This window comes from Canis lupus, chromosome 29, assembly GCF_048164855.1.
Source record: "Canis lupus baileyi chromosome 29, mCanLup2.hap1, whole genome shotgun sequence".
In the NCBI taxonomy this organism is placed as follows: Eukaryota; Metazoa; Chordata; class Mammalia; order Carnivora; family Canidae; genus Canis; species Canis lupus.
In genome coordinates, this window is record NC_132866.1 from 3,515,940 (window position 1) to 3,586,757 (window position 70,818).

The following is a 70,818-nucleotide window of genomic DNA, read 5'->3' on the forward strand; positions in this document are numbered from 1 at the left end:
CCGGGCCTGGTGCTGAGTGCACCCCAGGGCGTGGGCGCAGGGCAGAGGGACGCGGGGTTCCACCCCCACGCATCCTCGTAAAGGCAGGAAGGGGCCAGCGCTGTGGGCGCACCGCTCGCTGCACTGTGTCCGTGAGCACGTGTGGGGATCCGATCCACCTGCCAGGCATCTCCTCCTCCCGCGACCCTGGAGCTCCTTGAGATGGTCCACATGGGAGCCCTTCCTGGCCTGGTCCCGGCTGCCTTCCCCCCCTTTGTCATCTGTTCCGGGAAGCCGCTTGCTCGCTCTTCTGTACCGTTGAGGATTCGGGCACCATGGGTTCGAGGGGCAAGTCCTTCCCCCTCTGCAAGCTGTGCCCACCTCCCAGCAGCTCCCCGTGAGCCCTTCTGCCCCGTGGGTTAGGGAACCAAGCCCCATCAACACACCCTTAGCAGATAGTTTCCTACCCTCAACCTTGGCCATGAGCCATCTGGGTAAGGCCCATGCCTTGCTCCTCTTTGAGTCTCCAGGCCTAGAGGGGGGCAGAGGGTGGGGCTCAGGTGTGTTTGTTATGTAGTGGGTGCTCAGGTTCACTTAAGGGACACAAACTTTGCTTTTGGTGGGGGATTTGTGCCCCAGACACTTTGCTCTTGACAACGCTGCCACCGATGGCATGAGGCTGGGCAGGGCTTCCTAACAGGGCCGGCGTGGGGCAGCCGCTCAGAGCCAGGCTTACTAGGACCTGGCACCCACTGGCGGGATCTGCCCTAGCACCGAGCACTGGGGGAGGCCGTCCCCCCGGGTGCACCTCAGGAGGGGAGCGTGATTGCAGTCGGAGGGGCCCGACTCGTGCTCCACGCTACTGGTTACTCTGGCCAGGGTTTTCCTCTCGAGAAGCACACTACTTACTATCTTTTTTTCTCTGAAAAAGTGGGTAAGAGCTTGTTGTCCTGACACCGTTTTCCCCTTGGTCAAACCATGCAAACAAAACAAAACAAAACAAAACAAAAACAAAAAAAACCTAAACTCACAATGGAGCAACTTCCATTTCAGATCAGTTTCTCCTCCTCTAACATGGTCTATTTATTTTTATTGGTTTGTTTCTCATTAAATCCTTCAATTACTCTGCAGTGTAAAATGGTGAAATTATTGGCATGTGCCACCTTCATCATGTATCTGAGTTTGCTTATTACACTTGCAGAAAATGCCTGAATGGTATTTGGTTCTGTTGTGGATTGAGACAGAGTTAATAAATATTATTTGGTGGTTTTTTTTTTTTTTTCCCTGAGAAGCACTGCTTTTCTTGATTGTTTTTTACAGTTGGATTGGGAATATTGATTTATTCACCACTGTTACAATAATTGTATACAAGGAACAAAAAATGCGGAGGTAACATTTCATCAGCTCCAGCAGATTAATTAGTTGTAGTAGATTAGGCACAGTGTTACGGGGAAGATTTGCATTTAGAGGGAGAGAAAGTTTCTTCTTCTTCTTTTTAATCTTAAAAAAGCCAAGAGAATTTAATAGAGATGTTTTACCATAAGCGGCTTCCCTCATTAGTCAATCAGTGTTTCTAGATGAACCTGAAGGACAAGCGCCAACAGTGCCCCCGCGCCTTCCAAAAGAAAATATTTGATGACATTGTTGGGGAAAAAGACTTATGCAAAATCAGGAGGCCATAGCGATGCCCCCGAAAGTAGAAATTAAGGAAATTATGAGAATCTGAAGATGCAAATGCTTGCAAAAAGTTCCTTCGATGCATTTCCTGAGGGCTCCTTACGCACGACACACCTGTGCTCCCTTTGTATTTTTATAACCAGAGCCCATGCGATGTGGTCCCCTTTTTGCATTTATTCTACCAAAATGTGGGACGGCTTGAAGATGAGAAGGGTCCCTTTCCTTCTGTTGCTCAGACAGGAAAACCTTTCTGTCCCTTCAACACAAATACCACAGTTTTCCCCAGGAAAACCAGACACGGCCCAGGAAAGGCTTCGTCCTCGTTGGCGGGTCCAGGACGATCCCCTGGCACAGGAGACGGAGCTTCCCAGGCTGGGCTGGGGTGTTGGGGGAGGCGGGACACCCCCTTCCTTTCCTCCTCTGAACAGAAGGTGCTGCCACTCCCCGGGCTGCCCCAGGACCACTCAGCGGCACCTCCGCTTTGCTGTTTGGTGGGGTTTTGCCTTTCTCAGGGGCTTGGGTCATTGCAGGATGCGTGCGAAGTAAGAGCCTCTGTGATCTGAGATACGAAGGAAAGCCACAGAGGAGAGGGAAAAGCTCAGGGAAGGTGAGAAAGTTAAGAGCAGGGCTGGGGTAGGAGGCCGCGGGAGAAAACGCAAGGGGGCACCCAGACTGCGGGGTGGCAGGGAGGGGATGAACTGGACTTGGGGCCACGATGGTGCTGCCAATGAGCCCTGAAGGCCCAGACTGGGGAGTAAGCGGCTGTGGTCCTGGGTCCCCATCGTGGGACACCCGTCCCCTGTGGCCCGTCGTGCAGATGTGCTGGCCTCGGGGGGAAGGTCAGGCTGCCCACTGTCCCTGCGTGGCACGGGGAGCCCGGGGGCTCGGCCCTGAGCCAGGACCCCCACGCCTCCCTTTCCTAGGTCAACGCTTGTGTCTCTGTGCGTACAGGCTCGTCAGGGAATTCGAGCCAGGGTGGGAAGCATGGGGCGGCTCTGGGACCCCGGAGGGGGCACAGATCAAACTGCCTTGGTCATTGGAAGGTGCCTTTCTAGGTACAAGGCTTCCCCAGGATCAACACCCAGACGCTTGGTGCCTTATGTCCTATGCTCAGGGCTTGTTTCTTCATTGTGCTTGTGTGTTAGTTTATTGGTTTCTATTTTTATTTAACCCCACAGGAAGCATGTTGTGAGGATACGATAAAACAAGATTTAGAGTTGGAGTGGCCAGAGGAATATGTTTGAAAGTTCTGTCTATGGTCATGGGGCCACTGGGTGGCTCAGTGGTTGAGCATCTGCTTCGGCCCAGGGTGTGACCCCAGGGTCCTGGGATCGAGTCCCACATCGGGCTCCCTGCATGGAGCCTGCTTCTCCCTCTGCCTGTGTCTCTGCCTCTCTCTCTGTGTCTCTCATGAATGAATCCATAAAATCTAAAAAAAAAAAAAAAAAGAGAGAGAGAGAGAGAGAAAGGTCTGTCTTTAGTTGTAATATTAGTGGCCTTAACCCCAATTCTGGACTCCATATGAAGCCCCAGGCCACTGAACACATTTGTGTTAGAGCTGCCATCTGACGGGTCCCCCAGAACCCCGAGGGCTCCTGCTCGGCAGTCCCAGCGTGGTCTCTGCTGTGATGAAAGTCATCAGGACAGGAAGTGGCCATCTCAGCACATTTAAGCCACTGCTGGACAAGGACACGTGGCCAATCACTGTGGAGCACATTTTGAAGTTACCTGTTGGAGGGGGAGACCTGGGATCCCCAGATCGGGCTGCTCCGGGTGGCAGGACTTCCACTTGGAACCAGTGGGTAATTCTAAAGTCTATTTCCAAGTTGTATAAACTTCCTCCAATTTTTATCTTAAAAATCCAAACTCAAGCCCACAGGAAACTTTAAAGAACAGAACAAAGCCCACTGTACATCCTTCACCTGGGCCCACCGTGTTGCCACATTGCAGACGCACACGTGTGCTTTCTGAACCTCTTAAGGTGAGTTTTCACATCACTTCACCCCTGATTACCTGGGCATACCTCTCCTAAGAGAAAGGACCCTTGCTCTCAGATGTGATGCTCGACCTTACTCAAGAAACATAACATTGATATAATAGAGCTAATAGCCAGTCTTCTTTTATTTATTTATTTATTTATTTATTTATTTATTTATTTATTATAGTCACACAGAGAGAGAGAGAGAGAGAGAGAGAGAGGCAGAGACACAGGCATGGGGAGAAGCAGGCTCCATGCAGGGAGCCCGATGTGGGATTCGATCCCGGGGCTCCAGGATCGTGCCCTGGACCAAAGGCAGGTGCTAAACCGCTGCGCCACCCAGGGATCCCTAAGATTTATTTATTTATGCATGAGAGACACAGAGAGGGGCAGAGATACAGGCAGAGGGAGAAGCAGGCTCCATGCAGGGAGCCCGACGCGGGACTCGATCCCAGGACCCCGGGGTCATGCCCTGAGCCAAAGGCAGACGTTGCACTGCTAAGCCCCCCCTAAACTCCAGCCTCACACGGGACTTCCCACATTGCCCCACTGTGATCTACAGGCAGCCCCATCTCAGATCTAATGAAGGATGGACGGAGTGAATTTGGTTGTTACTAATTCTTACAATTTTTAAAGAAATAAACATTTTGTTGCTTTGCTCATGAGCTACAACTAGCTAATGTTTCACCTGGGGTTTCCAGCCTGGTGAACAGTTAACGCTTCCGTAATATGGGTCTGTCCCTCATTTCTCCCATCTGAAACGAGTTTGGGGCAGCTTTATATCACAAGTGGGTTGGAATTCTTCTGCGGGCTTGTTCACGTGGGCCCCCAGGGAGAGAAGGGTCCGCTGCCATACAAACTTGGGCACGTGGTATATTAGGTTCCCGTCCTGGAGAGCAGCACGTTATCACACGGAAGGTGCTAGAAGGCGCCGCAGGAGAGAGTCGTCTAAGCTCTGTGCAGCTCATCTCTCCACTCGCTCTGCAACAGATCCCCTCGTTTGGCAGCCCCCCTGAATTAGAACTCAACACCGTGCAAAACCGAAGCCGGCTCAGAGCGCCTTCTCGCAGCTTTACCAGAACGTTGCATGAGCAGTGCTGACACGTGTGACCTTCTCTGTCTTGCCTGAAGATTCCCAGGGATGGGATCCTGCGCATGGAAAGGGCTAACAGTGGGCCCTCCCAGGAAAGGTCTTATGCCAGGACTGTCCCTCTGGAGTGTGCGGTGCACCTGGCAGGCCTCGTGGTGGAGTCAAGTCATGCAGGGGGGCGTCATGGGACGGCGGAGCTGGGAGATGCAGCCAAAATCATCTGACCTTCGGCTCGATGCTAGTAAATGTTGCAGACTGGGTCTTGTACACGTGCCCGGAGGTTTTCACGATGACCGTGTGGAACAGGAAGCAAAACTCTGACAAATTCCACTGTGGAAGTAGCTCTTTCACCAGGTAGATGGTCCCAGCTCATTTCATTTCCTGATGTCAACTAGCATCCCTCCTCTTCTGTTCTATATTTACATATATCAAATATTTGGAAATTGCTAAAATACACGTAGGAATGTATCCTGCTTCATAATCCAGCTGGTCGACCAGACCTTCTATTGAGCGGTTGTCCAGAAGGGAAGCTTTGTGGACAAAGGGAGCGGAGACAGGATGTGTTAGACCCGTGGTTAGCGTGGCCGCAGGTGGCAGCTGTAGGCGGGGGCAGGAGACACAGGCTTCGGCTCGAGGTGGCCAGCACTGCTTGCCACCATTGTGACCTTGGCTTCTTCGAGCCTCAGTTTCCTCAAGAAGAGAGGATACTATGATACCACCTGGGTGTGTTGCAAAGATGTAAATATACAGGCCAGCACGACCCACGCGATGCTCGGTACGTGGCTGCGGGGACCAGGCTGCTGGGCAGTGCAGGCCGGCGCAGGCTCCACAGGGTATGGAAGTGGTCATCTCCCCTCGGGGCTGTGTGTGTCCCTCTCTGTGTATCTAGGGGTCAGGCAAGTGGCGTAAGGGTCCTGCTGGCATTGTGATTCCATGAAATTCTGGGAGACCAGTCTGAGGACACTGTTGATGGTATGTGAGCTGGTCTTCCCGTGAGACGCTGACAGCGCGTCTGCGCACACAACCCTCCAGCGGCTGTTAAAAGAGTCTTACTCCAGCTCCCAACAGTCGAAGGGCTGGGGCCTGCCAGGGCCTGACTATAGCCCTTCCCTCTCCTGATGTATTTGGTTTCCGTAAGAAGTTCTGAACTACTTCAGGACTTAGCATTTTTGCCTTCAGAGTTTCCTTCTGGACAACAGAACGAGGAATGCCTGATCATCTCCCCGGTTCTTTGGGAGGCAAATGAACCAGGGCTCTTTGCTGATGAGACAGGCCATCCACAGACCCCTCCACCTCTCTGCAGAATCAAATAAAATAATTCCAGGTCTCTCCATGCAGAGGAGAATGGCAACAGCTTCACGTGGGACCAGGTCTCTGGAAAGCATGCTGCTTTCCGCCTTTCTTCCAGGGTTGCATGAGACTTCGGGTGGGGCTGGCTGTCGGGGCGAGGGACCTTGCCCAGGCCATCCCCAGGCTGCCACCCAGCTCCCACTATTGGTCATCAATCTCTGCTCCCAGCTTTCTGGCTGAGCATCTTGACCTAGATCCTGGAGGGAGGTTCATGCATTAACTTCCCGGATGCAGGGCTCTGGGAGGTGCTGTTGTGATGGGGACGGTGTCTACACCCGTGTGGGTATTTCTGTCTGCTGTCATCCATGACATCGTGGCAGGAAGAGTAGGATCCTTGGACTTCCCAGACCAGGCCTGCCACTTGGTGGCCATATCCTTCGGATTTTTTACAGGCTTTGGCTCCAGGTGGCCAGCACTGGATTCTTTTCCCAGATCTCAGTCTTCTCATGAGCTAAATGGGAAGAAACCTGTCCTATAAAGGTATTATGGGGCTACATGAGCTCACATCTGTCTGTGAGGTTGCTGGCACTCACTTGCTGCTCGGTGCATACGTGCTCCCTCCCTGTGGCTCTGACCTCCCGGATGGGTGGGGTTTGGTGGAAGAAGGGACACCAGCCTTGTTGGAGGCTCCTCACTCTGGAGCTGAAGAGCCCAGCCAGGGTCCCTCGTCCTCTCACCAACATTGGCCCATGCGTTACAGACTCTGAGAAGCCAGCGTGTCCGCGTGGGCTCAGCTCGTCTTCAGTTCATGGTAGAGGGAAGGCTGCGGTCTGAGTCCCTGGCTGTCACCCTGCTCCCCAGGATGGTTTGGGGCACCTCTTTGTCAGCGGGCAGCGGGTAGAAGGAAGAGCCAGGCCCTTCCCATCACTTCTCAGCTGGGCAGGGGATCGGGAGCCTGGGGGGGGGCGGTGTGGGCCGATGCGGGGCAGGACAGGACGGAGCGGGGACAAAGCAGGTGGAGCTGTTCACCCGGGGGGCCCGGAGTGGGCAGGGCGGGAGCCGAACACAGAATCCAGCTGGGGCACAGCAGTCTTCAGAACTTGCTCCAAGGGGCCCAGTCCAGAAAGGGATTTAAATTCGGATTTCCTGCCAGGTTTCGAAGCGTCGGTTAATTTCCTTCTCTTTCTATTTGGCTCCAAATCCCGCGTCCTCGCTCGCGCACGGCATCTGTGGGCATGTTGAGATCCGGCCTCACGGAGGCGATCGATAATCTAATGGGGAACTTCCCAGCACATTTCTGATGAAGCAAAACCCATTTCTGACCGAGCCAGATGGGGACTGGAGGGACGAAGCTTACAGAATAAATCCTGGAAAGTAGCTCTGATGGAATCACATTCTGCCTCTAATTGATCTTCTGCTTTTTCAAGGAAAAGGAAATTAACATCCAGCGTGCGGTTTTCCTCAGAAAAACCCGATTCCCTGCTGCGGAGTCACAGGGCTCAGGTCCGTGGGCCCGGGGCCCCTGCTCAGCCTGCGGCGTCACCTTGACGTTTCCTAGAAACTAACTTTGCCGTCCACACCTGGGTACCTGCAGCGCCCGCCCGGAGGTGCCGGGGACCCACCCCCCCCACGTCCTCCCTGTGTCTCCTCTTCAGCTCTTACAGGGGACTCCACCCACATGCAGCCAGTGCGCCGGCTGGTGCACCAGGGTTACACAGCTGGCCGTGGGGTCGATTCAGAACTGGAATCCAGGGCGCCGACCAAACCCTTCCTGCCCTCCTCCATGTGTCAACACACAATGAGTTGTCTGCAAACACACACGTGTGCTGAAGGTGAGCTGTAGATTTTCTGATAGAAGTTACTTGAAGGGGTGGCGGGGGGTGGGGCGCTGGGTGGCTCAGAAGTTGAGCATCTGCCTTCAGCCCAGGGCGTGACCCTGGGGTCCTGGGATCAAGTCCCACGTCGGGCTCCCTGCATGGAGCCTGCTTCCCCCTTTGCCTGTGTCTCTGCCTCTCTCTGTGTCTCTCATGAATAAATAAATAAAATCCTAAAAAAAAAAAAAAAAAAAGTGCCTGGACTGGCCATCTGGGGGCAAGTGTCTGCCTGTGTGTAGACACGTGCTCACTCCAGCTGTCTGGGTCCTGAGCGCCATATACCTGTTGACTAATCTCCGTTGTGGAGATGGATGTGCTGGGCCGCGGGAAGGGGTGCTGGGCCGAGAGTAGAAGCCCTGTGCCCCGTCTTCCAGATCCAGGCGGGACTTACGTGAGTGGCTCTGCTGGAAAGTCTGCGTCCTACAAGGAGAGGTCTGAGGACGTTCGCCTCACCCCCCGAGTGGTGACAGTTGGATGTGGCCCAGCCCTGAGTGCTGGCGGGAGAAGAGGCCGCCGTGCTTGCTAGCTCCTAACATTCGGGGCCTCACCACCTGGAGTCCAGGTCACACGGGCGTCCCCCTGTTCCTTCCAGGGGCCGCAGAGGGATTGTCATTGTGTCATTTTACAGAGGAGGAGGCGGCCCTGGGGTCAGACAGCCCAGCCCTGGGGACTCCAGATCCTTCCCTTCCTCACCTGTGAAATGGGGGTAACAGGGTCACCTTGCTTATAGGGCTGGTAGGACTAAATCAGTCCCGGGGTGGGGGCAGCAGCAGAGGCAGGTGGGCTGTTGTGCTTCTGTCTTTGGGATAGTGTGTAAGGCATGTGGTAGAAAAGCCAGTGTCGGCCCACGTGCCACACCTCACGGCCCCGTGTTCCAGTGCAGACGCACGTCTGCAGCCCTGGAAACGGTGGGGAGGGTCTGGGAGGCGGCCACGGAGCCCACCCAGGTGTGCTGCCTCCTTCTCAGCCCCCGGGTCGGGGGAGACCCAGCGAGGTGCTGCTTCCGCTCCGGGCAGCAGTGTCGGGGGGTGGCAGCGGGTCCGGGACTGAGGCGGGGGCCACGGGGCGCGCAGGTCAGCGCGGGCCTCTCGCTTCCCAGGACGCGGCCCTCTGGCTAACTCTGCCGTGGAAAGTGGGGCCGAGGGCAAGGCTCTCTTGTCAATGAGATGAGGAGTCACAGTCATCGGAGGAGAGGTCCGGCGGGGTGGAACCAGCCTGGCCACCTCTGGAAGCATCCGTAAGTTCAGACGCGGGCGGATGCTGAGCCGGGTCCCCGAGAGCCCAGCAGGGCTGTGTGGGGTGACCGCTCTGACTCGCGGCCCGCACCCCGTGGACGCATCTGTCTGTCTCCTGCGGGACTCAGGCTGCATTTGGAATCAGACTTTAGGGACACCGTGGAGTTTCTGTTTCCTGCGGTCGGGCACAAAGATGAGGCCCGCAGCGTAATTCCACGGGACGAAGGCGAAGGAAATAAAACAGTGTGGAGGCCGGGGGGGGGGGGGGTGGGCAGCACGGACACCTGCAGGTGCTGCACTTAGTGGCCGCAGAAAGGGTTTCAGAGCCCGGCCAGGAATCCCGGGCAGCTGCGCGCAGGAAAAGTGTGCGTTCAGCAGAACCCAGCCTCACCGCTGCGGAGTGGTTTTAAATGTCTTTTCCCTCATAACTAGATTATTCAGTACAATGTCATTTGCTGCCACTGACATTTTCTTTAAAGTCATAAAGGCCTACATAGTAATAAAAGAGCCCGGAATAAAATTAGGAATATCATGTATAAATTATCTTTAACCTTAGCTTCATTTGGACTGTGACTTTTTAGACCTGATCAATTTTCATGAAACTATCCACATAAAACTGTGAAAAAATGTTTGATCCCTGGCTCTCGTGCCGGCAGTGGCCACAAGGCTGGTGCCGCGCTTCTACTTAATGGTGCTGTTGGTACCGGTCTCTGCGGGCGGCTCGGGAAAGCGGGGGATAATTTTGAATTTAATGTAATTTCCCAGAGCATTGTTAGGGAAAACATCTCTGCCGATATGCATATTTTATACAAGTGCTGTGTAGTCAAGGACATTTAGCAACTTACTAAATTTTCTGGTTAGTTGGAAACGCTATTCGCTCACGTACCCGGGGCTTCGCGGGGGTAAGTGGGGCCCGGCGACCGTTGTCTCCGCTCCCCCCATCACACGACGGGCCACGGGGGCTTCCCTGCAGAGCCTCCAGCCCGGGCCCACGAGGTGGGTGGGGACGCACGAGCGGAGGCCACCAGTCTGTCCTGCTGTGTCGGGCATGGCCGGGGCTGGCCTGTCCGGACGTCCTCGGTGGACCTGGAGCCTCCCACGAGGACTCTTCGAGGCCGTATTTGTTTCTGCAGCAAAGTTGGCCACGGTGCTTCCTCGGCTCTCCTGAGAATACCAGCTTGGAAAACCTCCAAGTGGGAGGGAAAATGTCCTGTGCCCATGGGGTCCCCAGCTCAGTGCTGGGAATTAGCTGTTTCCTAGATCCCCAGAGGGTGCGTTGGCCCTGCCAGGACTTTCCCAAGGCTCCAGAATGTCTGCAGAGCCTTGCTGAGCCCTCCTGGGGCCGCCTTCTGCTCCCCTCCGCACGTGGGGCTGCCCACGGTGATGGGGGACCAGGGTGGTGGCTCCCGCCCTCACGGCCTGCCGTCCATGCGTGCCAGTGGCACCTGCCCCTGCCGACCCAACCCTCACCCGCCGGGGTCTTCACGCGGTGACTGGGGCCCGAGGAGTCTGAGGTCAGTAGGTACAAAGCAAATGGAATATTAGCCATTACTCCCCTCGTAATCTGAACATTACGTTTATAGACCTTTCATCCAGACGGTTCCCAGAGGGCATTTGCAAATTTAACAAACTGTGGCCGAGCCGTCCAGCCACCTCTCAGGTGAACGATCGTAATCGCTGAACCGTGCCGCCTCCCCGGCCCCTGCGCAAGATGCTGGAGCCCAAGTTCAAAGCGGGGACCTGCGGCGGCCCACGGAGCCCGGCACACGCCGCTGCTCCTTCCAAAGTCCTCAGCAGTGTCTGTGACTCTTCAGCCCCTTAGCCTGGTAGGGAACCACCGTCGCGATCACCTGTCACATGAAAGCAGAACGATGTCCGTCCCCTGCACCCAACTCCGCTGCATGTTCTCCCTCCCCGGGCGTGGATGCTCTTCTCTGCTCTCAAGTCTCTGGGGTAACGTCTCTGGGCTGATTGCAGGGGTACCCGGCCCCAGGAAAAGGCTGTGAGGTCCAGTGTTCCCTGTGGCTTCAGGGAACCCCGCCCACCGCTGTACACTCACTGGCTGTCAGGCGTGTTTGGTGTCCCTGAGAGACAGCGACTCTGGGACAAGGCTGCACGCCGTGAATGCCCAGGACGGGATGCTCGGGGGCTCGGGGGGCATGACACGGAACAGTTGGAGGACTGTCTTCACCCATCCACCCCCCACCCCCCGGGCTTGGATTATACGGGGCTGGGTGTCTCCCCCAGGATGCCCCACCGAATCAGTAGAACTCCAAGTGGATTTCCTCGGGGCGTTTTCATCAAAGATGCCCCAGCGTAGGAGCCAGCGGCTGCATAGACCTCCCCTCGGGTCTCACTCCGATCTGCAGTGAGGGGCCGGGCCCCAGGCATCACCCGGCTCCTTCCAGAGGCAGATCCCCGCTGTGCCCTGGGGCCTCATGCTCTCTCTCTCTCTCTCTCTCTGTCTCTCACACACACACACACACATGCACACGCACACCTGTCTCCACCCGAGGCTAGTGCAGAGGCTAATCGCTGGCCCAGGACTCTACAGGTAGGTGAGACGCCCCCTCTGGGCCAGGCCCCCGTCAAGACTACAGCTGTTTCCTTGGTTTCCTTGCAGCATGCCACAGCCTGACCTGGCCCTGGGGAGCGCCTGGGACACGGGCCGGGGTGGAATGGCTGGGGCAGGTGGAGGCACGCTGTCGGGAATTGGCCCCCCCGGTACAGGCCCCACAGCCTGACGGGAGGTCAGCTGGGAGCTGGGAGCTGACCTCGCATCAGCTCGTATAATTATTTTGTCCAGGTCATTAGGGAGACTCTGACCTAAGGAGACGTGGTTTTCAAAGAGGTGCTGGGGTGGGGGGTGGCCTGGGGAGCAGTGGCCCTGGGTGCCTCACACAGCAGTCGGTCCCATGGAGCATGTGGGAAGGGGAGCCACCCGAAGCCATGGATGCCCACGACTCATACATCCTTCCAATGGAATCTTCTCGATTCCCCACCAGAAACTCCCGACTCTGGTGGATCATCTCTATGCGGAGCTACTGCACAATGGCCGGACGGCGTGGGGGCTTCAAGTACACGTGCAAGAATCCAAGCAGGGCACCAGGCTTCCAAGCTTGGCGCCTGATCCCAGGACTGAGATCCAAGCCCTCAATTTCCTTACCCATAAAATGGGAATATGGTTTTTCCCTGGAGGGTGTGTGAATCAGGACAGCACCGGCAACCGTGTCTGGGTCCCGGTCGTTTGGTACCCATGAGGACGTGTGTCGGACTCATAGCAAATTCTCCGTTTGCTGAACGAAGCTGACCTTTGCCACCCAGTCAGGACCAGTGTGCCCTGACCTGTCCTGGTGGGATGGGTGCAGGGATGGCTGAGGTGGCCTGAGGGATGCGACCCTCTCCTTGACGGGGCCGGCCCCCTTCCCCAGGGGGTTTGGGCTGGAGTTGACAGACATGCATAATAGAAGTCTGCAGAAGGCTCCGAGAGGAGGCTGGCCCCTCCCCCTAGGATGCAAGAAAATTGAAGCGTGCTGGGTGGTGGCTCACATTCTGGATTTAATTATCCTTGAAATTGTTGCATCCTGGGGAGGCCTTTGCCTAGATTTGGGTTGTCCTTGAAAAGGGGACCCCACAACTCCACATCTCTGTGATTAATAAAAGATGCAGGCCCCTCCACGAGTCCCCCACGTGCCGCAGGACCGTCCCGCACGTCTGATGCTCTAGAGGAGGCCACTTCGAAGGGCGGAGCTGCCTTCCCTCGGCTCCGCATCTTTCTTCTCTCCCCGTTCAGCTGTGGGCCCTGCTCTCTGGGAGCCCAGAGGAGTCCCCAGTGGGCCAGCCTGGTCAGGTCAAGTCTGCCGTCTTGGCTTTCCTTCTGGGCCCCTGCTGTCTGGTAGCCTGCCTTCCTGCTTCTGGCTGCACCCTCCAGCCCTCATCCATAGCTACCCTGGGGCTGCCCTCCTCATCCCCTACTCTGAGTGGGTTCCAGCCACTGGGGCTCATCAGCCCTTGAAGGACGAATGGGCCTGAATTCTGTACAGGTCCTCATGGAGCTTGAGGTTGTGAATGTAGCAATGTCACCATCGTCATTGCTGGGGGAAGTTCTGGACTCAGATGCAGCCTAAGTCTCTTCTACCGATGACTCCCACACCAGGCTGGCTGTGGGAGTCGCTGGTTCCACTCACAAGAGCCGGAGCTTCCACTCCTGCCGCAGAGCCCAGATCCCACATCTCCCCGGCAAGGCCTCTGTGGCCCGGGGTGTAGATTGGTCACTCTGTCTCCCCCTGCAGCTTTGATCCAAACTGGAGGTTACTTAATCTCTTCTCTGTCCCTGGACTTTACCCCCACCCTCACCCAGAGGATGCAACTGCGCCTGCACCCATTCACTGGACTGTACGTGGCCATGAGGTACACCTTGCGTTTACAGAATGTGCTGTGAAATTGCCCTGTGGATTGTAGTGGCTGCACCTCAGAAACACCTGTGGCATTCTTTAAAAAATACAGATGTCGGGCAGCCCTGGTAGCTCAGCGGTTTAGCACCTTCAGCCCAGGGTGTGATCCTGGAGACCCAGGATCGAGTCCCACGTCGGGCTCCCTGCATGGAGCCTGCTTCTCTCTCTGCCTGTGTTTCTGCCTGTCTCTCTACCTGTGTCTTTCATGAATAAATAAATAAAATATTTTTTAAAAAATGCAGATGTCCTGGCCGTGTGCTCAAATTTAGGCTGCAACTTAGCGCTGTTTTGGAGAAGGTCATGCTAACTTAGTGCCAATAAAGTTCTGTTGTCTCACACCAACTACTCCTCTGTAGTAGGATCATTCCTTTCAGGGAGGAAAGACTGTTGTCTGAACAAATATGATGCTGTAGATTTCTCCCTGGTGCCAACATACTGAACACCAGTCACTGGCCAATGACTTTTTTTTGGGAGACACCGTGACATCATCAACAATGATGGGGTCAAATAAATAAAAGCCATGTTAATTTCAAGGTCCATTAAAACTCCAGTTTTTTTAAAAAAAATCAATATTTTTTGAACATAAACGGGAAAAATTGGTAGGAGACGAAATTGTATTTTAAGCTTTTAAGTCTAGAATCAGCAAGGGATGAGAATATGGGCAAAAAAAAAAAAAAAATCCTAAAACTCAACTCTTGAGTATTTGATAATTTCCCTCGGAAATGCTACGAACAAGAATAGGTTATTTAAGATAATAGTTTATTGAGGCAAACGATGTCGCAGCTGTTGGACTGTAATGGGAAATCAGCTTTTGCCAGTGGAGACGTGTGATGTCGTAGGAGCTGCGAGCGAATCAGGAGATGTTTGTCCATCAGTGTGCATCTGCTCTTCAGAGAAGAGGAACTGGACTTGTGTCCACTATCGTGCTCCGATTCGGCTACACTTCTCCAGTGGCCAAATGACACCTTCAGTGGATGACAAAATCAATGCTGGACCAGGAGAGAAAGAAAAAAAAAAAAAAAAAAAAAGCCTGGCATCCTGCAGGATTTCCATCTATCTGGATGGAAACTATTGTAAAACTCTTCTGTGCTCTTTGAAAAACACTTTATTGCAACCTTTTGGTTGTTGGAGGTTTCCCTTGTGTGGCCATGGTACATCACCATGCACAGAGCGTGCCAGGTGTGGACTCCAATCCATGCTCTCTGGAAGCCCAGCCAACCCCCCAGGGGCCAAGTAAGGACTGAGTCAGGCTTGAGTGATATCTTGGGTTACTTGACAGAAAAAAAATGTTCCTTTTTCTTGACAGTTCACAACCCATAAGAGTTAAGACTTGCAACTCAAAACAACTCCTTAAAAGAAAAGCAAAACAAAACTATTTTGTGTTACCCAGCTTTCTGCTCCTTTTGGGAATGGAAACAAAGAGCATTTGTTTTAATAAAGCTAAAGCTGGTTTAGGTTTTTAATAATTTAAATGATTAATATTTATTCTTAATTATTTTTTTAAAAAAATATTTATTTATTGTAGAGAGAGAGAGAAAGAGAGACAGAGAGAGCAGAGGTGGAGGGGCAGAGGAGAGGGAGAGAGAATCTCAAGCAGACTCCTCACTGAGCGTAGAGCCCAATGCGGGGCTCATCTCACGACCCTGAAATCATGACTTGACCTGAAACCAAGAGTCAGATGCTCAACCAGGTGCAGAACCACCCAGGCGCCCCTTAAAGTAAGTCTTCAGGTCTATCCCACCAGCAGCCACATTGCATTAATGGAAAGAAGAAATTGCAGAGCTGACCCAAGTGGACTTTGTCTTATTGGTCACGTATGGCGTCAGGCATGGCTTCCTGAACCCTAATCATGCTGAGGCACCAAAAGGTGTTCCTGGTGCCTGAGTTTGCAGACAAGTTCCAGGAGCCTCCTCCGCCCTCTGATAGGTGGCCTCTGCAGAAACTTGTCTGTTTTGTCCAAACCATCCTATCACTTCTGGGACTAGATCGCATCTTTGTTCGAAAAGGCTCTGTCCCATGCAGTTTGCGTCCAGAGGAATGAACCAGGTCCAACTTCATTTCCCACCAAACTGGGAGAAGGCATGGCCAGGCCTTTGGGGCACATTTTCCTTTCTTTGTTTTGGTAAAGACTTTTTTTTTTTTTAAGATTTTATTTATTTATTTGACAGAGAGAGAGAGAGAGAGAGAGCACAAGCAGGGAGAGCAAGAGACAGAGAAGCAAGAGACAGAGAAGCAAGGAGCCCAATGAGGGGCTCAATCCCAGGACCCCGAGATCATGACCTGAGCCAAAGGCAGATGCTTAACCATTTGAGCCCCCCAAGAGTTCCTCCTTCCACCTACTGTTGGAGAGTCCTCGTGTGACCTAATTGATTCAGGCTGAGTTGGCCCCTACCAGCTACACTGGCAACGCTCATCTTTCTGCAGAAAGTGCCCCACCTGAGATGGGAATTCCTTCAGCGGCTTATTGGTGAGCGCCTGGCTTTTCTCCCCTCTCACAGCGATGCCACTTCCAGACCCGATCATTGCTGCCAGGAGATCTGGCCAAGGTGGGCTTGCTCGCTTCTTTGGCTCATGCCCATCTCCAGGTCCTCGTGCAGGTGCCCGGGTTTTCTCCTCCTCTGTCCCGGTGTCGCCGCCTCTCTGTAGGGCATCAGGGCCGGTCAGAACGCGAGACCTTTGGCGGGCCGCCCGCATGTCTTTTCAATCAGAAGTTCGGTTTTCTTTGGGATTTTGCATTTGTCACCAACAGTTTCAACAGCTGGTTGTCCAGGGCAAGGCTGGGCTGTGTCAGCCCCGGTGCCAGGAGTGGTTGGTGAGGACACACGAAAGACAGCGCTAATTGTTCCAATCCAATCCCCTGAACTCAGGAGGGAGAAGTCCTGCTTCCTTAGGTTTCCTTTAAGGCTTGCCTTAAACATTTCGCAGGGGGAGGAGGGACATTTTAGCAATGCTTAGATTCCAAAGAGCAGATGTTTTTGAACAATTCCCTCCAAATGGTAATCCTGAACTTTGATAATTAGGTGCAGATGATAAGATCGCGCACAAGAAACCAGTGTATTTTACTATCCTTGGATTTCAGTCCGATCGAATCCTTGCGTTTCTCTGCGCTCAGATTGCCTCTGAAGTCAGTGGGGCACCCCTGACAAAGGGGGGAGACTCGAAGATAAAAGGGAAAGGCTGATTTTCAAAGCCAATCCATGTCCACGTCCATGGGATGCAAACCAAAGTTTGGAGAGAAAAGAAGTGGTGTGTGTGGGCGTGGATGGGATTTTCTTAATCTGGGAAACTGGTTCAGGCCCATGAAACATTTCATCAAACGCTAATGCGAAACCGATGTGCTCATCAATATTTATGTCCTCCCAACTGGTTGGGGGCCCCGCAGCCCCCTCCCTTGTCTTACCAGTCCAGCCAAATAGTCCCGCAAAGGAAACAGTGGAACCAAAGAACGCAGTATGGCCTTCGAGTGCTTTCTTTCTATAAACACGCTTTCTATCTTTCTTGTAGCTGTTTATCTTTCACGACATATTTGCCTTCCCCCTCAACCACCCCAAAACTGGAAACACTTACCGAGTACTTACAAACCCCGTCCATGCCCTTCATCCCACCCCCAGTGGCTGAAGTTCATGAGAAGTGGGAAGAGAAGTGGCCACTGGGCTGCGTGGACCTTCTCTCCCTCAGTGTCACAGCAGCCCTGAGAAACGGGTGCAGTGATGATGGTCCTTCTCTTCTAGGCGAGGACCCTGAGCTTCCCAGAGCATCAGTACCTTCTACTAGCTGGCACACCGGGATCTGGACTTTTCTGGAGGACATCAGAGTCCTACCCACCCCCAGGCCTCCTGCAAGCTCACAGCAGGCACGTGTTGGTCTCGCATGGCTCAGCCTGCCTGGAGACTGCAGGTGCACGTCCTCCTTCTCTCTTCCAGGCTAGGGGTGCTCAGGAGCACCTCATACCACCTAGTAATAAAACAGTTACCTGGGCATCTTCTCTGCTAGATCGTATGTCTCCAGTGGGCAGGATGAAGTTGGGTCTGAATGATACCTGGGCCTGGTAATCTTCCCAGGAGGCACCGGGGAAATGTTAGCTGAAAGAGGAGGGTGGAGGGGGCTGAGGAGGTGGGAGGCAGCCACGTGTCCCAGATCACCTGCTGCTCAGGTGCCCTGAGTGGGTGGAGACCCCATTGTGGAGGCTCCTTGCACCATAAAAGGGAGTCCCTGTCTCTGTGTTGTCCAGAGCATGTCCCCAGGAGGAACTGCTTCTTTAGAAGTCACCCCTTTGCCTTGTTTTACACCATGTCCATGATCTCAAAACTTCCAAGCTTGATTTTATAAACCTAGAGGGAGAAAGGAACCCAGCCAAACCTGAGGCTCATTACTCACAGAAACTAATTTTTAAATACACAATTCTAGCATAAATTTACATATAAAGAAGGATCTTGGTAGGGGGAAAAATCCTGTTATCATAACATTGTGGTTGGCATAGGAAACCACAGGAGGCGCGTATGCAGAAGTTATGGTTGCTCAGCAACCATAATTGCCCAGTTAAATGCCTAAGCGGATAGACTGATGGCTGGAGTAGCATGGGGAAGACCCCAGTCTTCCACCACTGGAGGCGGGAGGCGATCCCTCAGCCCTCCCAGACGTCAATGGGGAGGCTAATCATTGAGCGGATGGAAACGTGCCGGGGCCTTTGTGGTCCTGCACGGCCACGCGGCAGTTACCCGCGCCCACCGACGGAACGTTCCCATCCTGCCTCCCCTTGTCCTGGCAGCATCCTGAGCTCTGCAGAACCAGCGGCTTGTCTGCTTGCCCTGCTTCCTTGGGGCAGCAGGGCCGGGGCGAGGACTGGGCTGCAGCCCCCCGCGGGGTGAACCAGGACAGCCACAGCGGACGCCCTTGCAGGTCTCTGGCACAACGTGAGTGGGCGGAGATCGGGGAATGCCCTTCACTCTCAACTGGCGATGAGCTCCGGGAGGAAGGGATCAAGGAAGCCAGCAGCTGGCACCAGGGGGATGAGTGAGGAAACCCGATAGCTATCCATGGCACGGCACCCCCAAATCTGCCCTTCCTCACTTCTCTTACCCTCCGAGCTCTTCGTCCAGCGGCCCTGGAGATGAAATCTGAGCAGCTTCAAGATTCCTAACTGCCAATTCCTGGAATAAGAACGCCCATTCCCACGGACTTTGTAAGCTCACCCTATGCTCTGGCATGAGAAGAATAATCTAGCCAGGAGGATGCCCTGAGGCCCGTTTAATCCTAGGTGGTGTGAGAAGCCCCCCGTGTGTCTCTGGGGGTTCCTGATCCCCCGTGTGCTGGAAGGGAGAGAGCAGGTGCGTCCCACATCTCCAGGCAGGCGGAGCCACCCAAGACCACCACGGGCCTGCCCTGCCGCGACTAGCAGAAGACATGGGGTCAAGGGTAAAGCTCTGAAGTCTCCCCAGAAAAATTCAGCTGTGGGTCTGCCAGTGAGGACAGCTGCTGACCCCCTCAAAAGCCCAGTTTGCTCGTCTGCAGCAAGCGCTCCTGCTACACATCCAGCAGGTTCTGCAAAGGCTGTGACAGAGAGGAGAGAACAAGATGAAGGCTGTCGCTCCTGGTCTGCCTACGTGCGAACGGATGCCCGTCCCACACGTCGACCTCATTAAGCAAAGAACTCGATAAAATCTCGTTTTTGATTCCATCCTTGAATGCTGAAGGGTTTCCCCAAAAGGGGTGCCACGGATGACAGATGGCCTCATCGCGGCGAATATTAATCAGCGGCCTCACCGCTTGCCTGTCTCTTCTGCAGCGCGTGACCCGGTGTGTGGTCGAGTTTGCTGTGACACTTGGGGCCCCCACCTTGCTCTTTCCCATAGGACCCTACCCCGTGGGGTGGGATGGCAACCACGGGAGGCGCCTCCTTCTAGGAGCGCCGCCGAAGGGAAGAAACCAACCCAATGTGCGATTCCATTGGCCATGGGCCGGAGGAGGCTTGCGGGCTTCTAAATGGGTCAAGGTGAACGTGGGGTCGTGGGGGAAGCCGCCGCTCTTCCCGCCGCCCCCACCAGCCTTCAAACCAGTGTTGCTTTCGGGGGTGCTGGGGAGCTCTTTCGAAGATGTATTTCGGGAAAGGAAAGAGTGGAGCATTCCCGAAGAATAATTTCCACACTCGGGTATTTATTTGTCACGGGCAGACGCATTTACAAAATTCAACCCAGGTCATGATTGGGCTCCCCGTTAATCACGAGGAGGGAGGAGCCAAAGCAGATCCTTACAGAAGGCGCTTGGCTATTCCCAGGCTGAATGACCTGCTTCTTTTCTTGGTTTCGCTGGAGCACCCTTCCTAAGTTCATGAGAGAGAGCTATCACGTTGTAGTATGAAGTGGATGTTTTCCTACTTATAGAACAACGTGAAATTCTAAAATCAAGAGTGAATAAAAAATAAATAAATAAATAAATAAATAAACAAATAAATAAATACATAAAATCAAGAGTGAAAGGGAATCAATTAAAAGTGAATAGATTCGAAATAACTCACCCACCTGTGCCTTTCCCCTATTCAGAGACAACGCCTGTAAATAATCTGATCCTTGTCTGGCTATCTTTTTATTTTATTTTATTTTAATTTTTTAAAAGATTTTATTAATTTATTCATGAGAGACCACACAGAGAGAGGCAGAGACACAGGCAGAGGGAGAAGCAGGCTCCATGCAGGGAGCCTGACGTGGGACTCGAACCCGGGACTCCGGGATCATGCCCTGGGCCGAAGGCAGGTGCTCAACTGCTGAGCCACCCAGGCGTCCCTCCAGCTACCTTTTTAATAGCGCAATGCAAAAATGTGGTTTTCTTTTTCACTTCACAGGAAGTAAATTTTTCTGGTGGCCTTGCCTGCGCGTGGGGCCGTAAGTACGCCATCAGAGGACCGAGCGGGGGCCCGGTCCGTTTATCAGCGCTTCTCCCCGGTGGCGGCCGAGAAGGCCTTGGGTGCTCCAGCTTGGAAGCGAGCACACGGCCGCGGCGCGGACCCGGGATCTTCCACTGGAATCCTTCCCACGACCAGAGTGATAAGTATTATCTAAATCACATGTGCTTAGCTCATCGGACACAGTACTTTCCTTCTTTTATGCCCAAGAAACTTAGTATTCAGCTCAAGCTGAAGTCCACTTATCAGCAGCGCTGCTCTGTCACCCAATGGAGTGGTTACATTTATTATGAAAACATTGTTCAACTTTATCACAAGGTAAAATTCATGTACATTCTGCCCAGAGGGTGCCGGCAGGAGAGCGTGCGGTTTCCCCTATCAGGGCTGTCTCGCTATGGAGGATCTTATTTTGATAACTGAGCGTTTTGAGCATCGTCTCTGGCCCCGTGAGTTGGAGTTTCTCAAACTCCTTCTTGGAATGAAGTGGGATACAAGCAAACAGACGCACGAGTGGCCTTACAAACACCTCCGCGGCAGTCGGACGAGGGACACCCCCACCCCGACCCTACGGCCTCCCATACACCTGGGTTCTTGGGTGAGACAACTGAAAGCGTAGCCTGTGCGCTTCAATCAGTAAATCTTACCGTGGTGGGTGGCGGTGTTCACATCCCATACGGCCCTTTCAAATCTGCACGCGTGACGGGGACAGACATGACCCCGAAGGCCACACTGCTCCCCTTTTCGCTTAAGAAGGACACGCAGTGCGAGGCCCACTTGCCTTCCCTGAATTTCCTGAGACCTGGATGCATGATGTTTGGGTCGCTCCACCTTCACAGGCTGCGCTCAGGACAAGTGGCACCTTTTCTGCTCTTCTCTGTCCCCTTTCTGATGATTCTCCTTCTCCTCTGGTTGGTTTCTGGGGCTCGCCATCTCTGTTCTCCATGCTCTTCCATACCCAGCCCGTGGCTGCTGGCATGAGCTCTATCAGCCCCCTCTCTGGGGAGGAGGGCGGCCTGTCTTTTGGCTCAGGCTGTCTGTGAGGTGTTCATGTCCTCCTCAGCCTTTTTGGTGTAAATTAGAATCCTGGGGTTTCCAACCTGCAAGGCCCTTAGAGACCAGCCCGGAACTTCTGCTTTTTTTTTTTTTTTTTTTTTAAGAAGAGAAAATTGTCAGCCTATTGATTCTATTGATTCGTTCATAAACATTTACTGAGCATGCACCATGCGCTAAGGCTATTTCCAAAATCTATTTGGATAAACTAAATAAAACCATTCATGGGGTGGGAGCTGGGGGGTTATATCTATTTGCTGAGGTCAGTTCAGGAGCCTATTCATAAATATCTACCTTCCTTTATTTTCACAGACAATATCTGCGTCCGTAAAGATTCATCCAGGGCGCTGCCCAGCCCCTAAAATGATGCTCTCTCGTTCTTTCTGCTTGGGGATCTGCTCCTGACTGCCTTAATCTCCAAGGCCAGCTGCCTCGAGAAATAACATCACATTTCCCCACGGACCTCACTTCCCCTCCGTATAAGTCACACTGGGGCAAGAGGTGAGTCATTTAAATACATTTTCTCCTTCCTGGGTTTTTAAGTTTTCATGTTGCTTTTGCAAAATGCAACAAGGGCCGGGAGGTAGATATAAAGTGTGCAGGTTGCATCGAATCCAAATACGTCCAGAAGCTATGGTTCAAAGCAAAGACTATCTGGACTGGGAGAGAAAATAAAGGGAAACGTATGAGATAATGCTCGAGACAGATCGTCAATAGCATGGGGAAAGGCCACTTCACTTGCTCAGCTGGGCTGTTTTGAGCAGAATTTTGATTAAAGAAGACATTCCGGGCAGGGCTGGCGTGGACAGGCCGTCTGAGCAACAATTGCTCAAAATGAATAAATGTGAACCACAGTGCGTGAGAGCGGGAATGAAGTGGGCCTGTCAGAGGAAGGGCAAGCCGTGTTTTCTCCCTGTTAGTGCCGATTGCGGGTTTTTGTGGACCAACATACAAACCACACGTTATCAATAGAGCTCATAAATCTGAGGGAAAAACAGAGAGCTTCTGACCAATTACACGGCATGGGAAAGAGGAAGGGCCAGGAACCAGGCTGCCTCCCTTCCCCAGGGCAGGCTGATGGCCGAGGCCCTCACCGGGCCGGCTCTCTCTGAGCACCAGACCCCAGGCGTGGGTGCCTGCGAGGAAGCCAGTCCCCCTCAGGCCCCTGCTACGGCCCCTACACCCCAGACCCCAGGCAACCGAAGAATTTCAATGGAGAAATGCTTGTCAATATTTGAGTTACCATCATATGGAAAATTCTAGACGTTTTGGGTCCCTGTTCTGGTCCTGATGAGGATCTCAGCTGTCCTTTGCCCCCCGCCCGACTCCGAGGAGCGGATGCGGCAGCAGCGCAGGGTCGGGAGCAGGCACCCCGAGGTAGGCTTACCCATGGGTAGGGCTGCGTCACCCCCGCTAGCCTCTCCCATCGACCCCGGAGCCCCTCTGACGGCCCCTGCCCCCAGGTGTTGCCCTTGCTCCCCGCATCTTACCCAGGAAAGGGGATTTTTCAAGGATCATCCAGAGACTGAGAAATGCCCAGGCTCGAGGGGCACCTGTGCGACGGCCCGTTCAGCCTCGGCCACGGCTTCGGGCCGATTGGTGGCTTTCACGTGGGAGCAGCACGGGTGAGAGAGGCCGCGCGTGGCGGGGAAGGGGTGGGCGGCTCCTGATCCGGGGTGGGGCAGGGGCAGCTCAGGTGGCGGCGGCCGGCCTTCCTGGGTGACGGCCCATCCCGGGGGGCAGCTCGGCTGCATGGCTGGGCCGTGGTCGCGGGTGGGAGCCGGGCGGCGCAGGGAAAGCCTTGCCTGTTCTAGGCCCTTGAGCTGGGCCAGGTCCCGTCTCCGCCCAGGCCGGTCCCGGACCTTCTTTCCTCGCTCCGATTCCTGGGACACTTACCTGCTGTCCGTTCCTCTCCTTCTGGCCTTGCCGGGTGGCAGTTAGGGAATGCGGGGCTGATTCACGCTCCAGGGGCATCCAGGGGTCTCTGAGCTGGCCGCTCCGGGACGCCCTGGTCTGTACCCACCTGGGGTCTGAGAGATGCCTGGATGCGGCTCTGAGCACCTTGGAAACGGCGCCGCTAGGGCCGGCCGGGCTCTGAAGACGTTGGCATTTAGGAGGGAGAGGAAGGGAGGTTTCCCTTCATTTCCGCCTACAATGCTCTTGCTCCTGTGTCCACTCCTTGGTCCTCTCCCTTGGACCAAGAACCCAGCTTCACCTTTCAGGGCCGGCATCGACCTTGCTGCTGCAAGCTTTCCCTTGGGGTGACCAAAGGGTTGTGGTGTGTGGCTAAAAACGAGTCCGAGGACTGTGGGAGAGATGCAGTCTCCTGGCTTTGGGCGCCCACACCATGCAAGCATGAGCCCCTGTTGACTGCAGTGGTCCCCTGGGTCCCTTTTATGGGTTCTTTCCACCCCCCACACCCCACCCCCAGCATCCCTCTCCTGGGAACACGTACCTCTGCTAATGAACTGTGACACAGGCTGGCCGGAAACCCTGGGGCACCACTGGAGATATTCCCCCAAAGTGCAGTCTGGGATCCTCTGCACTGCCGTGCCCAGGCAACAGACTGACCCCAAAGGGGTTTCGGGGAAGGAAGGCAAGAGGCAGCCAGTTCTGGGGCTGGGAAGGGAAATTAGGACAATTTATTATTTCCCTGTTGCACTGAGTAAATAGACTTTAAGATAAATTATTGGTGCCTGAAGCCTGCTTGATGCAAAACCCTTAAGTAAAAGCAGACTTTAATGAACATATGCTGGCCTGCCCCCGTTCTCACTTCAAGTCTGCTATTAACTTTCTATGCACTCGGGAACCTTTGGCTCATGGCCTAAATAATAGAAGAATAATTAGAATAATTACTGGAGAAGGCCAGGTCAAATATCCAAGGATCTTCCCTTAACTATTTGGTTATCTTTCCTTTTTTTTTTTAAGTAGATTTTTTTTTTTTAGATTAACCAAACACTGCTACTTTGTATCTAGAATATTTATTTTATATAAAAAGAAACCATGGCCTTGTATGGTGAGAGCCACTCACAAAAAAAAAAAAAAAAAAAAAAAAAGAATGTTCCAGTATGGATGAGTTTTTAATCCCAGTTTTTGGCTTATTTTTCTAAGTCAGGCTTCCACAGGGTAACTGGAAGGTACAGCTCGCCGAATACAACGCTCCTGAGTAGCTCACAAGGGCGTGGGGACTTCGGTCAGTGTTTTTGTCCTTCCCTTAGCTGTTTTCACAGGGGGAAGGCAAGAATAACTCCGACTCAGATGGAAGGCCCCTCGCTGAGCTGGATGTCCTCGCAGTGAGGCCCCCAGGTTGCGGCGGGCGGGGGAGGGAGGATCACGCCATCGCAGCCGCGCTGGGCCCCATGCACCTGGCTTCAGCCTCGGGCGGTGGGGTCTCGCTCGCTTGCTCACTCCCCTGCACACGTACAGCTTCACGGCCCGGCATAGCCACAGCCCCTAATGTCCGCGGTCAGCTTCTCTCCCATCTCACGGTGGCCGCACAGCCAGCAGCCAGGTCCTGGTGGGAGTCAGGGCTCCAATCCCAGGTCCCTGGGGCCTTGTTGGGTCTCGTGCCCTGTGCACAGACGGCAGTCACTGCTTGGCGACTCTTTCCTCATCTGTAAAATGGGGACAGTAAGGTAATAACACCACCTGCCTCATGCAGAGCTTCGGGGTTACAGCTGATGTGCTTATAGGAGAGCCTGATGAGGTAGGAAGGGTAGGTTCAGGGGAGCCGATTGCTTTGAAACCATCTTTGGGTATGAGAATCACTAAACAAACAAACAAACAAACAAACAAACAAACAAATAAAAACCAAGTTGGAAAAAGCCTTTGTGCCGCAGCTGAATGAGACCCATCATCATCTCATGCCTTCTCCATGTTAATGACATGTGCCCAGGCTCTGTTCCTGCCCTAGTTTTTTTTTTTTTTTAGATTTTATTTATTTATTCATGAGAGACTTATACAGAGAGGCAGAGACACAGGCAGAGGGAGAAGCAGGCTCCATGCAGGGAGTCCGATGCAGGACTCGATCCCAGAACCCCGGATCACACCCTGAGCCGAATCCTGCCTCTGTTTAAGGTCTGGGTATGACTCTGTGGGCAGTAGATGTGCAGGGTGTGGGGAGAAGAAGTTGCTGGGATGCCTGGGGGCTCAGTGGTTGAGCATGTCCCTTCAGCCCAGGGCGTGATCCTGGAGACCTGGGATCGAGTCCCGCATTGGCCTCTCTGCCTGGAGCCTGCTTCTCCCTCTGCCTGTGCCTCTGCCTCTCTCTCTCTCTCTCTGTGTGTCTCTCATGAATAAATAAATAAAATCTTTAAAAAAAATAAAAAGAAGTTGCCAATGCTTCTGCTTCTTCAGAGACTTATTTATTTGAAAAAGAGGGAGAGAGAGAGCAGACGCGCAGGGGCAGGGGCAGAGGGAGAGAGGGAATCTCAAGCAGACCCCCGGCTGAGTGCAGAGCTGAGCTGATGCAGAGCTCGATCCCAGGACCCTGAGATCATGACCTGAGCTGCAACCGAGAGTCAGATGCTTAACTGACTGAGCCACCCGGGTGTCTCACTTCTTTAAAACATAAAATAGGGCAGCCCGGGTGGCTCAGCAGTTTGGCGCTGCCTTCAGCCCAGGGCGTGATCCTGGAGACCCAGGATGGAGTCCCACATTGGGCTCCCCGCAGGGAGCCTGCTTCTCCCTCTGCCTGTGTCTCTGCCTCTCTCTCATGAATAAATAAATTAAATCTTAAAAAAAATAAAAAAAAAAACATAAAATAAGGTAGACCAATTGAAAACAGCTATTTGAAGAGCGAGGCTGAGTGACATCCAGTACCTTGTACCCTGGGAAGATGCGTCCGACTGTGCCCGCCCTCCGGGAGCTGGGCCCTGGGTGGCAGGCGGAAACTGGGTGAGGATCGTGCCAGGCACACCCGCGTGGCAGGTGTTCAGGGCGGAGGGTTGCAGGGCCGAGTGGGAATGGAGGGTTACAGGATAGAGCGTGCTTTCTGCGCTTCCCTGCCTGCCACTGCGTTCGCCAGGTTCCTGTCCGTGCAGCCTTCGGTGGAGGGTCACCCTGCGGCTTTGAGGGCTCCCAGGGGTCCTGTCGATGCCCAGGATTTGGGAGGACAGCCGTCCCGGCGGGTAGAGGTGGCCCAGGATGGCGATTCCAGCACTGATGCCGAAGTGCCGTGGGGCCGGGTGATGGCGAACCCAGCCCGGGTCAGGGCAGCCAGGCAGCGGCCGGCGTGCACATGCACCACGAAATATTCCTTCTCCTCACCTTCGATAATGAACACTATGCATCGATAACGTGATGCTTCAAACCTGAAGCTGCTATAAACTTGACGGACTCCTCCTATGTCTCAGTTGAGTTTCTTTTCACCCTAAAAGCACCAAGGCCTCTGCTGCGGAACGTGTCCCAGGAAGACGAGGGCCCGCTGGGCTGAGCTGGGGCCGGGTGGGGGGCACCTGGGCGGCTCACGGTGCTGGTTTCTGGGATCGTGTGGCTCCGCTGGTGCGCGCGGGAGCTGCCCACCTGCCTCCCCGCCTCTGCAGGCGCCCGCACCCTCTCGTGTCCCTAAGACACGGGTTCGTTTCCAAGGTTAATAAAATTAGGGGGGTTTGAGCCTGAAATCTTCACGTGCAGCTCTCTTCTCCCCGCGTACAAGCGGCAGCCCCAAATTCCTTTTCAAGACCTGCTTACTCATGCAGATGGCACTCGAACTCCAGAATCGTGGCATGTAAGCCGCCCCACACCTCCCGCATTCGAGAGATTCCTAAATGAGAACTTATTATCAACCTGTCATTCTTCCGTAATTATCCACAGCCAGGACGCTTTTCGGTTGTTTCCATATCATTTGGAGTGACACCGAGTAGATATTACCCTTGTCTGTGTATCGCGCGCAGCAAGCTTTGCAGGGAGCCCTCATCCATTTGCATTTCGAAAGAGGCAGAGGCCTGACAGAGATTTTTTTGAGCTATTATGAAGCACTTATTAGTAGAAACTGAACCATCCCCGCACACTCCCCCCCACATCATCTCCTTCCTCATAATGATTATTTCTACAAATTCTCTGCACCTTCCAAAAATTCTAGGGCGCACTGTCTGCAAAGATCACCTGCCAGGGAAAGCATCATTCATTTGGGTTAATGCAGCTCCAAGTCGGCACGGTTCCCCTCTTCGTGTTTTCCGGAGACGGCGGAGGGATGACCTAGGGGGAAAGTCAGTCCCACGTTGCTCAGATGTACACCCTCGTGCGCGCGTGTGCGAGCATGTGGTACACACATAAAACGGGAGATGCCTAGTGTGTCTGTGCATGCACAGGTGTGTGTACCTGTACAGGGGCGCGTTTTAGATGCTGAACCGGGGGTGGGGGTTGGCGGGCGCTGCTGCTCATTATGTGTTTAAATTTGCCTTCCAAAGAAATTTTTTTTTTTTTTTTTTTTTTTACTAAAAAAAGCAGAGAAAATGTAGTTTGGAATGTCTTCAGCTTCTCTGTATTGAAACCCTTGCTTTATCAGTAGTCATTTTCACACTGTTTTAAAAATACCTGAGTGTCAACCCCTCGCTCTCCCAACAGGGGCACGCCGTGCACCCCCGTGTGTGCTGTCTCTCGTCTGTCTTTAGGTTCTGCTTGTTTAGCTTTTCTGCCTCTACCGGTTTCTCCCGACTTCCTGCTCCCCGTGTGGGGACATGGTGGCCTCTGAGCTCACCTGGGCGGGACGCTGCCACCTGCTGCCACGGCCTCGCCCCTGGGGGTCAGCCCTTCTCTTTGGAGTGGCCCAGCCTGGCCTGGCTCCAGCCCCACTGAGGCTCAGGGAGGGTGGGGAGGCGTCCCGATTTCCTCTTTGAGATGGGCCTGTCCCCGGTCTGCACCCTGCAGCGCTCTCCCTGCACCCTGGAGCAGGCCCAGGCTGCGGGGCCTCTGCGATCGCCCCCCAGGGCCCTCTGCTCACAGCCACCTCTTGGGGAGGTCCCTGGGCCTCTCTCCTGTCTGTCCACTTGCCAGAGGGACAGCACTGCAGGCGGAGGCTGTTCTGGAAAGCGTAGTCCCCGGGAGGTCACCTTCCTCCGGCCCCAGCGGGGCAGGTGTGGCTTGCCAGTGGGGCACACGCGCACACTCCCCGCTGGATAAAAGGAGCTGGAGCGGGCCTCGTTCGGATGTGCAGAGCGAAGCCCTGGGGAATGTCTCCTGGAACGTGGAATTAAATTTGAGTATCATCATTATTATCAATTATTATTTATTGCGTGCCCACCGGCGGCCCTAGCATGCTGCAGGTTTAATGTTTCAATAAGACCTTATTTGTACAGTTTCCCACCAGGGTCCTGGATTTCAGTCCTGGCCCAAATCACCTTCCATGTGATGCTTTAATGATTTTTAAGATTCTCGGATTAAACCTTTCTTGTCTCTCGTTTTATACATCTCCTGCCAGCGCCAAGATGATCTTTTTAGCTTTTTCTGTAATGTGGAAATTTTTCTGGTCTTTCTTTCTTTCTTTCTTTCTTTCTTTCTTTCTTTCTTTCTTCCTTCCTTCCTTCCTTCCTTCCTTCCTTCCTTCCTTCTTTCTTTCTTTCTTTCTTTCTTTCTTTCTTTCTTTCTTTCTTTCTTTCTTTCTTTCTTTCTTTCTTTCTTTCTTTCTTTCTTTCTTTCTTTCTTCTTCTTTTTCTTTTTTTTCTTTCTTATCCCCCCCACTCTTCTGTTTTTCCTTTTATCCTTTCCACTCCCGGGGCTGGCGGGTACGAATGGGAGTCGTGCTCACACTCCAGGTGAACCTTCTGGCCGAGAACGTGCATGCATTCCTCTTCTCTGGCTGCCTGCCTGTGACACGCGTGCTGGGCGGCGTGCGTTCCTGCACAGAATCCCATGGCATTTCCCCCATGTACCCCACGGAGGAGCGTTCGGCTGTGGCCCGGAGCCCGAGTTGGGGACACACCTCGGAGGCGGCGGGGAGAGCGAGAGCTTGCAGGAAGCCAGCCCCGGGGCCTTGCCGCCTGCCCGGAGAAGCTCTGAGTTGTCCTGTGCCTCTGGCTTGCCTCTCTGGGGCCTGGGGCCTGCTTTGTGATACCGCGTACAAAATTCCAAATTCAATTTAAGCAAATCAGGCCTAACGTGAATCAATAACCATTTCTGCGTTCATTATGGAGTTCGCAGGCACAGCTTTACGAACCCTTATTGTTTAAGGGGAGCCTAAGCGCCTCCCTCCGAGCATCCGGAAATGAGGATGTGTTCCACGGCAGGACCCCAAATGCACATATTTATTAGAGTTTAGCAGCAGATTAATGCGAGAATACATTTTTAGACACAGTTTCTTTATCACTTAAAAAAAAATTAAAAAAAAAAAAGTAGCCTGCCATGGGAAAGGAAGTGTGAAGCTACAGCAGCACCTTCCGTATCTGTCTTTGGAAACTTCGTCTAAATCAACCAAAGACAAGCTGACTGCAAATTACGCTCGGCAGCAATGGGGTGAGGTCGGAGGAGCCCCGTTCCGGGGGCCGTTTATCAAACACCGCAAACTGACATCCGCTTCTTCAGATCTGAGAGATCACAGGATGTGAGCAAGAAGAACGGTGGTGGCATCAAACAAGCACCCCCCCACCCCCGCCCGCATCACTTTTTTTGGAATGAAATGCGGAAGAGGGGCCCCGTCTCCGCACTCGCCCTATCATCCCCCTAAACTACAGCTGCCCTTGGGAGCGGTACACTCAGGCTTCAGAGAAAAAGAATTAGTGTTTCATTTTCCAAGACTGTCACACCCCACCTTAATGAGCACTTAAAAGAGATGAATGTGCTGGGAATGAAAAGATTTATTTGAGATATTTAAATAATCTCTCTCAGCTATAACTAAGCTGACACACTGGGCTCTCACAACGACATTTCCCCCCTTATTTTTGATAATACCCGCTAGAAGTTTGTTGCTTTGCCCTGCTTTTGTGGCGAGCACGCTCGGCGTTGGCGCGTGGAGGGGAAGAGGCGGAAAAATCGCGCAGATCCAGACACCTCACCCCTCTGCGCCAAACGCGCCGACCAAGACCTTTAATTACATTTCCGGATGCGAGCAGCTACATAAATATCTCGTTAATTTTTTTTTTTTAAATGAGTAGTACAACAGATCCCCGACACTTTACAGCACACTAAAAATCCTTGTGAGGGTGACAGCGCCGTCCGTTACAATCAGCCATGAAGTACATTACAAAGGTAATGTGGTTTTAAGAAGGAACTACTGCAGAATGTATATTTTCATTATCAAAAACGTTAAGCCATTTATCCTGAGGAGTCAGAATAATCATTAATGGCTGGGAATTTATGGTGCCAGATCTTAAACTAATGTGAATGATTCCAGGTGTTACTAATGGCTTCAGTGAAATGTGCCAGGATCTAAGACTTCTACTAAATCTGAGGTAATAGTCAGATGCTTAATCTCGACAGATGAGCAGCAATTTAACTGACACATTGATTGGATTCTGGAGGCTTAAATGACACCCATTGTGAAGGTGCACGGTCAAACGGCAGTCCGGAGGGCGACTTGGAAGTCACTCTCCTCGGCGGCGGCGCCCCCCGCGCCCCAGGCCTGCGGACGCCACCCGGGACCTACTCATGTGAGATTTGCAGGGTGCGCTTTACTTTTTTGTGACACCAGTGATAACCACGTCCGAGCGTCCTGGGCCAGCTCTTAACCCTTCTCTCCCCTGCGGTCTGCAAAGCGCCCTGGGCCGCTGGCCTGACGACGAGGTGGGAGCTAGGCCCAGCGGAGCCCACCCCGCGCCTCTGGGTGCAGCCTGCCGAGCGGGCTTTGTCCGTCGCCCGGGCCACCCCCTGCTGGATGCTGCTGCCGGGGGGCAGGGGGGTTTGGGAGGGGTGGCTCGCTGAGTGGAACTCAGGGGCCCACCGTCTGATTCCGGGTCCCCTTCATAGTCATCACCCACGGCCTGGGACCCTGGTGCCGCCTGCACCCGCCGCCCTCCGAGCCCCTGTGTGTCCCTCGCGCTCATTAACAGTGACCGTTGGCGCTGCGGGACCCGCTGCCCTGAATACGGAGCATGCGTGCTGGGCCTTCCTGACTGCTGTCAACATCCTTTGAAAGCACATAAAAATAAATTATCCATAGGTTTACCTGTCGGGAAGATAGATTCGGTGCATCCGACTGTTGCAGGCATTTCAAGTGACAGGGGTGCCTATCATGTTCCCGTAATAGGGTCAAACAGCTGGACGGGGATTTAACACTCAGCAAGGCCAGAAGGGCCCAGCACTTGTAGGGGAGGATGAATGGAGTGATAGGAGGCAGCGGGACCTGTTTATTACAGCGTTTTTCTGCTTCGCTGCAGACCTGTAATGATTGCCGCGGAGCCCGATTGACGGCTGCCCTCTCCCTTCCAGCGCTTTGAGGAGACTGGGTGACGGCAGCCAAGTCTGCCTGCTGACCTATCGCTCTGGCCCATCAAGAGTTCAATTTACTTCTCCTGACAAGCATCCAGGAGTCGGAGTGCGTTGCATTTGATTGGTCCATGTAGGTTAAATAAAAATTGGTTTAATGAATATTTCAAAATGTCTTGTCAGGATCAGGTACTTTAATTAAGGGACACGCATCCTGCATGGCGTGTGGGCCCCCTTCCCCACAATACCCTTCAGGGGGGTCTATGGGGCCTTCAGCTTCAGAGGAGAAGGGGAAGCTACATGGGCGAGTCGATGCTGGTTTGGGGCAGGAAAAGCTCCTACGGTGTCTGTAAAGAGGAGGAGGGCACATGCGGGCCGGGAGGCACAGCCCGGCGTAGACAATGAAGCGCCGGGTGAGCAAAGGCCCAGCCCGGGGTGCGTGGGGCTGACGTGGGGGTAGGGGGGTGGCCTCCTTCTCACGCGTGCTCTGGCCAAGTCACATTTCGGGGCGTCCCACCTTGCTCCCAGGGGAATCCCGAGTCGCGGCATGCCCCATTGGCCCTCCACAAACCCCCAACACGGCAGGAGTCTGGCTCCACCTGGATTCCTCCTGTCTGCTCCTTCCCTCCCCGAAGTAGAGGTTGCAGGATGGTGCATATTTATTCCTGGACCTTCAGGTTATCAGCTGTGGCTCTGTTCCATTTGGTTCCGTGACAGCGTAGTAGCAACAGAGGATCCGCCCCAGAGCCAAGCTGTGAGCTTGCAGAAGGAGGCCGGGCCCCCCAGTGACAAGAAGCCCACCAGTAGGCATTGCTGGTGACGGAGGAAAAGGAGGGAGGCAGGCCGGCAGGTTCCTGCTCAGAGCGCTGACATCTCCACGGCGGGGCCTGGCCTCAGTTTCCTTACCTGGTGAATGGCTCCCCAGGAACCACGAGCTAAGCCGGGACAGGTGTCACTGAATCAGAAGCGGAATGGAATAAGACCTCCAAGCACCTGGCCCCCCTAAATCCCAAGGGGAGGTGATCAAGGGTCCCACCTCAAAGTCACCCATGCTGTAGATTGGACTGTTCTCCTTTTCTCTGCTTTGGAAGGCGGTGAGGTGCACCTCGAAGCTCTGGGTAGCGAGTCTGGTGCATCTGAAGCTAAGGACAAGACTGGCACCAAGCCCTCAGGGCATAGGCAGGAAGGGGGACTCGACACTAGCAGGGGAGTGATGCTGCCTGGGCAGCAAAGAGCGCCCCTTGTATTTTCAAGTATTGGAGCAGTAAACCCCTGCTCGTGCGTCATGCAAGTGCTTCTTTCTACCTCTGCCGCCCTCTGCTTTTGCTACCCGAGTCCGATTCCCATGGAATGTTTGTTGCCACCACATGAGAAACACCCTAATGCTTTTCCACTGGGGGGAAGAGCCCAGTGGCTGCTGGGAGACCCTCTTCTCACCTTGAGGCGCACCACGGGGAATCACGTCCCTTCCCGTGTTCCCTCCCAGGCCCTGCAGAGCATCGGGGCTTTGGAGGTACCAGATGTGGGATGTGCCCCAGATGGCAGATCCCTTGTACCTGTGGAAGTAGGATGGCCCCACGTTGGTGGCCTTTGTCAGCTTTCAAAGGTGACGGATCCTTTGAACCAGTGGTTCAGATTTTGTTTGGATGTACAAGTCATATTCTCCAGCCACTATTATATTGTAGGGAGGGGGCAGGGGAGGCAAGCGTCTGTAGTCTGTAGGGTGTTGGATAAGTGTGACGTGGTGAATGCACAGAACGGTGGCCCGAGCTGGGGACGGGAGAAAAGGACAGACTCCCAAGGGGCAAGACGATCAAAATATTTAAAATGTACCACACTTGACACAATAAATACGAAACGGACCGCAGTCTACGAGGCAACACCATTTATATAAGTTACAAGTATACTCATGAGCAAAACAACGCCCCAGGGTAGGTACCCACATCAGGGGCATAGAGAAAGTACACTGGATGTGCCCTCTGGGTCGGGGCAGGGCAGGAAAAGGAGGGAGGAATGTTCCATTAAGATGAAATGAGGGGACAGCTGTGTGGTTCAGCGCTTGAGCATCTGCCTTCAGCTCAGGGTGTGATCCCAGGGTCTCGGGATCGAGTTCCATGTCCAGCTCCCGGCATGGAGCCTGCTTCTCCCTCTGCCTGTGTCTCTGCCTCTCTCTCTCTCTCTGTCTCTCATAAATAAATAAATAAAATCTTAAAAAAAAAAAACAACGAAATAAAATGAAATAAGGACAAGGTCTTGCATGAGCGACGGTGGTGCTGCGCCACGCGCTGAGACGTGCTGAGCTCCGTTCCACCATCTCGGGAACAAAACAGAGACAGGTGCGTGGATGCACGGGTGGAGGTTCCCACCCGCGATGTGATCGGCATCGGCAGCACGCAGCGCAGAGATTAGTCAGGCCAGGGCTCTGTGGGCCTTGCTGTGGCCGAGGCGTCCCGGCACGCTTTTCAGCACCTGGTGGGCGTCCCGTCACTGTTTTCAAATGAACCGTGGTCTAATTACCCGTGTACAATTTCTGCCTCGCTTTTTATTATCATAAAAAATTAAATATATCTGGTAAAAAAAAAATCCACCCAACTTTCGAATGTTGTGCAAGGATGTACGGTGGGCAGGAGACACCCGCCCCCACCGCACCCCACTCCCAGGCCCCCGAGATAACGCCGCGCATTTCTGTGCGTGCACGCCGTGCAGGATGACATCATCCTAATCATAGCTCCATATTGATTGTAATGATGATGATAATCCTTTACGTGTGGGCATGCAGTGTGTAATTGATGGAGAATGCTCCCCTGACGCCGCTGTGAGGAGGACAGAGGCTGCTCTTCAGTTTTATAACCAAGGACGCTGAGACTCAGAGAGAGACGGGGCTTCCCGCGTCCCTGAGCGTGAGGCACAGTCCCCAGCACGATTCCGGCCTAGAGCAGGGCCCGGGATGGCACCCTTTGCAGGTCCTCCCAGGTGTGAGTGCACTCAGGCCATCAGGATGCACTCACTCCATGGTGCCGGCTTCCGTCCTCTCTCCCTGACCCTCCCTCCGCACCCCCTGGGCCTCAGTTTACCCATCTTTAACATAAATTGACCAGAAAAGGCACCGCCTATGTCTGCCATCCTGCGGTTGGGGTGCTGGGTGCTGGGTGTCATGCCAGCATTGCGAGGGCTCCGGGTTTCACTGCGAATGCCGAGCTCAGTTTTCCGGAGGCCTGGCTGGGTATTCCAGGTGCAGTTTGCTTGAAAAGGGAAGACAGGAAATGAACTTCAAACGCCTGGTGTTTCAAGGTGACAGCTCCAGGTGAGAGTCTGGGGTCTTCGAGGCCAGTTGCCTCCAAGTCCCTCATTGTCCAACAGCACGAGCCAAACTACTGCGTTCGGGTTCTCACACACCCATGTATGCAAGGTACATATAACAAATTTAACAATTTTTTTTTTTGTAAATTACATAAAATTTGTTAAAAGGGAAGATGTCATGAAGCATTCTTTCTACCCAAACAAAAACAGAGGGGCATGAGGAAACTTCTGGAAGTGATGCATAGGTCTGTTCCTTGATCGTAGCAATGGTTTAAGGGTGTGTGCGTATACATTCAAACGCATCAAATTGCATACATTAAATTTGTGCAGTTTCTTGTATATCAGTTAGACTTCAACAAAGATGTAAAAAAAAAAAAAAAAAAAACACCTCCTTTGGGTCTAAGGGACACAGGCACCAAATGATAACACTTCCAATAGCCAAAGCAATCAATAAATGAAGTGTTTGGAAATTGTAACCAAAGTATAACATAAATGTCCACGACTCCATAGTAATTCAAATAACTGATGGAATAAATAAATGGCAGCACAGACACATCTCCAGCATTAATTCAAAATAATTTATGTAGCTACTCCGTCCTCAAGGAGATGGAACATGTGCTCCTAAACCTCGGGGTGCCCATAGCATCCCCCAAAGAGGACGGCGGGCCAGAGGAGAAGGCTGGCAGCCAGCTGTCCCCACAGACGGACCTCAGTCCATGATCAAGTCAACATCGACAGTGACAGGTCACATGGACAGAACGGGCCTTCGATCTGCGGTGACAAAAACCTTCTCTTCGTGATCTTCCACCTAAAAATGCACAACCCCAAGGACCACGAGGGAAACATCCAATCTCAGCGGAGGAACGGCTTAAACATACCTGACTAGGACCCCTCATGAGTCTCCAGAAAACAGGGAAAGTCTGAGAAACCATCCTGGCCAGGAGTTGGCCCTCAGGAGAGGAGACCGCGTGGGCCCCTGGATGGAGTGCTGGGACAGGAGAGAAATCTAAGGAGATTCGAATACGGTATGGACTTCATTTAATGGTAACATAGCTACGTTGGCTCTTGAATTGTAACAAATGCACCAGCCAGTATAGGATGTTGGTAAAAGGGAAACTGGGTGGGTGGGTGGGGTGGGGGCATATGTACCCTCTGAACCATTTGCACAATTTTTCCTTGGATCTACAGCTACTTCACAATTAGTTTGTTTTTAAAAATGAATGACATTTAGAGCTGTGCACATAGAGGCTCTGATGGTTTCTTTCCCGCCCCCCGCCCCCGGCCATCACCATGACTTACGGATTGTCTCTTGTCTCGCGTGCCCTGCACCCCATGCAGCAATTTGGAGGCCACTTCTCCATGCAGTTGGGAAAACGAGTTGCTCTGACGGCACGTGCGAGGGTGGGAGGGGGCCTAAAGATCTTGGTGGCGGGTTCCTTACCCGGCCCAGTGGGTCTTCCCTTGGTTTTCTCCGGTTCTACTCAGAACCTCGCTGGCCGAGCCCTGTCTCCTGGCCAAAGCAGCTTAGTTCAGAGATGAAAACTGAAAGGTGCCCTTCGTTGTAAAGGAGAAGATTACTTCCTTTTGTTGTTGTCGTTGTGGTTTATTAAAGACAAGGAATCCGGTATCACCAGTATGTGTTCATTTCTAGGACCACCCTCATGAAACACCACCATAGACATTTACCGTCTCCCGGTGCTGGGGGCCAGAGGTCTGAAATCGGGCTGTCGGGGGGCAGGGGGGTTCATCTTCCAAAAACCTTTCCTCTATCTGGTGTCATCTGATGGTCCTCGGCTTGTAGACGCACCTCCGTCTCTGTCAGCACACGGCCCTGTGTCCGTGTCTTCACGTGGCATCTCCTCTGGCATCTCTCTTCCTCTTCCTAGGACTGGCCATCGAGGGCTGAGGCCCACCCTGATCACCTCCTCTCAACCGTACGGCATGTCTTCCCAGATAAAGTCACCCTCACAGGTACTGGAGTTTGGACCCCAACCTACCATTTTGGGAGGCACATGCCATCGGTGACATGGGGTGTGTGCACCAACTCACGATCGCAGTTACCCTGTGAGGTCAGACACGGCCCCTTCCACTGCTGGTGCACGCCAGCCCGCCCACTCTTTCCTCCTCATGAGGGTGCAAACTCACGTTTCATACATTTAGACAGCTGTCCGCCCGCATTGCCTCGCAGGACGCGGTGCAGGGAACCAGTTCTGTGTGGACAGCAGGGGTCCGGCCTTCTTCTCCTCCGGCCCCAAGCCAGGATCTGCTGGCTCTGCGTGGCATTCAAGGCCTTCTCCTCCGTGTGGTGCTGGGGCTCTGACCAGCCACTCCCCACCTACTGTCTCAACGAATATCTGTGATCACAACACTAGAGGAGAGTAAAAAAAGAAAACAAAGAAAAAAGAAAGAAAAAAAAGAAAAAGAGAAAAATAGAAAGAAAAAAAAGACCCATTCTCTATCAAACTGAAATATGTAATAATAATTAATGCTTCCACTTAAATTACAGTCTTTGTTTTCAATCAGAAGAGACCTACACCTAAACTGGTGCATTTTAACACCGGATAGTATAATTCGTCCCTGCAGCCTCCATAATTACACTCTGAGTGGCCAAGCAGTATCCTACCACTTTCGTGTACTACACTTTGCTGAATATCAGCATTTTCTCATGATTTTACTATCATAGACACTGCTGCGAGGAATGACCACGGACAGAGGTGTTCTTAAAAATAATTACTTCTTAGGGCGCTTGGGTGGCTCAGTCGATTGAGTAGCCGAGTCTTGGTTTCAGCTGGAGTCGTGATCTCGAGGTCCCGGGATCGAGTCCCGTGTCCGGCTCCTTGCTCAGTGCTGAGTCTGCTTCTCCCTCTCCCCCCGCTTGCTCTCTCTCTCTTTCTCTCTTTCTCATATAAATAAGTAAATCTTAAAAATATATGTATATTTCTTTAGGATAAATGTACAGGTTTGGAATTCTTCCTGCATCAAAAGATACCACAATTTTGTGACTATGGATCTTATCACAGAATGTTCCAGAGAAGCGTGTGCCTGACTCACAGTGCTGTAGACCTGGGGAAGTGAGTTGATCCTGCCTCCTGCTCAGCAGCATCAGAGCCCACAGTTTCTTGCTGCCAATTGCATAAAAATGATCTAAAACGACACTGCTCAGCTTTCACCCTATTCCTTCCTTCCTTCCTTCCTTCCTTCCTTCCTTCCTTCCTTCCTTCCTTCCTTCCTTCTTTCTTTCTTTCTTTCTTTCTTTCTTTCTTTCTTTCTTTCTTTCTTTCTTTCTCTTTCTTTTTTTTTTTTTTTTTATTTATGATAGTCACAGAGAGAGAGAAAGAGGCAGAGACAGAGGCAGAGGGAGAAGCAGGCTCCCTGCCTGATGTGGGACTCGATCCTGGGTCTCTAAGGTCACGCCCTGGGCTAAACCGCTGAGCCACCCTGGCTGTCCCCTCACCCTATTTCTTGATGTGATACCCTCACGTGGGACCATAAACTCAAAGGGGGGGGGTCCGCTTTGGCCGCCAGAAGTGTTCGTGAGCGAGCGAGTGGCAGACGAGAGGGAGTAAATGAGCGGAGGTCTAGTCCCGGGCGCTCGCAGCAGGTGTAGCGGGCACCCTGCACGAAACAGGCCAAGGGCCCCGTGGGGCGGCCGACGCAGAAACAGAGCATCCGTGCTGTTCTCGACGGGTCGCGGGCCCTGGGGGGCAGGTGCCCTCACTCCTCTGGGGTCAGCTCTCTTTTTGCCATTTCACGGGTGAGAAGAGGGAGCCCCGGTCACGGAGCCGGCCTGGGACGGGGCATCCCTGGGGGCTCCTGGGGCCCAGGGCCTGGCCAATAACCCAGGAGCAGCGGGGACCCCCGCGGAGGGGACCCGGTACCTGTTGGAGGCCGTCTGTGACCAGGCGCTGATGCGCTGCGCGGGCTTCTCTCTGCCGGGTGCCCGGTGACCCCCGGGGACCTTGTGACGGCCCGGGTGACAGGGAGGAAGGGGCGGGAGCAGGGGTGTTTTTCTCATTAGTTGGTTGCCTACACCGCAAACGTGGCTAATTGCTGATTTTAATGGGGTTGATTTGGCAGCAATGATTTTGCAATTTTCTCTTTTCTCCGGGCTGTCACCTGGGCCCGCACACCTGGGAGGGACGGCGGGTGGCAGGTCCCCCAGGGTCCTCTGGGGTCCCCCGGCCCTGACTCTTCAGATCCCCAGGGACTGAGCAGCCCTGAGAGCGACGCGGGGAGCCGCTCTCCTCCTGTGACACCGGGTCCCCCGTCTCTGGTGACACGGCCGGCGTGAGTCCTCCGGTTCCAGGCCCAGCATCTTAGCATGAGGCATTAATCAACGTCCCTGACATCCTCGTGGGAACAGACTGGAAGCAGGGAGCGACTGCAGGGCATCGGGCTGCAGGGAGACGCTGGACACCTCATCACTGGACATACTAAATATTTTCATATTTATTTTAATGTTACAGAAAGGCTTACTCAATGAGATCTGAGGATGTGGGTCGGGGGTCTGGCCCCGGGGTCCAGGAGTCGGGGGACGTTGTTCTGGAACAGCACCTGAGGTGGGAGGGAGGAGCGTCTTCACTGCAGCGAACAGGGTGACTTTGGCTACGTGTCCGTGGAGGCAGGAGTGTGGCCAAGGGGCACGGCCGCCTCCACAGATCCGCTTGGGCTCAGCACAGATCGCGTTGGCTTCCCGTCGGCCACTCTTCCTCTTCAGGCTCCATCCGGTGCCGCTGGGGGTCCGAGGAGGCCTGGACCCGGGGGGCTTAGCTGGGCCCCCCTGTGTCCTCAGAATCCCAAGGCTCCAGGGCCTCTGCTGCAGATGCCGGCGTGGGCCTCTCGGGCCCCCACCTGTGAGGCGGCACCCTGCGGTCCTTCCCAGGCTAGGGAGGACTCCGTGGGCCTTGGTAGGTCCTCCTGGGCTTTCCTCGCCTTGAAAAGAAATGCAGGCTGGACGGTGCCGAGCTGCTCATCAGGGAGGATGTTGGCCTGTTGGAGCAGGTGCCAAGTGGACTGTTAGGGACAACTAACTGGGTGCTTCCCTCCCATCTGAGGAAAGTTTTATGTCATCCGATGGCACAAAAGGAAGAGTCTGAGAGTGGAATCACCCTGGTTAACTGTCCAGAATGTTCTAGGATGGGGCAAGTGGTGCTGGTGGGAACTGCACTGGGGCAGGTGGACCATCGCTGCCCATGAGGGTGTGCTGACCACCCTATAGCCCTGGTCCCCTTCTCCAGCCCTCAGAGCAGTGCCTACTGGGTGTTCCCTGAGTGGGCCAGACAGGGCGTCTCTTTGACTGGACTGTGTCACTCCAGTGGGATCACGTCCCTCCGGCAGGGCTGTGCATCTACAGCGGGATCATGTCTGTCCAATGGGGCCATGTCCCAGCAGCCCCTGAGGAAGGGGGCAGGGCAGAGGCCTTCCTTCCTGCTTGGGCCATAGCCCGTTGACCTCCAGCAGACAAGTTATGTGGCACTGCACTGCTTTGCCCGTCACCCTGGCATGGCCCGAGCTCTTCTGCCTGCAGAACCACCTGCTGGGACACTTCTACTAGGTCCAGTCGGGCTTGCTCCCTCTGGGCCTCTGCGGGGTGTCTGCAGGCTGACTTTCACCCATCCTGTGCCTGCCTCTCCCGTGGCTTTCAAAAGGGCACACGTTGACCTCCGTTCTGCAAGTGCGCTCTCCTGGCTCGTACGGGGCCCTGCTTCTGTCATCGATCATAACAGCCGGTGCTGTCAGATGATCCAGAGCTGCTCTGACGAAATCAGGAATAAAGTGGTAAGAACAGAAGCGAACCACCAGAGACCCTCTCTGTAATACGGCTGCACTGGCGAGAGTATTATGTGCCTTAGAGGCTCAGTTTTTTGTTTCCACTGGGCTTCCCATTAATGGGCCAACCACATTCTAATGCCTTTGCATCTTGTCCCCTGGGCTCCGGAGTGGAAGATGACACAGTTGTCCTCTGTCCTCCAGAATGCACGGGAGACTCAGCAGACAGCAGCCAGAGGCCTGGGATGCAGAACGAGAGCTGCATCTCCTCCATCCTGTGCGGCAGGAGCCCTCAGGTCCGGGCGACCCCGACGGGCCTTGTGCGAGCCTCCTGGAGCCCCCTCCCCGTCCCCCGGAAGCCTGTTGTCTCCTTACAAAGCCTGTAAACCACTGGTAATTGAATCCAATTAGAAGGAGACTGTCTAACTTTAAACAAATGGCAAACCAATGGAGCGTCCTCTGGTGAGCTACAAACTTTATGCCTTGGCACTTCCGAGCGTTGTCGGGCCGAGCACATGCCCAACTTAGAGCCAAATACACTAATGCCGAGAATTAGTTTAAAAGCACATGAGAGACTGGGAAAAAGAGACCGGTTTTTAGATCTCAATAATTTAAAGGCCCAGTTTGCTCTATTGGAATATAGACTGACTGGATCACCTTCGCTCTTCATAATTAAAATCTTCCGGGAGTTCTAATTTATGGGATATTAATTCCTCTTTGCCAAACCTGATATTGTTTGTCCTTCCTTTGCCCCAGTTTTTTTTTTTGTTTTGTTTTGTTTTGTTTTGTTTTTTTGTTTTGTTTTTTAAATCTCTCCATGGAGATGGTAAATGTTTTTAATAAAAAGTTGATAATCCACTTTCCCCATACTTTAAAAGGAACCCAAGTTAAACCTTATGATCATATTACTTGATGTGTTCCATTTGGGGATTTTTACTTTCTTGCAGCCTGAACCACAGAAGTGAGGACAATTTCTGAAATATAAGAAAAGAGCATCACACACCCGTTTGAGCAAACACTGTGTGGCGGGCGGAGGCTGATAGATGACCCTACTGTCCACGGAGCTAATCAGATGCATCCTTGGACCAGGGGCCAGTGTTCTGGGCATGGGGAGCATAGAACCATTGCCCGGGCTTCTGTATGAGCCCCGCTGTCCTGAAAACAGCAGTTTCTGTGTAAACCGTGTGTATTTTATGTCCTTCAAGGAGTAAATGATTGTATCAGTGTGGTACATCCATACAAGGGACTATTACTCAGAAATTAAAAAGGAACAAACATAGCTGCTTGGATGAGTCTTCAGTGAATTATGCTGAGCGCATAAAAGCCAATCGTAAAGGTTAGATATTCTATGATTCTATTTATACAACATTTATTTTATTTTATTTTATTTTTTGGTTACTGTTCAATTGATTTAGAGGCATGTTGCTATTTATGGTATGTGTTATGTCAACAGCTCTCATGTGCTGTTCTTGAAATGACGAACAAATTCGCTGCTGCTTGTTTCCCGGCTCCACACACCACTTTCCAGTGACTTGCAGAGAGTTGGTTCTGCTCTCAGCACACGCGGTTCAGAGTCGGTGAGCAGTCAAGGCCGGCGCCCCACGTACTCCCGGGGGCCTTGGAGTGGGTGGGGGGCCTGAGCTCGGCAGATGGAGCCTGCAGCACCCATCTGAGGAGCAAGGAGAGTTCTGGAAAGTCTGGCAGAGGATCGGCGGGCCATCTTCCTCGGTCCTGGACAGAGCCTCGGGCCCCACCTCCAGTACCTACCGGGGCTGACTTCCCTCCACAGACGAGCCAAGTATTAAAGGAGATGGAGCCAGACCAAGTTGCTAGAGCAGCAGAGCAGGCCATCTCGGAGCTACTAGGGGGACCCCTCAACCCCTCTTGGAACATCTCTGCTTAGGGCCAATTTTTGTCCTTTTTTAGAAATGAAAGTAAAAATAAACTGAACTCAGGCATTGAATGAAGCTCCTGTGAGATTCTCTATGTGAATGTCCATTTTTCTTTTAGTTTTTAGTTTTAAAATATTTTATTTATTTATTCATGAGAGAGAGAGAGAGAGAGAGACAGAGGCAGAGACACAGGCAGAGGGAGAAGCAGGCTCCATGCAGGGAGCCCGATGGAGACTCGATCCCCAGATCCCGGGATCACACCCTGGGCCAAAGGCAGACGCTCAACCGCTGAGCCACCCAGGGATCCCTGTGAATGTCCTTTAAACGTTTCCACAAACCTGAGTATTTTTTATTCCCGGAGGCCAGGGCACAGCCCGGTCAGGCCGGGTGAGGTTGTCCAGGCCGAGGGCTGAGGGAGAGGTTGTGAGCTCTCAAAGCTCCCATCCTTTGGGAGTGGCATGGAGGGGGAGCCTCAGTCTCTGCTCAGATGACAGCACCTTATTCTAAGATCGGGCACCCCCGGAGTGCGGAGAGAAGGTGCCCCAGGCAGGCGTGCATGCCCACCTGGGTTTGGGAGGAGGTGGGGAGGCCATGCTGCTGGGGCGTCATGGGGAGCCACGGGCTTGGACAGGCTTGCTTGAGAGGGTGGGTGCAAAAGGGGTGACAGGGCTGGATCCTGAGGAAGCTTGGCCTGCATGTGGCTTCCTGGAAGCAGGTGACAAGGTGCTGGGGCCAGAAGCCAACACACAGAGCCCCAGCTGGGAAACCAGCCACCCGAGATCCGAACCCAGCTCTGCTGTTTCCTCCAGGTCAAGGGAAGCTTGCTTCCTCCCAACCCCTCGCTACTGAGAAGGGGGCATTGTATCAGGGTTCCCAAAACACATCTGTGGGGCTTTAGTCACTCCGTGGACCTCTTCCAAGGGCCACGGGAGCAAGGAGGGAGGGGACCCCATTTGCCAACCGAGTCACTTGGGATTTGGGTATGTTTCATTTGCTCAGCCCTGTTCTCCGTAGGGCTTTGAACAAAGTGATTGTGTGGCCAACCAAAGTTTGAAACTACAGTGAAGAGATGATATTTGAGGAGACTTTGATTCTCATCTCCTGCAAAGACACTGTCTTTTAAAAAGGCGACGTAGGTCGTAAGGAACGGGTACTCTCTACAAACCACCTACCTCTTTTCCGTTTCTGATCGCTGACCAGAGCTTGCGCCGCTGGAACCCCTTCTCATATTTATCCACTTCCCTTCCTCAGGAACTATCTGTCTCATAACTCACACGGTGGGATCCCTGCCTGGGACAGAAGAAACTCCAAGAGATGTAAATTAAGGGGAATGAATAGTGAACGCAACACATGGATGCATATGCTTGCAAGGTTTGGAATTGGCCGGGAGCCTCCACTTTTTTTTAAACTGTCCACCTGAAAAGAATTTTCTCTGATGACAAATGTGGCACATGTCAGCTCCCGGAGCAAGGCGAAGGGAGAGCGGTGCAGCATCACAGCCTGCCCTCTTCCTGCCCTCAGGGCCTCCAGTCTGTGGGCTCAGACCGCCACTCTGCTCAGCTACTTGGGAGACTCATTTGCAGAGCACACGTATTTGGGTCAGCCCCGCGGGTTTCTGCACAAAGACACTCCCTTCTTCAGCACAGCCCACCTCCACCCGGGGGGCTGAACCAGAGCTGGGGAAGGGGGCACTCTGCAGAGAGCAGCGGGGCCATAGTGACCCACCAGGGAGCTGGGGCCTGCTTCTTCTACCGACAGGCTCAGACTTGCTCTTACCTAGGAGCTATTTCTATCTGACCTGACTTTCAAAATGGGATGGACTAATGGTCATAGTTCATTTTCGAAATTGCAGGCCTTCCCTATTAATTCAAAGTAGCCTTGCCTGCCTGGGGTGGGGCAGGGGGGCACCCAGTGAATGTTTGTGCACTGAGTCCATGGATGAATGGATGCATGTGGGAAAACACCTGCCTCCTTGACCCCAAGATAGTTTCTTAAGATCAAGACACCCTAGCGAAGGTCCAGTCCGGCGACTATGGGCCTGGCGTTTGAGGCAGGGGCTATCTTGTAACGCCCATGCTCCCTGCAACCTGTAGGACCTTGGGCAGCCTCTGCTGCCTCTACTTAAATGTCCTTCCCTCTGGGATCTCTGTGGGAAGGAAAAGAGTGGGGTCATCTAAGACACCCAGCGTGGCGCCCAGGAGATGCTCAAGGCTTACTTACAACAGTGATAATTCTTGCTATCACTCTGTGTTCTTTAAAAGGTCACTTTGTTTCTTTGATGCGAGTCTTCCTAGCTCTTCCCAGCATCAAGAATTTCCATTTGTGTCGAAAACCTTTGAGCAACCCATGCCTCAAAGCAGGACCCTTGCAGCCCGGGCTTAGTGATTATCTAGTAGCTGGTAATAATTGGTCACAGACATCCATCCTAGGGGGTTGATTAACTGGGAATCAGCTGAGCATTTTGTATTTCTTTACTGTAAGGCTTTTTGGAGGTAATTCCATCCATCATTAGAAAGGCAAATTTGGCCGTCCCCCAAGAACCTCTGCCAAAACTATCGTTTCCATCAGGAGACTTTGCGTGAGGCTGCACTGCTGTCTCCGGGGGGGTGGGACGAAGCCCCTCTGTAGGTCTCAACTTGAGGCGAGGACCCACTCGCACGCGTGCATGTGTGTGTGCGGGTGTGAATGCACGTGATCTCGGGTCTTCACAACAGTCGAGGTGCCTTTTTTGTAATGTGCCTTTTTCGTCCCTGTGTTTAGAAGCACAGTTCAGTTGTATTCCAGAAACTTCTTCCTTCTGAGCGGGAGACCCCTGTTGGAGAAGAGGGAAATGCTCTCACTGCTAGGCTGTGCTCCTCACGGGGATGCCTTTCTCCCCAGGAAACCCCAGACTCTTTCTCTTTAAAACACCCACTTTTCTCCTGATGCCTGGGTCTGTGTCTTTAAGACAATAATTGCTGAATTGAAATTTGAGACTGTTATCTTAATAACCAATTACTCAAATAACTTTGAAATTGGCTTAAATTGGCTCGTCATGCTACATTTACCTGAATCTTTTTATGGGAAAGTTAGGAACAAGAAAAAAAAAAAATCTTGGCGGTCTCATTTGTTTGGTATTGCTGAAGGGCCTTATTTGCAACAAGCAAGTGGCGCTGGGTCGCCTTGGGCAGGACCCCTGCTTCCTACATGGGAGTCGGCCCCGGTGGGTTCCTCTTGGAGCTCTGTCCACCCCACGCCACGGCCCCTGTGTGTTCTCGTGGCCCCCTCTAAGCCAGGACACAGTTAACTGTGAGAGAGTGGATATTTACGGGTGTCCTACTCATTAAATACATTTTCTGCTTCTTTGCAAAAGATTTAAATTTTGTGGATTTTTTTTTCCTTTTGGAAAGTAATAGATGGGGTTATGTAGCTTTAATTTTCTCCCTTCCAACGGTTATGAAACCTTAAAGGTGAGAGTCACAATCTTTAAACTAAAGGAATTCACCATTTATTAGTGGCTTGAACAGAGGAGGACGAGTGGCTGGGAGCAGTGTACTTGGATTTTATATATAGCTATAAACCCAGTAATAGAATATTACATCTTTTTCTCTAATATAGTCTTATATGCCCTCATTTTTCTCATAGTCTAAACTAAAATAATGGGAGTTCATAATGCTCTGCACGATCATACTGCCTTTTTCTGCACTGTTAAAAATCTTGCCTCTGCAAACATGTTACTGATTATAAGTAATTCTGTGACAAGGCAAGGCGAAAGGGAATGAGAAAAAAATCAGGCACCAACCTTCTGAACAGCCCAAGGACCAACCCTCTTTGAATGATTCCCCTGACCAACCCCCCCTTGATACCTGAAGTCCCCCCTTTTATACCTGAAGTCCTCCCCCCCTTGATACCTGAAGCTCGATGGAAATTTAGAGCCACCCCCCCTCCCCCAGTCACAGATGAGCTTGTCCCCAACCTGGGTCTGAGGTTTTAACTTTGCCTCTTCCACCCTGACTAAAGAGAGGTTGGGATATTCACAACTGAAGTCACAACATAAATGTGCTTTTATTGGAAGGCACTGGAAGAAAGGAAGGAAAAGAACAAGGTTGATTTCCAGGCTTGATGTGCATCTCCAAGCGTGATAAAACCAATGACTCTCTCGACATGTCGCTGTTCTCCGGGGAAGGAGCTCTCAGAGCAGTGGGGTGCAGCAGGGAGCCGAGAATCGGGACATCCCGTGGCCCGGGAGCTCAGGGCTGGGACACAGGCAGAGGGAGAAGCAGGCTCCCTGTGGGGAGCCCGATGTGGGACTCGATCCCAGGTCTCCAGGATCACACTCCGGGCTGCAGGCCGCGCTAAACTGCTGGGCCACCACTTTAGAAGCCACTAGCCAGATGCACCAGGTAGCAGGCCCGGGGATTTCTGGCTGCTGGTGTCCTCGTCGGGGACACAAGTGGCTACACGAAGACCTTTTGTCTAGTGTCCCCGCTGAGAGCTGTGGGACAAATGTTGGAAGGGGAGGCTGTGGGCAGAGCTGTGACCCTGAAATGGAGGCCCGTTACCTGAGTGATCCTGCTGAGGCGCTCGACTGCCTGGACTTAGTTTCTTACCTCTGTGGCAAAAAAAAAAAAAAAAAAAAAAAAAAAGATGACGTTTCCCACCTCCCCTTGTGTGTTTGGGAGGATGAAATGAGAAAAGTATGAAATGGAGTTTGAAAATTGTAAAGCGCTCTATATGAACATGAAATATTAGAGCTCTCATGATGCAACAAGATTTTCAACCTCATAATTTACCCCGAACTCCGGGAGGAAGTCACCTTGTCATAAAAACATCTTGGAATGGTGATCCATTATTTTCCTATACCGGGAGAAAATTCTGAGAGGTTTCCAAAAGAACGAGATTATAAAACTGTAAAAGAATCTAAGTTCAAAAGCCCTTGGAAACTGCTGGACTGAGCCTTCATAATTTAAACAATTCTGCCAAAGTTTTTCTTTCTCATGGAATAAAAATGTTTTTTTGACAAACCAGATAATGTGTCATAAAAAGCTCAGGCGGGATCCAGAAAGCACGGAGCCGAGCCTTGTCCCACTTTGGCTGTTCCCTTTTGGACGCCGGGCCGGGTTTCCAGGATGCTGGGGGCCGCAGGGAGTGCGTGCGAGCGAGCCAGGCCTCTTCCCGGCCTTCCCTGAAGCCTTCCTCGTTTCCCCGACTCTCCCTCCTCAGCTCCCCTCCCGCCGCTTCCTCTTCTCCAGCTGATGTCACAGTTGTCCCAGGACCTCATCCAGAAGGGGCTTTCCTGCTCCCTCGGCAGCCCCGTCTCTTCCTGCGCAGAGCCTGGCTGGCCCGTGCCACCTGCACACCCACCTCTTGTTGGCCTTGGCCACCGGACGGTCAGGGTTGAGGGCTGGGGAGGAACGCAGCTTAGGGTTCTGGAGACTAACGGGATACAGGAGAACAAGAGCCTTCTCTAGGTTGTAATTATTGTGGCAATGCCGCAGTGACTGTAGATTTGCAAGAGAACACATTTTTTTTTTCCCTTGGAATCATTTTAATATAAGAAACAGGTTTCCAATTTAATCTATAATCCAAAAGGAGAAACCGAAGATGCTGTATGATGCCATGGAGGACACTTCCAAAGGATTTAGGCAAACACAGTATTTAGTTTAAATATATTGTAATTTTTTTTTCCTATCCACAGGACAATGATTTGAACTGCGTGCTTGTACTTATTAAAGTACAAACCTTTTGTAGTTTTTGCCCTGGATTCGACTAGGGAAAGTCAATTAAGAGCCACGAAAGCCTCCAAGGTCGGTTGTAAGAACCCCGAGTGGCCGCCGAAAACTCTGCTGGAAAAGTGATATTATATCAAGAGGGATTTTCAAGGGGGAAACGACCGGAGATGAGTCACATTTGATGGCTGGGAAGAGATAAGTAAGCTTATCTGGCTTCCCGATGTGTAGAGATGGAGCTGGCCCCACAGCCCACAAGCAGCAGAGCAGGCCTTGGGAAGCCCAGAGCCAGCGTGGCTTCCAGGACCAGGACCAGGCCCAGCAGGTGGCAGTGCCAGCGGCCGACCCTCCACAGCCCCACAGGGAGGCTCGTCTGAAGGCTGGGAGCTGAAGGGGTGCTGGGGGGGAGGCAGCACAGTCTCTTGCACCCGTACCTGTGGTCCGCCGATCCCAGAGAGTTCCTGCTGGTTTTAAGAATGCGGGTTCCGAAGAAAAATAACCCTGCAGTTTTATTTGTGTCCATCCCACAAACCTGAGCTGCAAGAATGATTAGGAACTTACAGCAGCCCCCCTGGCATTCTGAAAGTTTGCACATGTCACAAGGATAGCGTTCGTCTAGATACTATTCCCTTTGGGTACTTCGGTCCCCCCGTGTCATTTTATGTCACATGGTATCGCTTCTCTTGGTCTCACTCACACTCGTGTTGTACGATTGTGTTGTAGTCTAATCATCTTGAAGGAGTGAATCAACGGTTCAAGCATTCCACTGAAATCCCAAACTTTGTGATTAAAAAAACACTCTTCAGAACCTCAGCTTCCAAGCTGAAGGAAGCAGGAGAGGATTCCAGCGGCAGTTCTGCTGGAGCGCTTGTACCTCCGGCCACAAAAGTAACAGCAAAGGAAGAGGGATGTGCCCCCGCCACCGTTTGCTCCTACGTGGCTTTGCCGCACGCTGCGTGGTCCAAAAGGCAGCCTGTGTGAAAAGGATGCTTCCAGAACGCATGCACAGGAGCAGTGACCCTGCTCTCCAGGTGGTTGGAGCCACCTCGAGCAGAATATGCAAGAGACGTGTGCATGGCCGGCACGATATTCAAGACTGTTTATCCTGGCAAATCGATGCTACTGGAGAGGAGATTTTTAATTTGGCCAGTATTTATTTGGTAAATCGTGATCGAGTTGAAAAGCATGCTCTGGGGTGAGACTTCTGAACACCTTGCCCCTGATGCCAATTCAGACCCCGCTTCGTCACGAGAGGTGGCGACAGTCTGCACTCACCCAAGGGGCGAGTCACTGGTGCCACGTGCACTCACTCATGCTTCGAGGGGAGACCACACAAAGTGAAGCTTTTTCACACGAAATACTCTGAAGGGTGAGGGTAAAGGGCTATAGGATGAGATCACAGCATGCCTGCGTGAACTTGACAATGCCTGCAGAGCCATTTGGAGAAGCAGGATCCAGGAGCATGTGTCAGCAAAATATTAGGTTTCTTGAATCGCCTGAACCTGGCCTTCTGAACCAGGCAAAAGAAATGGTTCTATGGTATCAAGAATCATCCAAAACTACATCCAAATCCGAAACAGAGTATAGTTTGTGAGTTTTTTTTTTTTTTCCAGAGCCAAATGCTACCAAATAATAGATTAAGAATCCGTTCACTATTATCTCCCAAACTGAAAGATAACTTCACCTTCCAACCGTGGAGTAAAACAGCCACATCGAAGGCAACTAACTGGCAAAGCAACTCTGGTCTTGAGTGAGAAATCTCTTCAAAAATTCTGGGCCACATTCAGACCAAATGTCCAGACCCCCAAATCTGATAATCACAATAATACATGGTGTACAATTAGGATATTCTAACTTGGCAGTTCTGGGGTTGGGGGGAACAAAAGAGAGTGAGAAATATCCTGCTTTAGGCTTACACTCTCCACGCTGAGTGAGGAGTGTCTTCATAAAGGATTACGGACGCGAGGATTACTCTTACTGATCCAAAACAATTATTTTAACTGTTAATGTCTTTAAATGCTATGTTCAAATGAATGTATCAGAACAGAGATTGGAAGGTGGGAAATGATGAAGAAAGAGAGGAAGCTGCCAGACGCATCTTGTACCATGTGGTTAAATCTAAATGAGTGATGGGGGATTGTCTGGAGACGCATGAGCTTCTTGAAACAGAAGAGACATAGTGCAAAGAAAATTCTAATAATAATCTCGAAATAAAGTAATAAATTACCCAGCAAACCTAGGAGCCAGTGGGAGCTGTGAAAGGGGGAAATAAGTCTTTCCCAGGGCCTCATCTGGGGAGGAGAGGGTAGAGGAAGCAATCGAAGGGTCACAGAAGAAATGGAGGAATAGAATATCTTTGGGGGAAGGATGTAGAATTTGTTTTCACATCGTTTTAGAGAAATATTTGTCTGGCGATGGTTTCCAAAGAAGGGGAGGATTCTCAGCCAGTCTCAGCAGGAAGCAGAGGGCATACTCAAAAGGGGAACTTTGAGAAATGTCCGATAAGGGACAAGCAGGGATATTGCGGTGCCCCAGGGAGCGGTAACTCCCAAGCAGCAACCGGGTCCGGACGTGAGGGACGAGGGAACCGGGTTAGCAGGACACAGAGCCAAACACGGACCTGGGAGAACAGAGTCTCCAACGTATGGAGGGAGCTTCCTGGCCGGAGCTGAGGTCTTTCCTCAAAGGACTCAAACTGCCTTTGGGCAGCTGCAGGTGGAAAGTGTGGAGCCCATGCGCTGAGGATACACACTCTCCTCTCCGATTTCCAGTTTCCAGCCATTGCCCTCCTTGCCCAGAGCTCACCAGGAGCCCCGGAGCAAAGAAGTGGGGTGCAGCTGTGGTCCAGCCAGTTCAGCCCCCAGACGCAGGGCACAGGGATGGAGACAGGCTGGGGGCAAGTGCAAGATGCCCGGCACAGAAGGTGACCAGTAGTGAGATACAAATGCAGAGCAATGTCCAAATTATCAGCTGGAGCAGGGATGGCCAGTAACTTGATCAAAGCAGCACAAATAAAGGAAGAAAAAGAAACAACAATGTAAATGTGCATTTGCACATGCTTATATACATGCATATATATGGGTATGTATATATGTCTTGAAACGGAAGAAATAGTGCAAAGGAAATTCCAGTAATAATCTCGAAATAAAGTAATAATGTATTTCTATAAATATACATTTATTTACATATGCAATAAATCCAAGTCATGCTACAGAAGATGCCAATAAATGGAATTCTCTCCCCTGAATGTACGAAAAGCCCTGTCTTACGGGGTCAGCCCGCTGCCGCCGAGCCTCCGCTTTGGTGCTTCTGTCTCCCCCCAGCCTGTGGTCTTCTCAAGAGTGCTTTCACTTTTTGCCAAAACTATCACAGAGCCCGGCACACGGCTGTTTTGAAGGTGCATTTGGATGAAATGCCCATCTCCTTGCAGCTCCGGCTGCAGAGAGGAGCCCCCCGACCTCCGGTCATCAGCGCAGAGAACTCGGGTACCCCCCCCCACACACACACATTTTACGAATTCTGGCACTTTTCCGAAGAGAATCCTCTCGAGACCGGTGTTTCTATATGGTCAGGAAGGAAGTAGATGAACAAGAGTTTGCAACAGAGTTTGCTCGACTATGAGGCTTTCCTGGAATCTGACGCATTACAAATCCTGTGAGAAGAAACAAAATTCCTTTTCTTTGTAAGTAATGCGGTTCCGCTCACCACCCCTCACGCATTGATTAGTAGCTAAATTACCCGGCCAGTTTTAAGCTAATTCAGTCCCAGTGGTTTAAAGGAGCTCCTTAGGGGAGTTCACGGGGCCCTGGAGAAGAAGGGTCAATCTCCCAGAGGCTGCCCTCCCGTCCTCCGTCCTCCTCTCCCCTCCACTCAGGGTCTGCAGGGGGGTGTGATGCAGAGGATTCGCGGCCGTCACCACCACCCAGAGGCCCGTGTGGCCTGCGGAACACCATGGCCGTCCCCGTGACTCGCCTGAGTCTGCTGGTGTGGCCTCACTTGGCTCCTGCTGGTGCTGAGCAGGTCCTGGCCCCAGGGCTTGCCCTGCTTTGTCCCAGAACAGGAGCCCTTTCTGCAACAGACTGATCCTTATTTATTCCCCCCAGTTCAAACGTGGAGACTCCATCCCCAGTGGGTTGGCATGAGTAGTTGAGATCCTTGGGAGGCGATACGGTCGTGAGGGTGGAGGTCTCATGAATGGGATTAGTGCCCTTATCAAAGAGAAAGGCTCCAGTGACTTCCACCATGTAAGGACACAGTGAGAGGACAGGTGCCCGTGAACCCGGAAGGGGTCCTCACCAGACACCAAATCTGCCGGCATCTAGACCTTGGACTTTCCAGCTCTAGAACCGTGAGACATGCATTTCTGTTTGATAAGCCACCCAGTCTGTGCTATTTTTGCTCTAGTAGCTTAAACCAAGCAAGATCCCTCCCTCCAGTGAGGCCCCTGAGCTTCTCAGTGATTAAGACAGAGACGTTCCCGAGGCGCTTTTGCTGCCTCGTCTCCCATCTGACCCTCAGGACTGGCAAGAGGCAAGGTTTCCTTCTGCTCTCCTTTTGATGCATTGCCTCCCATCGGAGATGGGCGACACCGACAGGTGCAGGTGGCCACCGCCCTCCACTCAGGCGCAGTCCCTCACGCTCAGTTTGGATAGGCTGCTAGGGGGTAGTGGAAAGCTCCGGTGGACACCCTGACCCCACGGTTGTCCTGCGGGCAGAGCTCTTGCCTGGAGGCCTCATCCTCACCTGCATGCCCGGACCTGGAAATGACCAGCTCTGCTTCTCCACCGCCCCCCGCCCCCATGACAGATTGCAATGACCACCAGGCAGGAGGGTACACTAGGCAACAAGGACAAAAGACATAAAAGAAACAGATGTGACTAGTTGCCATCTGCCCTCTTACAGCTGGGTTTGGAGGCACGTGGCCTCCCCTGACATCGCTTTCTGCCTCGCCCAGTAACGGTTTGCGGGCAGGTGTTGGGCGTATCCCCGTCGGCGAGTGGAGGCTGGGGGCCGGGCTGAGGCTGTCCTGGGTTAATTCCACCGTCCTCACTTTCCGGGCCCCGAGTTCCTGGGAGCAGTGCCTCGGAGGTTGACTTGAAACTGGGGGTAAATAGCTTTCATATCGCGGCAGAGAGCTCAGGATGCACGACTGCGGACGCCGAGCAACACATTCTCTAAACAAGGGCTGCCTGCATTCCGCTGCAGGGATTCGGGACGCAGACAGTTGAGAATTTCAAATGGTGATATTCTAGGGAAAAAAAAAAAAACAAAAAAAACTCAACAACAACAAGGATACTTGCTGTGTGTTAATTTGTAAGCAATGAACACAAGATTCTGTTGTCGGTTCAAAAAAGAAAGAAAGGAGGGATCCCTGGGAGGCGCAGCGGTTTAGCGCCTGCCTTTGGCCCAGGGCGCGATCCTGGAGACCCGGGATTGAATCCCACGTCCGGCTCCCGGTGCATGGAGCCTGCTTCTCCCTCTGCCTGTGTCTCTGCCTCTCTCTCTCTCTGTGACTATCATAAATAAATAAAAATTAAAAAAAAATTAAAAAAAAAGAAAGAAAGGAAAGGAAAATAAAAAAAAAAAAACAGGGTGAAGGTTTGCGGTGGAAGGAGGGGGTTTCTATCTCCAAAACTCAGAGTGGTGGCTAATAAGGAGGGGGGACGTGGCATGTGGTGAATGTCAAGCAGCTCCCACTTGCCATGGGCTTTGATCTGTGCCGTGGCTTCGGTTTTGTTTTCTTTGTAAGCAAAAGGCCTCTACTCCCTGGTCCTCTGCAGTACCCTCCGTTGCTGCAAGAGGCATAATTGGCTCTTCACAGCACTGTCAGCATCATAGACATTAGCATTAAGTGACACAACATGGTATAAATAATGCCGATGCCCGTGTCCACAGCAGATTAGCTCTATTAACCTTTGCGTTGAGCTAGAAGCGCGGGCACGATGTGTCCAACACAGTCAGTGATGTTCCCTTTCACGGACGCAGACTCAAAGCACCTGTGTTTAATTTTTATCCAGAGCACCGTTTTCATTTCTGAGCTGCAAAACTTCCGTGCTCCTGGCCCCTACGATGTCAAAAATGCACAGTGGCAGATTGGCATATTGAGCTATTAATAATTTGCTATATGTGTTACAGATGTTGCATAAATGAGTGGTGTTCTATCACTATTTCTTGACATTGGGGCCCTTGGGGTGGCAGGCTAAGACCCAGATCTGTCTACAACCTGCCTGTTCTGGAAAGAAAGGGGAAAAAAAAGTGGCCCCTTTGAGCAGAATCACATTCCAGCTCGCAGAGCCAATTTTTCAGATGTTCTCTCTATCCTGTTCCTTGTTCCTCCACTCAGACCTCATCTGGCCACGATGAAAAATGATGTGATGCAATTTTTTATTCCGCGCTTGACACTCCTAGGGAAGGCAATGTGGTTCATTGATTCCAAACTCCAAAAAGGTCAAAAATGGGGAACACAATTTTTGGAAACAGCCCAGGAAAAACTTTCAAGCCCCGGAAAACAAAACTGCTAATTGTTAGCTCTTCTGCTGCTATTAAGCTTCAGAGGAGCTCCGGGCCTGTTTCACGCGTATGTACTTTTGCATTAAAACATTATTGAGCCACCAGGTGAAATGTATATTAAGTGCCCAGCTGAAAGTGGACACTAGGTTTAAATGTTGACAGCAGACAGCTGTAGGATTTCTTAAACTTAATTCAAATAATGAAATCAGTAGGTTATGCTATAGTTTCAAGTTTCCCCAAACAAATTTATATGAAAAATGATATTAATTTATCTGAGATTACTTCAGCCAAGAAATAGATTTTTCTCTGTCACTTCTGAAGGGTAAGGAGGAAAAAAAAGATCAGAACTATTACAAAAAATGTAGCTTGGATAGTTGAGGGCTCTAATAAACAAAATGTGCCTTTTCAATTTAGATTAATCATGATCGCCCTGTTTACCCATTCTGTGGCCACGACGATTTTTGAAATGCTAATAAATTAGATCTCTTTTTATCCTCCAAGTTGGGAGAATGGTTCTTTCCAAACAAAATATATGTGTGGGCAGCGTGCCCAAGCTTTTCTTCCTCTCTCTCTGGCTTTTTTTTTTTTTTTTTTTTTTTTTTGTGCACACTTTTTAAAAATGCCACACAGCAGTGAGCCCTCTATTGAATCATTGCAGTATGGCTAAACCTGAAGGTTAGCAGTCCAAGTCTAAGCCAAATGGTGCCAGATAAAATTCCAACTTAGACACGGTTCCAATTCACACTGCTTTCAGCCTGTAACCTTCCCCGAACAGTGCAGCCAAAAGATTTAATAGTGTCACCAGTAGGGCACGCATAAATAGCAACTTTTATTGGTCACTATTTTGGAAATGTCAAGAGGGCTACAATATGGTTCTGGTTTGCGTTCAGCATTCACTTTACACACCTCTCTGGATGTTGGAAAACGTCATTTCACCGTGACAGAGTATAATGCCCTGTGAAAAATTTTCACTCCTGTGACTTCTGATGTGGGGTTTGGCAAAGCATTTCCCGGTAGTGTCCACTAATCCACACCCACTTGTGATTGGCACACGGGCAGACCTCCTGGCCCGGTTCCAGCAGGACGCACCGGGGCCCCGGGGCTCACAGTCCAGGTGGAGAGACGAGGGCTGTCCTGGGAGAGGTCAGTGCCATCTGTCAGACCAGGGTGCTGGGGTCAAAGCAGATCAGAACGTCTGAAACATTGGACCCATCTGGGCTCTATCCGAGGGAGGGGGTGGCAGGCTGCAAGGGGAGCAAGGGCAACCCCGGGCGAGACGTGGGGAGGAGTGGGGGCTCTGGGCAACGCGTCCATGAAGAATTACAGGCGGTTTCTCACAGGGAGTCCTGAGTCCTTAGGATGTGTATTCTGCTTGCAGGAAAAAGAAGGTGCCATCACTCGGAAACTTTATTTCTGGGGCCCTGTTTCGATCCTATTCTCTACTGTTTGCAGAAATGCTGTGATTCTCTCCCTATTCTGAGATGAAGGAGGGTCCAGGAATGCAAGGATCGTGCACAGGGTACATTCGCTTGTTGACGCCCCATTTCCTGGTTGGGGTGTTCAGGGCCGGGCTCCCCGTGGATGGAGCCGTGGGCCCGGCCTCTCTGAGAGTCATCGGCGGGGCCTCGGGGTCTCCGAGGGAGAGGGGCCTGCTGAGTCCAGGCAGAGGCCAGAGTTTTTATCTGGACAAAGGATCTCACTACAGTGTTGGAAGTGTTCCTCGTTTGAAAATTTCTGTTCCCACTGCTGCCCATTGAGGACCTGCTTGGTCACGCTCTCTGTGGGAATGCTCTCGAACCTCAGGACCTGTGCCCACGAGTCGGGTCCCTGACAGTTCCATTTGTGCCACCCAGCTGGCCGGGGGCCCCTGAGCTCCTCTGGTGCCTCCCTCCGAGGGCTCAGCCAACCTGGGTCCCCAGGCCTGCTGCAAACAGCCCTGGCTCCTAAGCATCAGGTTAGCTGGGCTTGCTCGAGGAGGATGCAGGCTGGAAAAACCCTCCCCCCCCATGCCTGGATGGAAACAATCCCCCAAAGACAACCTCAAATATAAAACCGATCTAGAGGGAAGGCCTGTCTTGTTTAAGGAAACTTGAGAGCTTTTTCCTATTGCAAAGCCAGCCTGGTTCCTTCTCCCTCATTTATTGGTGACTTTAACAAATGTTTTAAACCAAATTTAGAACAGCTGGTTTTCCAGAAATGCTGGAACATAAAGAGATTGCTTCGTTTGGTGCCATACCCAAATAAACAGGAGTTTAAACCAGAAGATCTGAAGTCTGGCCTCCGGTGGCTCTGGTTAGTGAAAAATTGGCCTTTGTTCAGGAGAGATGACGTGACCTTGCCAGGTTGAGCCATCTCACGTGCATAATGCAATGAATGCGACTGAGTTAGTAGATGCCATGTCTCTAAGACCTGGATGATCCTCCTAAAACGTGCACACGGACCCAGGCTTTAAAATGACACCAGTGGAAAGTCTGACAAGGGAAGTCTCTCACACAAAGGGGCCGGCGGGGGGGGGGGGGGGGGGGGGAGGGGGGCTTGCACTCTCTTTATCACATGCAAAATCCAAAACCTCTGACTTTGTACAAGGTGTCATTTTGGGCTTTGTGTCTGTATTGTTGTCGTTGTCGTTGTTCTAATCTGTGCCTGGAATACAAGTTCTTTTTCAGTCTTTCATGTCCTATGATCCTTTCTTTCTTCCTTGTCAGAAAATACAGTTTGAATTTGCTTCCAGAATTCAAACAAACAAAAGCTTCCCCGATCCTGAACGTTTTCACTCCAGAGGTGAGCTCCTGTGGCTGAGGAGACGCCCCCCCTTCCTCAGTGCCAGGGAGGGAGGAACTCCTCATGGCTTCTGTTTTTTATTACAGTAAAAAAAGCCAGCCTGCAATTGCAAGAGGCAAAGGATCCCCCCCCCCCGATATGATTTCTGATGGTATAATTCTGGTTTCTATTCCCCTAGCAGCACTTACTTGTTAATATGCCAGATATCAGGGAGCAGGGTCACTGGAAACATGTTTATTAACAATATGAAACTCGGTGCAAGGACCCAGGGCCAACGCTGTGCCGGTCAGGAGGACCCAGGCTCTAAACGAAGCCACATGCCACAGACCAGGCCACCCCCAGAACCACAGCAGCAAGGGGCTGGGTCTGAGATGCAAACAGGAACCCCCACGGGGGCACTTAAAATGCCCGGTTAAAATCAACACTGAAATGCTAACTAGGCCTTGTCCTGTGAACTTGGGAAGCTGAGTCCTGGTGCCCCGGCTGGGGAAGTACACAGGGCACGGTGCAGGCTGGTGCCAGGGCCAGGAGTCCTAGGTGTCCGGTCACCTCCACGGATGGGATGCACCCTGAGGTCTGGCGGTCACAGCTGCCCAAGCACAGCCAGGCACCCCACCGGACTGCCGCTTCTGACTTCCAGGCCTGGAATAAAGAAGGGTTCCCGAGCACCCTCGTTTTTGTTCTGAAACATAAAAGCAAATCTCTCAGAACCCAAACATCTTTACTTTGTGGACTTCAATGCTTTCCTCTTTTTTTCTTTTTTTTTCAGATTTTATTTATTTATTCATGAGAGACACACACAGAGAGAGGCAGAGACACAGGCAGAGGGAAAATCAGGCTCCCTGCGGGGACCCCGATGCAGGACTCAATCCCAGGACCCCGGGATCACGGCCTGAGCTGAAGGCAGATGCTCAACCACTGAGCCCCCCAGGCGCCCCCAATGCCTTAGTTTTTTAGCTTTCCTTAAGTAGTGACAAGCTGGCTCTGCTAACAGGGCTCTTTGGCCGGGTGGTAATCAGTCCAATTTTGGGCTGGGCCAGACAGGACGCTTGCAGACAGAACCATCTGCAGATGGGCGTGCGTGAGGCCCAGCACAGGTGTGATAAACGTGGGGCAGGTGTAAGAACGCTTTCAAACTCACCCAGCTAGGATGAGGAGGTGGTATTGGTCACCTCTTTGATCACACTTCTGTCAGTGAGATACTGTTCCCAGGATGGGTGCATGAGTGTATATATATATTTTTTTTCTGTATGATATATATTTTAGAACATAAGATAACTCAGAAAGTCTAAGATTCAAAACTTATAAATAGAATTTCTAATATTTTCTTCCTGTAGCCCATTGAATCATCTTGACCCTTGACGTGGAGGCGGCTATTCTAGAACAAAGAAGTCTGAGCTCTGGTTTTTTCACACCACTACATCCAGTCTGATGTTGTCAAGCTGCTGGTGTGTCTGCCCCGTGAGGCCTCTGTTTCCTCATCTACAAATTGATGTGGTCGGGGTGGAGGATAGAGCCAGGGCTTGAACTAGACCGGCCTACGTTAGACTATCTGCTATTCGTTTACTTGCTTGCTTTCTTCCTTTTTTCTCCTTCCTTCCTTCCTTCCTTCCTTCCTTCCTTCCTTCCTTCCTTCCTTCCTTCCTTCCTTCCTTCCTTCTTTCCTTCCTTCCTTCCTTCCCTCCTTCCCCCCTCCTTCTCTATCTCTAACATCTACCCATGGAACCCATGAAAATCTCTTTCTAAACTACAGTCAGCTACAGAGAAGAAATTAGTTTACAGATCACAAGACTAAACCATCTCAAGGATTTTGAAGGTAATACGACTAATTGCAAAGAGTGTTTTTCAAGGATCTGATGGAGGATATCTGGAAAAATTCTCCCTGGAGGTGATTCCCAAAGGAGGCTCAGGATTGGAACTGACTAGAAGCTCTTCATCTGCAATTGGCAAAACCCCACCCAGGCAGCTGAAGCCAGCAGGGGTGCTGGTTGTGAGAGCTCTGGGGACCCCAGAGCAGAGATGTGGCTGGGACTCTTGCATACCTGGAACCCCGGAGACTGTCTCCGTCTGTCATCTATGCTCATCCTTCATGCTGTGAGTGTGTCAGCCTCCTTTGTCTCTGTCGATGGAGAGGAAACATGGCTTCCAACAGCTGGCTAACAGCTTCGCACAGTGTTAAGGGATTGGCTTCTCTTTCCTGGATGACAAGTTCCCAGAAGGGGTCTGATTGGCTGCGGAGAGACACACAGCCTGGACCAACCTGCTGTGGCCATGGTTCTATGGTAGCCATTCAAGTGGATGTGGGAGGGGCCTTTCCCATAAGACAGATAATCCCCTAAGTGTCTACCAAAGGACATTGAAGAAATGCACATTTCCAGGCTCCACTCCAGAAATTCTGATTCAGTCAGTCTGGTGTTGGGGCCTGGAGATGGAGGAGATAGAGAGGAACTGGCCAACAGGGAGAAAAAGAGGAGGAAGGCAGAGATGATGGATGGATAGATGAAAGATAGATAAATGGATAGATAGATGAACAGATGGGTAGAGAGATGATAATAGTTGGATGGATGGATAGATAGATAGATAGATAGATAGATAGATAGATAGATAGATAGAGACAAATATAGAAATACAGAAATCAAGATGTCCCCAAATGATTTAACACATAACTTGGCATTTTTAGGAATGAGGATGTATCTGGTTCCACACGGGACTGACAGTCATCCTCATTAATGACCCTGTTCCTACATCCTCTGCTGTCTGAGACCACCAGGCCCCTGGACACTGTTTACCCATTGGTTTGCCTTTCCTCAGGCTGGAGGTCCGTGACTGAGACCAGCCAAGGGGATCGGCTTTTCCAATCCCATGCAGTTCCTCTGCGGTGTCACAGACACTCAGGGACCTGCTGCAGGGCACCAAGCTGTGGTCTGGGCACGTACACAGAATCACAGTCAATCCTCACCTAAGGCGTGGGAGGTGATGGTGGAATCACCATGTATCCATTTTACAGCCAAGGAAAGAGAGCTTCCATGGGGTTAGACGATATCCCTACGGCTGCCCAGATCTCTCAAGACCTGCCAAGAGATCTCTCCAGTCTCCCTCTCACTGCACATGCCCGTCCAGGGGGCTGTGCACTCCTAGCTAATTAATCACTATGTTGTCGTGTGATGATAACTTCAGGCCGGGCTTCCGTTTTCTGCTGGTCTTTGTTTCTCCTTCCAGATCACCATCAGCTTCTCAGAGCAAAGTCTGGTCCAGTTCAACTCTGAGTCCTTGGCCCCTTCCACCACTCCATGATAGAATCAGAATCCATCCATTCTGGGCAGAGTGGGATTCCAGGGTTTGCTCGGGGCTGTGGAGGGTCACTGCTCTGCCAGGTTTTGACAACTGCCTGAAATCCAAGTTTTAAAATATCTCACCGGGAGCAGGTCAGTTATGAAACATTTGGAATGGCCTGACTCCCTGTAGGTTGAGTCTGAAGTATGCGTCCACGTGGGCCATTCCAGAGCCATGCTCCCAAGCTGCCGCCACCCAGTGGTACCACCCCCAGGCATCCGAGGCCAGTGCTGGCCCAGGGTACTACAGGCTGGGTCATACCTCTCCTCACAACTTGGAGCCTCCAGAGCACCTTTTGCGAAATAAGCAAATCAACACAGAGGATGAAAATGATTGGATGTAATATTCAACTTTCCCTTCAGCTCTACAGCGGAAATAATGGAATTCTTGTGATTACACTTGACATTTTAGACATTGCCGGTTTATAAAATTTTGCTGCCCTGTCTTTAAAAAGTTCTAATTCTATAACCAAGCCTACCGAAGCTATTGAAACAGTTGGAAAGGAGCACCAAGGTCAGAGGAAGATGAAGTACAAACACCACACATGCACCAACTATACCTCGGGAGCAGAGTGATCATGGAACAGGCCATCCAACTGCGAGCTGGGAACACATGCTTACTCAGAACAGAGGACCCGCCGAGGAGCCCCAGTCCAAAAGCTTACTTCAGGTTCTGTCAAGAGAGCAATCTGCCAACCCCCTCGACCTGCATGAACCTCTACATCCTATCTAGAAAGAGAAGGGGCCTAAGGATTGTCTGCCCGTCAAAATCTCTGCAAAACCAGGCGTCGCAGGCCAGCAAAGCTTCATGTGGTCACAGGGCTGGTCACAGGGCATGTGAGCTAGTGCTCTAGGCTGACAGTGGCTGCTTTGAACCTGGTTCAGGGACCATATGGCCAGTGGTTGGTGTAGAATGTTCTAGATGCCCAAGGTGGAAGGGACTTTGAGGCCTCAGAAACATGGGAGTTTACTTATAAAGGTCACTTGGTAAATATTGATTTGCTAAAGGTTATTAATAAGATATTAAATGGACACTTTCTCCCTTTAGCTTCAATCTCATAGACTTAAAATATACAAGTGAGTATGTGACCGATCACCACGTACAGAACTCATGAAGGATGTGGCTAAGAGCAGAGCCCACCCATCTGGGATACTCCAGCCAGATTAAGGATATCGGGTTGGAATTCAGAGATTCGGCTCTGGGAGAAGAGTTGCCCCGGAAAGAGCTGTTGCTGTTCTGTGGGTCCTCTCCCCTCTGCTTCTCCAAGGTGGGGATTGCTGCCCACTGAGGTGAGGCCCCTGTGGAGCTGCGCAGACCCCGGTGCTGTGGGTGGTGGCCCACCATTGGTGTCCCTGGGGAAGCTCAAGGGTGGCCAAGCCACCGGGCTGGAGAGGGTTGGGCAGAGAGCATGAGCTGGTGCCATGCTGAGGGGACAAACTGCCTCCCCTCAGCTGTGGTGAGAGGCTGGGAATCGGGGCATGAGATGCAAAATCCACAGAAAGAAGGAAGGAATTTGGGCCTGGGGTCCAACAGTGTCCTTTGCGGGTAGTTCTGCCCTGACAGGCAGCACGAGTCTGCTTGGGGTGGACTGCCAGCAAGGCCTTGGCTGAGGGACATCGGGAGCAGGTGGCCCTGGCACGGCACACTCACCCCCACCTCTGACTCTGGGGCGGAAGAGTGGTTCCCGAGGAAGCTGTGACAATCACCAGGAGAGAGACAGAGGCTGTGTCGCCGGAAGATGCTCCATCAGCATTTCAGGTGCTGTGGCCAAATGATGGCTTCTGCGTGTGCGTGTGCGCATACATATGTAGGTACGCAATACACAAATATGGATCATGTACACCTGCGTCATGTTACGATACACACAAAAATATACAGCCAATAGGGCATACATGCGTGGGGGTGTGTGTGTGCACACATGTACGTACACACACTCATGAGCTCTCAGGTTGGTCACATGACCAAAAGTACTGAGATTCTTGGACATTTCTCTCTCCTCTGAACCAATTGCCCATATTTTCCCTCTACCCTTCTGAGGTTTCAGCTGAGGACATTTGCCACAAAGACAGGCAACAAGAGAAAAACAAGGAGAGCTTCATTAATGCATCTACGTCTATGGAGACACGGGAGGTGCCAGGAACCGGAGTGGACCTCTCCAAGGTGGCTCACACCTCCACCTGGCACACCACCCCCAGTTGATGACAATAGGGGGATGGTGGGAGTGGGGTGGGGGGACGTGGGTGGGGCCCTGACAGCGGAGAGCCGTGATGCAGATTCAAGCCTGGCACCCTCTCCTTGGACAAGGGTTTCTTGTTATTAAGTCATCTTCCTCTTTTGCGTGTGGAGAGGGAGAAACACATGGAGATTTTTAATATGAATTTCCCTTATAAAAAGGGCTCCAGGACAGCCCCGGTGGCTCAGCGGTTTAGCACCACCTTCGGCCCAGGGCCTGATCCTGGAGACCCGGGATCAAGTCCCACATCGGGCTCCCTGCATGGGGCCTGCTTCTCCCTCTGCCTGTGTCTCTGCCTCTCTCTCTCTCTCTCTCTCTCTCTGTGTCTCTCATGAATAAATAAAATCTTTAAAAAAAAATAAAAAGGGCTCCATTTCAGAGCTCCTCCTGTACCTACAGTTTCTCAAAATAATCAGTTCAAAATAATCCTTGGACCAAAGAGGCATATTTAGGGGTGACACGTTCTCCCCTTCACCGTCAAAAATATGGCTCTACGAGGGGAATTGTGATTCGGTTGTAGCCTATGCCATGTGACACGGGACAGCTGTAGATTGTAATAGACCCAAATATATAGTCACTGAATCCTTATTAATACTTGATTCATATGTTAATGATATTTAATTGATGTGTTTAATTCTCATTAAAATGGGTGCACCAGAAGAATGAGTTTGGAACTGAATTTCCAAAGAATGAAGCTGACATCCTACCTGAGAAGGGCCATCAGTGCTCTTCAAACGAAGAAAATGGCATATTCAAAACCACAGGGATTTGAAGCATTTGCAAAGATTGGGAAACAGCAAATATTATCAATGTAAGTCCACTCCTTACTAATGATCAAGGTTGGGTTGGGGCATGAGCCAGGATGGGGTCAGGTCAGAGAAATTTTGAGCCAGGAGCAAGCATGACGGCTCAAGACCCGGCATGTACGGGTCCACAGCATTGCATTTAGCTATCCATTCTGACCCGATGATCCATTCTCCAAAAGTTGCAAAGATCATGCAAGCGATGCCGTGTTCGCTTCACCCAGTTTTCGCCAAAGGCAACAGCTTACGGGGTAATGACGGCAAAACCGGAAAGTGAACTTGGGTACAGGCCTCAGACCTTATTTAGATTTTTGTCTTATGTGCACTTATGTGTGTGTAGGTCTGGGCAATCTTCCACATGTGCGGGTTGGTGTGACTGCCGCAGTCAAGCACTGAACTGCTCCACGTCTAGCAAGATCTCCTCTGCGCCGTCACTTTGTAGGGAGGTGCACGCCCCGCTCCCTTCCCCGCACCCTAGTGTGTTCTCCATCCCTCCGTTAGGAGTGGGATCCTAACGCACATAACCTGGGGAGGTTGGCTTCTCTCACCCTGCGCTCCGCCCGGGAGAGCCGTGGAAGTTCCTGCGTGCGTGGATATGGGTGGACGCCAGTGAGTCTGACCGCTCACCCCCTGGGGGACGTTTGGGTTGTCTCAGTATCTGGCTGTGAACCCTCCACGTCCAGACTCGTGTGTGGACAGAGTGCTCATTTGTCTGGGCTACATGGTCAGGAATGTGATTACTGGGTCATCCAGTAGGCTCAGATTTTTAAAAAACTGCCTCACTGTTTTCCAGAACCTGTGTACGTCTGCATTTCCCACAGGAACGAATAAGAGATCTAGTTTCTCGGCAGCCACGAGCGCATCGGGTAATCGGCGAAATTTTTACTTTTCGCCATTCCCGGAGACGTGCGGGAATTCCTCGCCGTGGGTGTAATTTGCGTTGCCCAAATGTGTGATGATGTTGAACATATTTTAATGTGCTTATTTGCCACCCACACATACACATCCTCTGTCCTGAACTATCGGCCTTTTGTCCATTTTCTGATTGAATTATCTGCGCTTTTGACGGTTGAGTTTGGAGCATTCTTTCTTTGAGAGCTTGGCCAGGTACGTTTCGCAAAGACTTTCTCCCTGTCTGCATCTTGATTTTTGGTCCCCTTAAGAGAGTCTGCCGTGGGTTTAGAATTTTAAATTTTGATGAGGTCGAATTTAACAAAATTTTTTTATCACGGTCATCCATGATTGACCGTAATGTCAAAGGTTACTCCTTTCCTGGTCCTTTGGCTGGAGAAGAAAAGCTTTTCTTCGGCCTTTGGGTTTTGTTTTATTTTTGGTGTGTGTCTGTGAGGATGTCAGGGCTGCACAGCTGTCCAGTGCCTCACTCAGTACGGACAGGAAATAAAGGAAGGACCCGGGACCCACACCACTGTGCTGCCTCTCCAGGCGCAGTTCCAGCCAGTCTCGTTGCTCTTTACACCATTGAGTCATATGCTTATTTTACATGTCATGTCTGTGGATTTTAGCTGTACTTACTGGAGGGGTCGGGCGGGGGGGAAGCCTGTCTATTCCATCTTGACTGGAACTAGAAGTTAGTTTACCGTACTTTGATTCTGTTGTTGTGTCCTCGTACTTTCCATTCTTTAAACACTCGGATGACATTTTATAAATGCAAATATTTGACACAGAATCATATCAACATTGAGTTTTGGAGGAGAAAGTACTTCTGGGAACAAAGCTGGTTAGATCCGTTTAAAACAAAAATAGGAACAACGGAAATATTTAGCTGTTGTACGGAAAGTTGGGCAAGGAATTATTCAGCAAAATTATTTTCACCAAGATGAATTCTCTCTCAAGTCAAATTTGCAGTGAGGGTTCACAGATCAGTATTTTTGTGCAAATTTATATATATATATATACATATATATATTACTAACTTTAGCTTTTGCCAGTGTACACTTTCTATTTGCCGTCATCATATTTTTCAGTTTCAGTATTTTCTAGATCGCTTTTACAGACTTGGGTCTGCCAAAAGATTTCAATATTTCTGACAGCTTCACCATACACGTTTTAGCCACTGTCACTTTTATTTCGTGCTGATTTCTTTCTGCCGTAAGAATCATCATGAACTGAATGAAGTATTGGTCTCTCCTGCTTATTTCTTATCTGATGCCTGAGAAAATAATTTCTGCCAAATACTCCAGAAGATGGTTTGACTGTTCAGACTGGACAGTGGGTCTTGGTTTTTGCTTTTCCACTGACTAAAGAAAAATAAACCCGGGATCCCTGGGTGACGCAGCAGGTTTGGCGCCTGCCTTTGGCTCAGGGAGCGATCCTGGAGACCCAGGATCAAATCCCACGTCGGGCTCCCGGGGCATGGAGCCTGCTTCTCCCTCTGCCTATGTCTCTGCCTCTCTCTCTCTCTGTGTGACTATCATAGATAAATAAAAATTTTAAAAAAATAAAGAAAAATAAACCCAACCTGTATCCTCAGCACTTGCGGGAAGCCACGTGCCCTCTGCAGCCCTCTGGGCTCCACCCCGGGCAGGACAACCGGGGTCCGAGCGGTGGAGGAACAGAGGACTCAGGGAAGGGCCAGGCTGGAGGAAGCCCTGCTACCCTCGCCCTGGAGGGAAGAGGTGGTCAGGGAGGGCCTGGTCTCTAACCTGCAGGGGAGGGGCTGGAAGTGGTGCAGCAGGGGTGGTTGGCTGGTGCAGGTGTCGGGGAGGATACAGCGCTCCCAGGGGCAGGTGGCCTAGGCTGCTGGCATCACAGGGCACTTGGACGAATCCAAACCTGTGCCACCGCCTATTCCTTCGACGCCCGGCCTCCTCTCCCGTGGTGTCCTTGCGAGTCACTCGCGTGCCTTCCCCTTCCCCACAGGTGCGTCCTGTCATCACACTGCGGCCCTGGCCACCCGCATACCCCCCGGACGGCGCCTTCGTCCAGGAGGCAAACCGCCTGGGCTGGCAGCGGCTTCAGAAGCGGAGCGCCGGTTGCCAGGAGCGCTGTCGCCCACTGACATTTTCCTGGCAGCACGTCCGTGGTCGTGGGGGGGTGCCCGGAAGACTCCTCTGACATGTGCTGGCCGGCGGGAGGCCCCTCTTGCAGGCCCAGGGGCAGGTGTCACGCAGGACGCAGCCCCCGGCCGTCCTCCCTCCTCCTGGGGAGCCCACGGGCCCCAGGCTGCGCCCCGGGAAGCGTTCCTGCTCGGTGCCTCGCTCACAGGGCCACCTGGGGGCTGCGACACAGAAGGCGAGGCGGGGGTGACCAGCAGCCCCAGGGCGCCCCCCTCACGGCCGCGTGAGCCCCAGGCCGCTGCAGGCTGCAGAGTGATGCTGGGGTGCGTGGCTTGCCCGCCCTTCGGGAGAAAGGAAGACGTAGGCGCTTCCGTGGCTCCTCTGACCCCTGCCCGCACCAGCGCCCCCTCCCCGGGCTCTGCTCACCTCCTCGGCCTCACACACGCCCCCGGGTTCCCCCTTCTCCCCTTCTTCACCCCCCTCCACGGGAGCCGCCGCTGCCTCGTCTTGAGTGAGACCCTGTCCGGTCCCGGCCTCCGGGTGCAGGTGTCCGCCACCACCTGCCTCAGATGTGCGGGGGCCACCGTCAGGACCAAAGGCCCCGCCTGTGACTCTTTCCCACTAGCCCCAGTGTATCCTGGGAGAGCCCAGTCCTCCCAGACTCTGCTCTCCAGGCTGCGGAGAGCGTGGGCCCCACGTCCCCCAAGCCAGAGATCTCTCCAGGGCTCTTCCTCTGAGACTTCTTGGATCGGGCCTCCTGCCCAGGCCTGCGGCCCTTGCTTCAGTGACTTGCCATTTTCTTACTGGGTTTTCTCTTCCTTCTGGGCCTTTCCCTGCTGCTGCACCTGGTTTCTCCCCTCCCTCTGCCAGAGCGAGGGTCCCCAGGCGCAAACCTGAAAGTGCAACTACCGCATCACCGGTGGTTCCCCGCTGCCCAGAGGGGGGTCCAGAGCGTGAAGTTCTAACTGCCAAGTCGGACCAAGGTCACCCAAGGGTCGCCAGCTGTCCACCCCAAATTCCGTGCCGTCTGGCTCCCTCCCTCAGGATTTCCAGGGGTCCCGGCGTGCCGACACCTCCCATCCTTCTCCCCCCAACCCCAGACCTCCCACCATTGCACTTCCTGCGGATGCAGGTGCCGATATGCGTGCACCAGCCCTGGAGACGCACCAGCGTGAGGACACAGTGTTCGGCCTACTTGGCTGGAGGTTTCTTGAGGACTTAAAGGCAAGATGATCCTGAAAGGAAAAGGGAATAAAGAAAGACTTTAGATTGCATAGAAGATCTCCGTGCCCCGGGCTCCCCAGTCAGCGATGCCCTGTCCCAGGGCATCCCCTGATAGTGCATTGGCGACTGTGACCTCGGGCTGGCAGGCAGCCCCACGGTGGAGCAGTCGGGCTCCCGAGCTCTGGCCCCTGCTGCCAAGCTGCAGAGCTGCATACAGTGGCCTTAACCTCCACTTCCTCACCTGAGAAATGGGACTAGTCAGCCTCTACTTACTGCCGGGACTTATAAGAACAAATGGGGAAGCCCGGCAGCTGTACAAACACGGGAGCGGGGTGTGTGCGCTCACAGATCCTGGAGGAGGTGCAGCCAGAGGTGAGGGCCGGGCCAGACCCTCCTCCTCGCAGACGCTACAATCCAGCCCTGGGACCACAGTGTGTCTCAAACATTAAGAGGGCAGCCCGGGTGGCTCAGCGGTTTAGTGCCGCCTTCAGCCCAGGTTCTGATCCTGGAGACCCGGGATCGAGTCTCACGTCGGGCTCCCTGCATGGAGCCTGCTTCTCCCTCTGCCTCTTTCTCTCTCTCTGTCTCTCATGAATAAATAAATAAAAATTTTAAAAAATAAAATAAAACATTAAGAATTTAAGAAATGCCTTTTCAGCATGGTGAAGGGAAGGAGGGCCCAGGAGAAGGGCCCAGGGCAGCGCCTCCGGCGACGCGCACACCAGCCCGGTGCTTCCCGTGGCGATCGTGTCATCGAAAGCCTCCCCCGAAGGCCGGATGGTAAATGTCTCTGGGGTTTCACGGCGGGGGGAAGGCGACTTCGCTAGAACCCACACAGCCCCCTTGGCCTGGAGAGCAGAGCCGTGGGGCTGGTGCGTGCTCCCAGGACCAGGCCTCTGGCAGTCGCGCGGCCCACCGGTGCCAAGCGAGGCACCCGGAGACTCTCCTGGGAAAGAAGCCAGCAGGGGGGGAAGGGGGATTTATGACCCCTCAGTCCCGGGGCTGCCGGCTGGTGGGCGGCACAGCCCGGAGACGAGGACAAGATGCTGCCGACCACCCTGCACCCGCGGTCCCCGAGACTGGGGCCAAGGCTGTGTCACCGTCAGCTCAGGGACACGCGCCCGGTGACCCGCCGGGCAGCCTCCCAGTGACCTCAGGGTCCAGGTGCCCGACCGCTGTGTGGAAGCTGACCTGGTGAAGGCATCTCGGGAGAGAGCACCTCCCAGGGAGAGGGGGGGGCCCTGCCCCCCAACCCCGGCATCTGAGCATCCTTGCTGCCCGGGGCTTCACGAAGGTGCTCCCTTACCTTGTTTTCCTCCAACTCCATTTAAATGAAGAATGTTGACTTGCTGCCAAAGTCCACAGGAACCTTCTCAGCCAAGTTTAATAACAGGAAGATCAACTTTGACCCTGATGACTTCATGAGAGTTTCTTATAAACAGGCTTCCAGGCTCCAGATAGGGCCTCCTTCCTGCTGTGAATGTTTATTAGCAACCTGCCAAGGAGGTGGCAGTTGTCTCCGCCTAGGTCCCCGTGCCAGCCCAGCAGAGCCTCCGGGCGGTGGGGGTGGGGGGTGCCCCTCGAGCTGCAGCCCTCTCTCTGGAAGCCGCCCTCCTCCTGAAGCTGCAAGGCCCGGGCCCGGGCTCAGCCTCTGTCGCCGCCGCGCCACCACCGCGGGCTGCGCGGGGACGTGGAAGCAGAGAAGCCGAACGGGAATAAAAATAGCAGGCTCGGGAATAGAGTTCATTAAGCATTCGATTGTCTTTGCCCCGAATTATATTCCTGGGAATTTCACTTAAAATCATTTTGTACTGTATTTTAAAACAAAGCAAAACAAAACAACCAAACCTCAAACTCATCTCGACCGATTGCTCCTGGCAGATGTCAGTATTTTAATTCAGCGTGGAATGGAGGCGACTGAATTCTAAATTGGTTTGTAGCAGGATATATTCATAAATCAGTCTTAAAATATGGATGCTTTGTTCCCTAATATGTTTGAACCAGTTAGAACTCAAAAAATCAGAAACAAAAACCAAATAGCCTGAGACATTTGTTGTATATAGTCTGGCACAACCATAGTATAAGTTCCCTTAAATTCAGGGAAAATGCGCCCAAATTAGTACTCAGCATATGCATATTTTAGGGCCCCTCTGCTTTCCTGTAAACCCTGCAGCCAACTCCGTCCCTTCTCTCCCATCCCGGCGCCTCCCACACATGCATACATTGAAATTTTGGAAATTCGACTTTTAACTGCTCAAGGAGAAATAGCTTTTCATGTACAAACCATCATCCTTTTCCCTCTTAAAAATTTTTGGGTGCACCTGAGTGAAAGAAGGGATGCAAAAGGCCACCCGCACTCCTTTG

General features: G+C 52.3%; 2 long non-coding RNA genes across 2 annotated transcripts in view; one reads left to right on the forward strand and one right to left on the reverse strand.

Moving 5' to 3' along the window:
* The first annotated feature begins 20,486 nt into the window (after positions 1 to 20,486).
* On the forward strand, positions 20,487 to 42,903 carry LOC140620688 (uncharacterized). The gene is made up of 4 exons (XR_012020404.1): positions 20,487 to 21,070; positions 21,838 to 22,026; positions 41,158 to 42,289; positions 42,407 to 42,903. It is a non-coding gene; the product is annotated as an uncharacterized lncRNA (long non-coding RNA).
* A 16,763-nt stretch (positions 42,904 to 59,666) lies between these two features.
* Positions 59,667 to 70,818, reverse strand: part of LOC140620689 (uncharacterized) — a 14,308-nt gene continuing 3,156 nt past the window's right edge. The window contains exons 3-5 of the long non-coding RNA XR_012020405.1: positions 68,398 to 68,465; positions 66,877 to 67,790; positions 59,667 to 66,471 (exon numbers count right to left, since the gene is read on the reverse strand). This is a non-coding gene — a long non-coding RNA (uncharacterized lncRNA). The remainder of the gene's footprint in view (positions 66,472 to 66,876; positions 67,791 to 68,397; positions 68,466 to 70,818) is intronic.